Source organism: Electrona antarctica (assembly GCF_951216825.1).
Source record: "Electrona antarctica genome assembly, chromosome: 12".
In the NCBI taxonomy this organism is placed as follows: Eukaryota; Metazoa; Chordata; class Actinopteri; order Myctophiformes; family Myctophidae; genus Electrona; species Electrona antarctica.
In genome coordinates this window covers 30515623-30576570 of record NC_136793.1, presented here as the reverse complement: position 1 = coordinate 30576570, position 60948 = coordinate 30515623, and the positions used below count along the sequence as shown (strand labels likewise).

At 43.5% G+C, this 60948-nt stretch overlaps 2 protein-coding genes across 2 annotated transcripts; one reads left to right on the top strand and one right to left on the bottom strand.

The window, feature by feature from the left end:
* The first annotated feature begins 3139 nt into the window (after positions 1-3139).
* Positions 3140-7586, top strand: LOC306933994 (beta-1,3-galactosyl-O-glycosyl-glycoprotein beta-1,6-N-acetylglucosaminyltransferase-like). The gene is made up of 4 exons (XM_079516384.1): positions 3140-3536; positions 4790-4883; positions 5903-6307; positions 6537-7586. Exons 1-4 carry the CDS (start codon positions 3205-3207, stop codon positions 7020-7022), a joined length of 1317 nt encoding a protein of 438 aa, XP_079372510.1. The 5' UTR covers positions 3140-3204; the 3' UTR covers positions 7023-7586.
* Positions 7587-18564: 10978 nt separating this feature from the next.
* LOC306933560 (protein prune homolog 2-like) lies at positions 18565-43540 on the bottom strand. Its single transcript, XM_079515821.1, has 11 exons — positions 43356-43540; positions 42524-42568; positions 40995-41441; positions 35427-35509; positions 33576-33797; positions 32951-33121; positions 30653-30752; positions 30261-30392; positions 27961-28047; positions 27234-27332; positions 18565-18877 (listed from the first exon to the last, which is right to left on the bottom strand). Exons 1-11 carry the CDS (start codon positions 43457-43459, stop codon positions 18847-18849), a joined length of 1521 nt encoding a protein of 506 aa, XP_079371947.1. The 5' UTR covers positions 43460-43540; the 3' UTR covers positions 18565-18846.
* Positions 43541-60948: the final 17408 nt, after the last annotated feature.

The window sequence follows — 60948 nt, the reverse complement described above, 5'->3', positions numbered from 1 at the left end:
TTTTCTTACTGAATATTTGACACTGGCCAATCCATAGTCAAATCTATATATAGTCAGTACCATAATAGTCAAATCCATAATCAGTATAGTCAGTACCAATCAAAAGAACCCCTACTTTGACCCCTGCTATGCTACTTAAATGTTTTCCCAAATAGGCTAGGCAGGGCAAGTTTAATAGGCCTTCAGCACCTTTCATATACACCAAGACAATCCAAAGTGCTTTACAGAATAAAAACAAATACAACCAGAGTGCAACAATGCACTTTCAAAATAAGTAGAGCATAATAGATACAATCAAAAGGTAAAGGAGCATATACCTTATAACAAGTACAAAATACTATAAGGTTGGGTACCCCAACTTTCAGCAGCTGTCACAGATTCCCCTAGGGCAGTGGTTTTCAATAGGTGATCCGTGGGCCAACTGGTGGTCCGTGAAAGTATTGTATGTGGTCCCTGACCATGCATTTAGTAATGTTACAGCAACATGAAGATTTTCAGTGCACTAAACTCTTGCGCGTCCCAACTGGCAGCACAGCGCTGGTATGGCCATGCCAAAAGACTCCCCCCTGAACACCCCACCCACGCTATCCTCCACTTTGATCCAAAATCAGCTGGCTGGAAACGACCCCGTGTAGCTCCCCGCACCCGATGGATATATACCGTCACCAGAGACTTACACCAACTGGGCTTGTCGCTGACTGAAGCTGAGCCCCTAGCACTGGACCGACCCAAATGGAGAAGATTGGTGAAACTGATTGGCTCTACGCATGGCGACGCCTCCGCCGCCGAGCAAGAGGAGAAGCGTCTTGAGCAAGAGACCTGATGATGATGAAACTCTTGTGCACTGTTCCGTGGAAGTGTGTCAATGTTGTCACTGTACTGGGAAGTCTGAGGTTAAGAAATTCCACAGAAAAGGGAGTTCGAATCTCAAGAAAGGTACCAGCTTGCCTGATTGAGTCATCATTATTAGGAAATGTAGCCATATAATCATGTGATCATGTCTCTGCTTTACAAGTACTGTATATCAGTTAACCTGAGTTTAATGGAAGGCTGGATAAGAGAATCCAATAAGGGTAACCGTGGGATAGGAATATATCAGTGGTTCTCAAAACAAAACACAAATCAAAACTAATCTTAGCCCATCCCAACACAACAGTGGTCCCTGCATGGTTCACAATCAGTTGAAAACCCCTGCCCTAGGGAAATTGAATTTCAATCTTGTCATCTGTGAGATGTGTTTCTAGACACCTTTACAAACACATTGGTGAAGACATTTCTTGTGAAGAATTTATTCCCATATTGGATTTTTGTTTGTCCTGATAATATTCCCTGATTTCTGATCTTTTGATTTGTTTTATTTATTTGTGGTTCATTCTTATACATACAGTAATGAGAGTGATTCTGTTCGGAACAGTACTATTTAGTATTAGTATGCCACCTTGTGAATTTCACCTAAAGAACTGTTTAGGGATGTGATGTCTGGTATATTATTGTAAATTGTTTATACCTTTAAATGTCTCTATTAATTTAATACACAGGACCACAATCGAAATAAGCCATCAGGGCTTTTTGTGTTATCCCTTTAGCACCTACTCGTACCACTGTACTATTTGCAAACTGTTAATAAAGTATTCGATCAATCCGGGGATTTAACCACGGTTATCCTATAACCTACAGTTTTCTTGTGTATGTTTGTCATCGGGTAGAAAGGGTTGAGTGTTCATTTTGACCAATGGAAGGAGTCTTGAATGTATAAATGGAAAAATTAGTGGGATCGTTTAAAAACTAAAAACACTAAATTAATTAACGTAATGAATGCTTAATTAAAGCTTATATTAGTAGAGTAACAGACCTCGAAAGAATACAGGGTAGGTGGGCACTATAGGGACACCTAACCTCTATGTAAAATGTGCTATTTTCTTAATTAACAAAATGTAAAAATAAATAATAATAATAGAAAAATGGTCTTAAGTGCAAAGTTTGTATGATGTGAACATGCACGGTACATCATTATCACACTTAATGTTATCCTTCAACTTGTTTATGGCCCAAAATGACATATAGACAGGTAGCAATTTAGAAATGTTACACCTTTCATTGTCGAATGTTTAAGCATGCTCTAACCATGTATACATTACTTTACCATTTTACACATATGTTTTTCAATATTTTGGACAACATTTTACAATGTCCCTATAGTGCCCATATTTTGTAAAACTGTGATTTATTTTCCGCCACTCAGTGGCGCTAGTACTCCAGATAGGTTGAGGGAAAAAAAGGAAACTGGCTGCTTCCCCCTCCACATAACGGTCAATTGAATCAATCAATATTGAGTTGAGTAGCATTCAAAAGCACAAGGCAGAAGGATGCCACCTGCAGTCTCACCACGCTGCCTGTTTGGCAAAGCTACTACAGACAACGTTTTCAAGAGAGTAAGTAGACAGACCCCTATTGCCCTATATAAAGTTAAATTAATGTATTCAAGTGATGATTGACTTAATTATGCTACAACACAGCCTAAAAATGTATGGTTTCATTGTCCTTTTTCGTAAAGTTTCGTTGATCTATCTGTGTAATTATCTTACCTGACCTCATTTGCAGGACAGCCCAACTCCTGTGACAATAAAGAGACCACCTGCATGGACCTTTGCACTTTAAGAGGACACATAGCATGGTCAGTTACTGACTGGAAACATTTGTATATATCCCTTTCATTTTGATTATTGAGTAGCCTACCTTATGAGTCACAGAGCACTGAGAGCAGTGCACATTTTGATTGTTTCAACAATCAAGTGTGATGATGCTGTGGTCATACATTTTCAAATGGCTGAAATATATAGGGCTGAGGGGAGTAATGTATATTTTGTAATGATCAAAATCTACAAAGTATAGTTATTTTACAACATGGAACAAAAGTATGTATATTGATCATTATGGCAACATTGAATTGTAATAGTTGCAAAATCTATTACAGGGAGTTCAAGTTAAGCAGGAAGTATTTGATGTTCCCACTGAGCGAAGAAGAGGAGGACTATCCGATTTTCTATTGTGTGATAGGCTGTGGTCATACATTGGTTATCCTGCCTTCTATTTAATGAAAGAAACTTGCTTGGACTATAGCCTAGGAAATCATTGAAGATTCTACACTTGAGCAAACAGCCTTCAGCCATGTTCAAGCAGTAGGAGCCCCTTTTTTCCCCTTAAATGGCATACATTATTACAAAGCTACGGCGTAATTGCCGCCTCCACTGGCTAATTTTCTCTGTCATTCTGGGATCATTATGGATTCTTGTAATGCATGGCACATCAGAGGCGGACTGGGATACCATCTACAAACACAGTTCTAGGTCTAGCTGGTTGGTATATAGGCCTACGGCTGTTGATGGGAACCTTGACGATAACCCTTACTGCTCTGCAATCCTACAAGGAGATACTGACGTACTAGAGGAGGCCAAGATACTGACAATCACTAAAGACTTCAAGAGGACTGTCCAGATCTCTGATGAGTATTATATCAATGCCACCCAGGACTGCAGGTGAGGTTCTGTTACGGTAAATGTAAAACGAAAGCAGTGGTGGAGAAAGTAGGCTATTTTCTTTAAAGGTATCAATACCCGTACTGCAATGTAGAAATACTCTGTTACAAGTAAAAGTCCGGAATTCTAAAATACGCCTGCCTACAAAAGTATTGGTATGATGAAAATGTACCTTACTAAAAGTATAAAGTACCCTATTGTTCTGAATATAAGACTATGTTTTTTCTTTTCTTTTTTTTAATATTTTTTTATCCCACAATTTTGTAAGCCATTTTTCACCCCTGTGTCAATTATCTAATGTGATCCTGGGCTCTACACACCCTCCGGCAACCTAGTCCCCATATATGGAGGACATGGGGAGAGCAACAGACTTGAACTCATGCTTCCTTCATGCCTGAGGGTCCAAGTTGCTCCTTTACACCTGACAGGGGGGAGTTTCCCTGGTTGGACGTAGCACGTGGAAGGAAGACGTTATTCCAACCAGTTCCTTTCCCCTCCATCAGCCGCCCCGGCTGGCCAGGGGGAGGCAGTTTAGAGACCAGGATTACTGCATGTTTTTTGTGAGGGTACCTACCCTAGGGGACACGGGGAGAACATGCAAACTCCACACAGAAAGGCCCTTTCGCCAACCCCGCCTCGGGTATGGGCACTGATGACGCGGAGGAGGAAACACGCCACCAGCACCCACAGCGTCCCGAGCAGGAATCGAACCCAGGACCTTCTAGCTGTGAGGCGACAGCACTACCAACTGTGCCACCATGCCCCCTAGTTTTTTCTTTTCAATGGAAATATCCTAAAAATCTGGTTATTATAATCGGGTACTAGACTATTTGATATTCAATGTTCTTTTTCCACAGTCTTATAATCAGAGTCGTCTTATATTCGGCACAATATGGTACTCGTACTCATTGTGCAGAATGTCCCGTTTCACAAGTTTTCAAATGTATACAATTCTTTTGAAAATAGCATTATGTAAAAAAGAAAGAAATATATATATGAAATATATAGGGCTGAAGGGAGTCATGTATATTTTGTAATAATCAAAATCTACAAAGTAACTACAGTTTTCAAATAATTGTACTGGAGTAAAACTATAGCCTATTTGCCTAAGTAATTGGAAAGTACAGTAAAATATAAATACTGCAAAATGAATAGTTATTTTACAACACGGAACAAAAGTATGTATATTGATCATTATGGCAACATTGAATTGTGTAATAGTTGTATATATATATATGTATATATTTTTACAGGGAGTTCAAGTTAAGCAGGAAGTATTTGATGTTCCCACTGAGCCAAGAAGAGGAGGACTTTCCCCTGGCATTTTCTATTGTTCTCCACCATAAGGTATATCATATTATATTTTCGAAACAAATTGAAAAATATTTTTTTTAAAGATGAACTGCTTTCATTTAAATTAATTTGGAACTAGACCCGCTCAGTGGAGTGCAATCTCCTCCAGCAGGCACACTGGAGGTATGACCCGGACGGGAATCGAACCCCGACCTCCCAGTCTCAGCCCTAAAAAAGACCTAAAAAAAGACCTAAAAATAAAAGTACTGTAGTTAGAACAAGCAGTCAAAGTGATTGACGCCATATAGCCAACTGGTACTGTAATAAAACAAATCTGTATGATACATATTTATCACGTAACTCCAGATAAATGTTTATTCAAAAACTGTAGTAGAAAAATTAGATTAGATTAGAATAAAAAAATGGCAAAACGTAGTCTAGAGACTAGACGTATAGGCCAAAATACAGTATAAAGTGGGCTGTTATAGAACATCTGTGAGGCAAATTTGAATAAAATATTCAGGAAATGACTTCCATAGCCTTTGACCGTTAATCTCACTAGTTTTTCAGATTGGCCATGGACACTTGGGTGAAAACATAATCTCCGGCCCTGCCTTCCGCAGAGATAATAACATTATATATAACAATGTAATGCAAATGATGAATATTGATACAAATGCATTTAATTATTCTTGAGGGGCGATAGCCCCTCCTATATCCAGCTTTTAGTGTGTGTGCTAACACAAACTTTGTCCTATAACACAAACATTGAAGACGAAGGTGAGGACGCAAATTCTGATTGGCCGGAATGAGATGATGTATGACGCCGGGGCTCCACCGGACACGTTGCGTCTCCGTCGCGTGCGTCAAAAAACGAACCGGGGCAATTTGAATGCAGTCACGCAACGCAACACGGGCAGTGGAGCCACCCTTCATTGATTTAAAAGGGAACATTCCCTGACTGTGACGGAGACGCGACGCTGACGCGCCCGGTGGAGCCCCGGTGTGATGATGTTATGTACGATGATAAGAGCGCCCCTCACTTCACATGGGTGTGATTTCTATTCACATAGGTGCAGAACTTTGAGCATCTGCTGCGAGCCATCTACGCCCCTCAGAATGTTTACTGCATCCATGTTGACAAGAAGGCAGAGGCCTCAGTCCTTGCTGCTGTTTCGGGTATCTCTTCTTGTTTCCCTAATGTCTTCATGGTCAGCCAGCCAGTGAGTGTAGTCTACGCTGCCTGGCCACGCGTTCAGGCTGATCTCAACTGCATGGCCGATCTCTACAACGTTAGCACAACCTGGAAGTATTTCATCAACCTGTGTGGTCAGGATTTCCCTCTGAAAACTAACTTAGAAATTGTGAGGAGCTTGCAGGTTCTGAAGGGCAGAAACAACATGGAGTCAGAGCAAATGTCTGATGGGAAGAAGGAGAGAGTGAAGTCAGTTCATCAGATAGTAGATGGAGCGATCATGGTAATCATTCATATGAATATATGAAGTTTTCTTTTTATTATTATGCTTTCCCCCTAAATTGTGTTTCTTTTTTTGCTGGGTTAAGATTGTATTGTATGTTATTGTTGTGTTGAAATGTGCAGCAAGGTAGACTATTTTAAGCATTGCTATAAATAGAATATTTATCCTTTTAGATTGCTTTCAATTATAAGATGCAAAATACTAATTTATTTTTTCTATCTCATTTCAGAAAACGGAGCAGGCTAAGAGTCCACCACCTTTTGATCTGCCCATCTTCTCGGGAAATGCCTACATCGTGGTTAGCCGGGGCTATGTCCGCAGTGTGTTGAAGGACAACCGCATACAGGAACTGATCACTTGGGCAAAAGACACGTACAGTCCTGATGAGTTTCTCTGGGCCACCATCCAGCGCATCCCTACTGTTCCTGGCTCAGTGTGGCCAAATTCCAAATACGATACAACGGATATCAATTCTATTGCACGGCTAGTGAAGTGGGAGTGGCATGAAGGGCCTCTGGGTAAACTGGAGGCTGTGTACCCAAAGTGTCATGGCACACATCGTAATTCAGTATGTGTATATGGTGCTGGGGATCTGCAGTGGATCATTCAGCAACATCACCTTTTTGCCAATAAGTTTGATGTAGACACAGATGTCATCGCTATCCAATGTCTGGAAAAGTACCTCAGAGACAAGGCACTGGCACAACAACATTAAGTGTATTCAAAAGGTCTCAGACTCTCACAGACACGTTGGAACCCAAGAATGCATGAGGGGGTATTGAGCAGTGTTCCAAAGTCACTTTCCTTACTTTCACTTTTACTATTTATTTTAAAAGAAACTGCAATATTCTGGGAATCTTGCATAATATAATTTCAGCCACTCTTTTATACCTTTTATATCTTGTGATTTTTCTTTTTACGTTTATTTGGGAGGGACAGCTCATATTAATGAACACCACACATACAACGAACATGTTCTGTACAGGGGAGGACATCCAGCGGCTCATGATGGTGTTAACAGCAGAAATGAATAAATACAAATTCTGGTTTGATAGAAATAAATTATCCTTAAGTAAAACAAAATGTATGGTATTCGGAAACCACCAGATACAAACAGATATCCAGTTGATTATAGATAATAATAAAATAGAAAGAGTATATGAAAACAAATTCTTGGGAGTGATTCTAGACCATAGGCTCTGCTGGAAACACCATATAGAATATGTGGGGAACAAGATGGCAAAGAGCATCTTGGTCATAAATAGGGCAAAACACCTACTCCACCTGCACACGCTGTACTGCGCAATGATCCTACCCTACCTGAACTACTGCTCTGAGGTATGGGGAAACTTAAAAAAACCTGTGATGCGTACAAACGGAGTCACTCTGTGGAATGAGCTGGAGGATGAATTAAAGCGCTGTGGAAACATAAACCAATTCAAAACTAGAGTATTTTTACTCTAGTTTTGATAGATACAGAAATGAAGAAGAGTACTAATGGCACTACAAAAGGGAAACTATGACATACTGTACTATATCATTATAGTAAACGATACCATACATTATGTGTATAGGTATAGTGAACCAGTGAATAATCAGATATTATTAGTAAACCATTATTAGTGAATCATGGCACGTGTTAGGTACTATATAAGTATAGTAACCCATATCATGTATATTGTATATTATTATTATTATTATTATTATTAATAATAACTATTGTTATTATTAGTAAACCAAAATACATATTGTGTACTATATAAGTATAGTAAACCATGCCATGCATCATATATACTATACTATAGTAAAACCACATTACCTATTATACTATACTACAGTAAACCATAACAAATATTATACCCATATTAGTCCCCTAAATGGTAACCCTTGTGTAGTGGTCTGCCAACAATGTACTTCGGGATGCTCTTTGCCGCCTTGGCCTAATCGATCATTATTGGTAAACCATAACACAATGACAATGAAAGGTATTGACTCTACACAGCAGGAATTATTGTATTGATGCGATGTATATTGTTGTGTATGTAAGTAGCTGTGTATATGTATTGCTGTGTTTATGTATGTTTATATGCTTATTTATATGTATGCTTTATATATATGAATATGTGTAGGGGAATGTATACTGTATATCTAAGGACAACATGAATGTATGCACTGTGCAGGTAGACAGATATCCATCAGTCTACAACACGTGCACTTAAATATGCAAATGATGGACTCCAGGGGTAGGGCCCGACAAGCCTATGGCTTCTCCCTAGCCCCTTTTTCGGATATCGGACAGGACATAAGCAACTAAAAAAAACAATGGGAAAAGAAATGGAAATGATAATGTGCTTTATGTATGAACTGTATGTCCACCATTCCGAAAATAAAACTGAACTGAACTGAACTGAATGCTGTGTAAATACACCAGATTTAGCAAGAATTCTAGTTTCCATTCGTAGTCCCCATACAGAAAGCTATACAGAATTCTAGTTTCCATTCGTAGTCCCCATACAGAAAGCTATACAGAATGCTAGTTTCCATTCGTAGTCCCCATACAGAAAGCTATACAGAATTCTAGTTTCCATTCGTAGTCCCCATACAGAAAGCTATACAGAATGCTAGTTTCCATTCGTAGTCCCCATACAGAAAGCTATACAGAATGCTAGTTTCCATTCGTAGTCCCCATACAGAATGCTAGTTCTATTTCATACCTACTGACCGCCAGAGGGGCGGTGTTTTCAACACCTGGATATACATCGCGCGCACGCGCAGAGGTCGAATATTAATACCAACACTGTCACTCGTGACCCCCTGTGGGCGTGAGCCACCTATATAGGTGCCCAGTTCACAGGGTTCATCCTCTTTCATCTTTTCGCCTTTGAGCGCAGGTCGATTTATTTTATTGAGCTCCTGCTACTAGCCCTTCGAGGCTGTATGGGGGGGGCTCTCGACGCCGGCCATGCCTATAAGCCTCGTAACCGTTCGGTTGGGGCTACCTTGCGTCCTCCAGAGGCTGCATGGTTGGCGGCGATAATTTTTCCGCCGGGCTTATTTCCCTGGTCCAACTATCATGTTGGACTTTATTTTCTACAGGTAAGTTGTGTGCTACTTTACTTGCCCGGCGGGCGTGCCTGCTACAGCCTTGCGGTATCTTCGCTTTGCTGTGTGGCGTTACATTGGGTTGGTGACAGTGTTTGCTCGCTGGAATCCAGCTTGTATGATTTGTGGAATTGTCGGTGGCGGCACTGCGGCAGTATCTGTCCATCCTCCCGACTAATGCATTAAGGGTTAGCGGTTGTGACGTGTGTTCACTAACTAAGAGCTAACTTTGTATTTAATGTCGGTGTGCTGTTTGTGTGGCTCGCAGAGGTGTGCTTCGCCTCGAAAGCGACCGCGGCGGCGCTTATTTGACTATTAATCAATACTCATGTTGAATGGCCGCACAATGCTAAATGAGCAACAGCAATGTTTTATGGCGTCAGTAACTGGGCAGTCCCCGTGCTGCCGCGACGCTTATTCTGACTGATTTATAGGATTAGTCATGTTGAACGACCACTCCTCGCCACGTGTTTTCTGCAAGAAGTGTTTTTCGCTCTGTCGCAGACGTGCAATCTACCACATATGTGGCGCTTGGTTGCAACGATGTCTACCAAGAGGAGGTTTGTGTGGTCGTGACGTTAATGAGCGCTTCTCCCCAGACGATTTCTGGTTAAGGAACTTTTTCAAAATGCATGTCAAGTTGTAAACGCAGCTCTTGCTAGTTTGTTTTGCTCGTTATATCAAGCAGGTATATGACAATGTTGTCACTGCAGCGTGCATAACGTCACAGCTTAACTTAAGTGTATACTGCTATCTGAGATACGCATAGTGCTTGTATCTCATAGCTTGAGTGTGATCCGCTCAGCTGCTGTTCGGGTAATACTTGTTTGTGCTTGGCAGTATAATTACTAATATAATGTTTCAAGCGTCTATCGCTTTACCATTGCGCTGGTTCACTGGCATTGAGAGAGTGTTTCGCTCTGCTGCCATTCTCTGAAGGTTACGCAGTAACCATGGTTATAAGAGATATAAGCGAGGCATGCGCGAGTACGTGCTTTTATGCCCTCGTCGAGAGGGCACGTGCTACGTCATGACGCAAAAGAGGCCCATTCTCTTATATACTTAATAGAATGTGAGTGTACTATAAGTACTTCTGTTATCCGCGCCCAAGTTGGGACGCGTCCCATAGCGAACTGCTGAGGGTTAGATCTTCGTATAACCACGACATTGTGTACCTGGTACTCACTACTGCTTTGACATGTGCAGTATACTATGATTACTTGCTATCATAGCTTGAGTGTACGTCGCTCTGCTGCTGTTCAGATATTAATATGCTTGGTATTAAAATGGTTGTATATGACAGTCCAAGTGTTTGGCTTTGCCACTATACTATGGCACTATTTGACACTAGCTTGAGTGATTCTCGCTCTTTTGCTGCATTATCACTGACACTGGGGGTGTGTTTCGCTCCACTGCTGTCATACTTTGTGCTTGAAGCTGGCTTGAGTGGCCTTCACTCTTCGCCATACATAGTATTGTTGACATACTGCGTGTACTGATGGTCATTTTTCACTAGCACCGAGGGCATGTTCCGCCCCGCCACTATCATATTGTGTACTTGACACGGGCTTGAGTGGTCCCCGCTCTTCGCCAGGTCTGCATTGTATTAATGACATACTGTGCGTACAGATGATCAATAAGCGTAACGCTGTGGCTGACTGGTTCTCGCTGCTTTGGCCGCGTTATCACTGGCATTGAGAGTGTGTTTCGCTCTGCTGCCATTATCTGGAGGTATATGACAGTCCAAGTATTTGGCTTTCCCACTATATGGCACTACTTGACACTGTAGCTTGAGTGATTCTCGCTCTTTCGCTACAACTACATAACCAGTAGTATTTAGAGTGTCTCGCTCTGCTGCCGTTCATGGATTAGTGCAACATGCTGGTCCTCTCTGGTCCCACAGAGGAGGTCCATTACTTGCGCCTGTAGTCAGGTTTCGACTTGGGCGCCGGACACAGGCTATGGCTGTGGTTCATTCTTCCATCCATCTCCAACCGCTTATCCGTAGTCTGGTCGCGAGGGAAACAGCTCCATACCGAGAGCTGCAGACTTCCTCTCCAGAGCAGCATTAGTAACTTCATTCTGGGGGATCCCGAGGCGATCCAAGGCCATTTTGAAGATATTGCTGTTATTGTGGCTGCATACTGCTGGCACGTATGCCAACTGTGTTGGCCGTGGTTGTGGCTGATTTGCCTCCCACAGGGATGCTAGCGTTGTGAGATGATGCTCTCTCAACTAGGGGAAATTTCAAGGTGGTACTCTTGGCCACCAAGTTGCTCAGGTTAAGAACGTCTTAACCCATTTAGAGCCGATGCTGTAAACACCTTCTGAATCCGGACCTAGGTCTCGGAATGATTTCAAATGTCGATTTGAAGAATTGAGAAGAGTATACATATGGCTATATACTTTACATAGCTGCGGCAACCCAGACTTGTTCCTGCCTTAATGGGTTGATACATGGGTGCTGCTCTTTTCCTGCTGTTTGCAGAGCCGCTACTCGTGGTCTGTGATGAGTAGCACTGACCTTTTAGATTGCCTTCTGGGGGTGACCAACGAGACAGGGTCCCTAACCCTGGACTTAATGCCAGCATTGCTTCTCTGGTGGTGTCACTAGATGAAGCCTTCGAGCTAGTATGGCTATTGCCCATGGCCGCACGCAGTGTAGAGTCACTGGTCTGCCAACTAGATCCATGCCACGGCAGCTGGACTGGGACGTGTTGGACGGTCCCTTAATGGTCACCTCATCCTGGCCCTCTGGCCTGCGCGCATTGATGCGCAGGCACGGCACCTATGGGTGATGCTTGTTCTAGGCGTTAGCTTACGTGGTAACTAACTACCCTGATGATGTTGGGGCCTAGTGTGGCCCTGAGGGGCGGCCACGGCGGGTTAGTGAGCCCGCCTGGCGACCCAGAGCCCCTGGATGTTCCGGGTTCAATGCCAGATCCGGCCAGCAATGTGTCCATGTGTGTCCCGGTCTGAGCCCCTAATTGCTCCCCGAGCGCTGTAGAATGGCTGCTCATTGCTCCTAGTAGCAATAAGATGGGTAAATGCAGGGGACACATGTTGCGTATGTGCAACTGTACAGCTGAACTAGCTTGCACATCAATTATAGACTCAGCATTCTAACAGGCCCCACTTTCAGGGAAGTACAGTGGGACACTTAACACTCTGCCTGTCGTTCCAGGCCGGATGTTTGGGCCTGCCACCCAACAGACCTTGCAGCATAGTTCACGGTGAACAAGCAGTTTGGTTCAACTGAAGGTTTTCTCCTTGATTCATGATGTGACTGATGACGGTGGTGGTTTTCGCCTGATCCTCGATCTCAGACCTACCAGTTGCCTCTGGTCATGTATGCTGGGCACAGTGGATGTGCTCCAGGCGGTGCCAGATTGAGAATGGTCTGCAAGCATGGTCTTGCTTAAACTCTTAGAGTTAATGGGGGGCTGACGGACAGCTTCCACTGACCTGTCTCGTCTTGGACGAGTACAGTGCTGCCAGCCAGTTCCTCTGGTTGTTGGGCACACCGAAGCGACGTAGACAGTTGCTTCTCTAGGGCTGCTTTCATTGCACCCTTTTACATGTTCTGTCTATAATTTCTGGGCCTCGAACCCCAGAATTCTGCCTACCACCGTGGATACGGTTGGGTTACTGTTTCAGTTATGTACAGGCATTTAAGCGTGCTTCGCTCTACTGCCTACCATCTCCAGCCAGTGTCTGTGATGTACTGGGCCAGTGTGCAGTGGACTTGGCCCTTGGGATGTTTAGATTTTGTTCGTAACATGTTATGTCAACAGTCTATCTTCCGACCCACTAAGGGGTCGCTCGATCCAGTCAGTCTCTGCAGGAGGTCTTGCATCATCTTGCTGGTTTCATAGCAATGCTCTTGTTGGGTATACAGTCCAGGCGGCGGACATGCTTCCCATTTAAGCCTCTTGGATCCGATGATGTTTCGTATCACTGGGCATATGTACGGCAGAGCAGGATCTTTGGCCTTGAGCGCTTGGCGCGTGGCCAACTGTAGTTCTCCCTTCCGGCGCTGACCGTTAGGGCAGGACACTCTGGCCCACCCCTGGCCAGGCGACTTCTTGTAAGTCTTCTCTACACTGCCACTTTTGGTGTCGTGTATCCTTCACAGGATAGGCAGAGGCAGTCGCACAGTAGTATGGTGCCACCATACCGGTCAGGAAGTATGAGTTTCCATGTTTCCGCCTCAATTTGTTTTTCATATTGGGCGGGCTATACGCGACTTGAGGTTCGTTTTTGGTTACCACTGCAGCCGAATCATCTACTGCAGCTTCTCGATGAAGTGCTTTGGCCTCCCCACAGACAGAATCCCCTGTCACAGTTTAGGGAGAGGGTGCATTCTCACCCGGGTCACCTTCGGCTGCGTAAACTGACCACTGACAATCATGCCTATTGTCCGAACCCTACTTGATTCTTGTGCATCCTGCACCAGGGCGTTGCACGCCAACACAAGTAAACTGTGGTTTAGTTGAGACAAAGCACCACCATGTTGCTCTGTGTTTTCAATACCTGCCTGTGATATTGGCAGCCTTAACCTCTCCACCAGGAGAGTAATTGTGATTGAGAACTGTTATGAGAGCCTATTATGTTAGACCTACCACATGCACTTGGTGGTCAGAACGGCTCTTCATTGGCTATGATGGCTCTAATAAAGGTTGCGCTCTCTCTGGACAGCGCCTGTCACACTTTATTGTGGGTATGCCATCAGCCACGCTGACGGGGCGAGCAATCGCCCCCTACCATCTGGTACGAGGTACCACTCTACCAGGTTTGGATGGACTTTGTCCCCAGCCCTTGGATCGGGCCGTTCTCAAATGGCTATCTGCTAGTACCATTTGCCCTCACTGCGACCCTACGGAAGTGAGTAGGTTGTCTTCAGGCCCTGCCCGGTGCCTGAGACTGGGATGCCGATGGGTCTGGGTTTACCATTCGCCAATCCCTCTTATGTCTTCAAGGACTTTCTGCCTTTCACGTTGGCTAGCCTATCATTTTTAGTTTGCTCCACAGCCAGGCATGGAGCATTCTAATACCTGCCTATTGTGCCCTGTCCGGGCTCTGTGGCACGGCATAGCTGTGATGGCTGTTTGGTTGTTTTTGTATGAGTAAAGGGCACAGGAAGGGCTGTGCCTTGATTCAACAGAGACTAACGCAACACTTAGAGGTACTTTGATTGTTGCGTTGAGGTAGATTTCTTCAGTAGGCCTCAAGGCCTCCCCAGAGGCATTTTGACATGCCAGACCAGGGGGTGGACATCTGTGCTGCAGTGCAGCCAAATGGGCTCCATCTGTTTTGGGCTTTTGCCAGACTCTCCCTCACCCTGTGGTGACGGCTGTTTGGCTGTCCATTAGATCTGCAAACCGACCTCGGTAAGCGCAGATTCCTCGTGACCATGTTGGTATGAGTCATCCAGGTGTTGAAAACACCGCCCCTCTGGCGGTCAGTAGGTATGAAATAGAACGAGAGTTATGTATATAACTACGGTTCTATGAATACCGGATGACCGCCAGAGTTCATTGTCACTCGGAATCCCGACGAAAAGATTTCATGAGGATGAACCCTGTGAACTGGGCACCTATATAGGTGGCTCACGCCCACAGGGGGTCACGAGTGACAGTGTTGGTATTAATATTCGACCTCTGCGCGTGCGCGCGATGTATATCCAGGTGTTGAAAACACCGCCCCTCTGGCGGTCATCCGGTATTCATAGAACCGTAGTTATATACATAACTCTCGTTTCCATTCGTAGTCCCCATACAGAAAGCAAGCAACAGTACAAGAGCACATTTACTAAAAGGCTACAAACAGAAGAGAAAAAACAACACAGAAAAACAAAAACGTGTTAATAGACTGAAGTTGAATTTGATTGAAATAAAAAAGTCAGCAATGGCAAAAACATTAACATTTGTAATGCTTTAAAATGCTGTGTCAGTAGTGGGATATACCGCCGACCTACACCTGCCCCTTAGGGCCGATTCATACTCCTATTTTACCGCTGTTTCGGCGCTGTAGTGCCGAAATGATTTCGGCTAGTCAGAAATTTTCAGTAGCACCGAAGAGCCGACTTTATGGCGGTACCCGCCCCCCCGAACCTCAACTGACATCACATTGTAGGCTCTACAGAGCCGAACCGACTTTTATTCGGCTCTAAAATAGGAGTATGAATCAGCCCTTGTACAGACCACCCTCGGAAGCCAGCCTCTTTGACCTGGGACCAGAGATGTGGGCGTGGCTCCACGACACCGAGTTGGACCTCTGATGTTACACGAAAGAAGAAGAAGAAGAAGTAGTGGGATACACAGTAACAGTATAAGCTGGTCTTTTATGATCTTGTTTGGGATCATTGGACCAATAGTATTTCTATAGACCACACATTTTATAATGCAATCATTATAATTACTCTAAAACATGTTTTTTCCAAACTTATATTTCCTTGAATTTGACATGAAATATGTGGACTGAAAACAAGATGTTTTTTCCCCCTCTTATTTCAGTACTGCTCACGTCGTAAAAAAAAGAGCAAAAATAAGAAAGCATTGGTATATCCCAGAAATGAATGGGTACTAACAATATAAGAAACAATTGTGGAAGCTAATAAAAAATAAGAGGAAATGTGTTCTTCCATGATTAGATAACATGTCCATCCATACTTCCATGCTTACCGTGTAAACATAGAAGTATGTTTGAATGGCCTGCCTCCTGAGCTCCGCCTATAGCAGTCTATTGAGGTTTAAGTTACTTATTCATTTTTCCTTTAGACTTTTTATGTTGCAGGATTTGTCATGTCTGCCACCATTGTTTCCAAGCACACCCTCCTGTCATTTACTTATTTATATCAACATGTTTACACATCTTTATGACTACAGGGTTTTATTACTGCCGTGTACAGTGCGTACTATTGCCTGTTTCCTGGGTGATGGTCCCACCTGCACTGGAAAGCACGAGTGCCATTCTCACTCCCAATTCGCAAAAGGTTGATGAGTCCACAAAAAAACCTTTCAAACAAGGCAGGTAGGCTGTCAGAAGCGGACATGAGCCCCATGAAGCAGTCCTGAGCGAGCAGTTAAGACAAGCGAGTGGCCGTGTAATGTTTGTATTTGAGCACTAAGGGGAAAGCTAGGCCATATGGTTTGAAAAGTGATCTGTATCACACAAACACAAATATGGTAAAAACATGACAAAGTTCTCTAAAACAACATGCTTTTGGAGAATTTTATACACCTCTATGAAAGAGCAGGGCTACATTTTCTAGATAAGGCTTAAACGTAGAAATAAATGAATAAATAAGAATTAGCATATCAAGTTCTGAAGCTCAAATTCAAGATAGTAGTACGGAGAAAACACCAGAATTTGAGTTTTGATCATGGGGAGAAGGTACAGGAATATATCTTTATTGAAGCAAAAGACATTTTTACAGCAGATTAATAGGTTGTGGGCCATTTTCGCCTACATATACACAGACTAAGTGAAAGATGAATGAATACACGTCACAGACATAACCTATACAGGTTAAGGTAGTACTGTACAATCTTCAGTACAATTTATTTCTCTCTCTCTCTCTCACGCACGCACACACACACACACACACACACACACACACACACACACACACACACACGTAACTCAATCATTATTTAGGATAACACAAGCCAAAGCCAAGTCATTCGATAGCATGAAAAGCATGACAGAGACCATTAAAATTACACAGTAAGCTCTATTAACCTAGTGAACAAATGTAGCCCTGTTCATGTCTGATACGTTCTGTTTTCATAACTTCTTTGATGCAAAACGCTGTAGATGGATTCACATAGGTAATCCATATACTGTAGGATTGTCACTGGAGACAATGTTGTATCATTTGATATAATGATCAATGCAGCAATATGTCATTTCAACTGCTTCTTATTAACAGTAACATCAAATGTTAGGTTAGGTTAGTCAGGGGTGCCCAAAAGGTAGATCGCGATCTACCAGTAGATCACAAAGGCTGTGCAGGTAGATCACATGACATGCCCCTAAAGAGTATTTCATTTAAATATATTGAAGAAAAAAACCGATAAAAAAACCAAAACATTTCTCCCCCTCTATTTCCCATTCCAAGTGCATTTGTCTCATACTGTACAGAATGTAACACGAACTCTACTATTCCGAAGCCCCCTCAGGTATATATTTAAACTATTTTCAGCAATGGTATAATAATTGATTTGGTGGGTAGATCTTGCCGAGCTGGTCATTTTGAAAGTAGCTCTCAAGTCAAAAAGTGTGGGCACCCCTGGGTTAGGTGATCTAAATTCTGTCCAGTGTCCTTAAATCTGTGACAGCCGTTTTGTACAAAATAAAATAGTTAGTAGTAATGGGTGTTAAGTCAGATTTATAATTTTTTAGTGTCGCACACTGTATGTTCTTTAACAGCTTGCAACACTGTCAGCTCAACATGTTCATTTGGAAACTCGATGACATACACTTACAGTACTGTATAAGGCAACGTTTAGGGATAGATTATAAACTTCTTTTTCATCCATGCTTGTCACAATTTTTAGGTCATAAATACAGTTTATTTAGATGCAGTAATTAATCTTACATAGTGAAACTGTAAAACAAAAATGTACAAAACTTAAGATCGAAAGTACCAAAATGTGTCTACATTAGTTCTTGTCATTAATGCATCTACAATGTAACACAGCTTGTTTTCCCACATTTAATAAGAGAAGAGAAGTTACACATGTGAAGTTGGCGACTAGATGTGAATGTTTAGCCCAACTTTGTTGTACAAAATGTGTCGTTCTCTGAACATTTATATCCAATGCATTGAAGTCAATCTTCGGAAAGGCGGGGCGCCAGAATGGTGACATGTAACGGGTTAGAAATCGTATTTTCAATTGAAGAAGTATAAAGTATAAATTAGGTAAATACTTTCGATGGGGTGTGATATGGTGAGTAAGAGAGCCATTCCAGCATGTAACGCGAAAAGTTGTGAAACTGAACAAAACATAAGTAAGCTTTGCCTTATGTAAAAAAAATAAGCAACAATGTATTTTCCCAAATCAAGTTACAGAGGAACTCACTCACTGAGAGAAAAACTAAACTCAGCTGAATACAGAAAACTAATACAGGCCTAAATATAGACCTAAAGTACACAGCATAAATCCTGTTCTGTGTCAGTCTCTGTACTCAGAATAATGTAAATACAGTTTCATTCTTACTTTATCTAAAGCTTAATGGATTTAGATACAAACAAATGAACCCTGCATGAGCAACTCCCTGATACTTTGCCCATTATGTTTTGTTGATGGACCATACTGTACACTGCAGTGCTGCAGGTTGATTAATATGTGCATATTGTATACTGTACACATACTGTTAAGGACAGAATACTGTAGGGTGAGGAAAGGCGGCATCCAGACATCATCTAATTGTCAAACAGCTGAGCTTCCCCTCTTATCAGCTCTAAAAGTGAGAGAAAGTGGGAGAGACAAAGACAGAGATACGGTATGTTGTCACTACACAGACTAATGATGGAATGTCTACTCCACTGGTAATGGAACCTTTTATTGTAGGCTACATGGAGTATAATATTATATGAGCTGAAACTAACTTTAAAAAGGTTAAAAAAAGAAAAAAGTAACATATCACAGGAAACTAGAAAAGATCTGTAGTGCTCGGTAATCCAAATATTTGTGAAGAAGGTGCTCTGTAGTAGGGAACACAAAAGTCACTGTTCTGGCAAACATAAATAAAAAGCCTTTATTTCATGGCAAAAACAAAAAAATCAAGACAATTACATCAATTTAACTAAACAGAGCTGGGTTGCACCAGATGCATAACTGCACAAACGCATACATGTTATGCCAAAACAAATTATTTTGGGGAAGTACTCATATGTAAGTTTTACCACAAAGGCTTTTTAATTAACTTGAGTTAATTAACTTGAGTTAACTCATGTTAATTAACTTGAGTTAATTAACTTGAGCATGCATGCATGCACGCACGCACACACACACACTTCAACAGACAGCAATAATTCACTGCTTACTTAGCCGCAGTTTCCATTAATTCTTCATCCAGTCTGGGTTAGAGTCCGGTCATAGAGTAAAGGTTAGGTGTTAGTAGGGGAGAACATATCAAGGGGACAAGCACAGTGCCAGTGCAAATTTGTGTTAATTACTTCGACATCAGGTGAAGGCTACACTTCCATTTCCTGTGAGTCTATGAGTTACGACTTCCGTAGACCACAGCAGAGGTGCAGTAACCATTTCAGTTGTGAAGCGCCAACTGCCAACCTGGACATGTATATGGACTATAATCTTATACGCTCTGCTTGTGTGCCTGCTTGTTTACAGAGTTAATCTCGCAAATCACTAGACAGATCATTCTTCTTGTGCACAATGCCAGTAGGCCACAGAATTATCCAGCCTGCCAGGCAACCTTCCTGTGTTTAGTATCATCAGATATCATATCATATATTATTTTGTAATGTGTTGTCTGAATTGGGTTATGCTTAGTCTAATCATTCTCAATAGAATCGAATTAGACTAGACCAGCGGTTCCCAAACCTTTTTGGCCATGCACCCCCTGTTACCTCCCGACCTAGCTGATGCACCCCCTGTTACCTCCAGACCTAGCTGATGCACCCCCTGTTACCTCCCGACCTAGCTGATGCACCCCCCTGTTACCTCCCAACCTAGCTGATGCACTCCCCTGTTACCTCCCAACCTAGCTGATGCACCCCCTGTTACCTCCCGACCTAGCTGATGCACCCCCTGTAACCTCCCGACCTAGCTGATGCACCCCCTGTTACCTCCCGACCTAGCTGATGCACCCCCTGTTACCTCCCGACCTAGCTGATGCACCCCGTTACCTCCCGACCTAGCTGATGCACCCCCTGTTACCTCCCGACCTAGCTGATGCACCCCCTGTTATCTCCCGACCTAGCTGATGCACCCCCTGTAACCTCCCGACCTAGCTGATGCACCCCCTGTTACCTCCCGACCTAGCTGATGCACCCCCTGTTACCTCCCGACCTAGCTGATGCACCCCCTGTAACCTCCCAACCTAGCTGATGCACCCCCTGTTACCTCCCGACCTAGCTGATGCACCCCCCCACATGGAAATATAAATTGCATAAGCTATATAGAGACATATATTTCCTTTTTATGCACATATATGCACATATATGAACCTGAATATGGCATAATATATGCAGCATAGGCTATATTCTGCATTACTTGCCATATATTGGCATAATATGTTAATATATTAAAAATAAAACCATAGCACCACCATTAGACTTTTCATGTCGCGCACCCCCTAGAAGGCGCTCGCGCACCACAAGGGGTGCACGCACCACAGTTTGGGAACCACTGGACTATCTGGAATGTCTGCTGTGGTCTGTGGAGGCCTTTAAGCACATCATGCTTTAGCTGATGGAATGTTTAGAATACATGCATGACATTTGCAGCAGCAATTATATGGCATCATTTTAGAAAGAAGGTTTGGGCAGGCTTTTTGTAGCAACTTTACAGCAATTTTGCTATAACTTTATAGCAATTTTATAGCAAATTGTATAGGATATTGAGTAAGGCAAGTTTGACAAAGATCCATCCTTCATTCACTCCTTCAAGCATTGGGGTTTATGTGGGGTGTTGGGTTGGGTTCAAGGGTTAGAGTATTTTGGGTCAAAAGTCAAAGGAAAGCTAACATGGACTAACGACAGGCCAGGGCACATCACAGACAGGGTCATATAGGTTACTAGTATACAAGACATCGTGGGAAAGGAGATATCTAAGGTCAATCCAGAGCATAGGGTAAAATGTAGCATTCAATACATTTCAGGGTTATCTACAGGTCTGTCCAATCGAGGCAGGTTAGTTGAATTACCTCATGCATGCAAATTTGTGTATACCCCGCTCCTCGTCGTACCTTTGAGGAGAATGAGAAAGGCATGATTGTGTCTAAGTTAGGGACTTTAAATAGAACGTACTGTGCATTTGCTGTCTGTTTTCCCTGATGGTTGAGCTACACCAGGCTTTCCAAAGCGTTTGTGCGCGCAAACTTTATCCCCAAACTTTATCCCTCCACCTCCGTGCTGACGCAGTGACTGTCCTGTTTCTGGTTTAGCTTTACGCGCGGAACGCATGAATCTCTTTGTCTTCGGTCAGTGCGGTTTATTGTTTATTTGCATGGCTCAGAAAGGAAGTAACATGAGGACCTTATCGAGTTGTTGTCGGAGGAGGAGAAGGAATACATGTTCACGTCGAGAACGTGGAAGGTAACGGGCACAGCAGATTGTATTCTGATGATGTGCTAACTGCTTCTGGCTGCTATAATGTTAATATAGACATATGTCTTCTATTGTGTTCTGAAGGCTGTACTGCCACTAGTGTTAATGTTATATTTGTCTCCACCAGGCCGAAGGCATGGGGAGAGAGTATGTTTTGCACTCCGTCCGTGTGTCCGTCCGTCCGTCCGTCCGTCCGTCCGTCCGTCTGTGACCAGCTAATCTCCGGCACCGTTAACCCGGTCGATGCCAAATTTTGCACACACACTCCCTGGATGCCAACGATGAACCTCTGCCCCAAAATGTCCAGAACGGCCTGTTATAGCGCCACCAGGAGGCCGCTTTGTGCAAAACAAGTTTTTGGACAGTACACCTACAGATTTTGTCCAAACATCACGCAAATTGGTACACAGTCTCTCTAGAGCAAGGGTTTTCAACTGATTATGAACCAGGGACCACCACCCTGACTGAGAATCAACCTGGGGACCACCACCCTGACTGAGAATCAACCTGGGGACCACTACCCTGACTGAGAATTAACCTGGGGACCATTGTTGTGTTGGGAGGGAGGATATGGGCGTGGTGTGGGGGAAAGAAATTAACCTTCCATATTCAACTCATGTTGCTGTTCATTGTAACTTACTCTATGAGTAAGCAGACACTTGCGATTGATTATGGGCACATTTCTTTAATAATGGTGACTCAACCAGGCAAACCGGTACGGTTTCCCTTGAGATTCTAACTCACCTTTCTGTGGAAGTTCTTGACATCCGACTTCCCAGTAGATCTGGTGACAAACACCAGATCTGGTGACAAACGACGCGTCATCGTTTGTCACCAGATCATTTACTGCATTGTTTCTTAACTTGTGGTCAATGCAATAAATCTTCACTTTCCTACATTACTAAATGCATGGTCAGGGACCACATGCAACACCTTCACGGACCACCAGTGGTCCACGGACCACCTGTTGAAAACCCATGCTCTAGAGCCATTCAACGAAACGGGTCTTTCAGATTTCTCGGACTCCATCCTGATTGGCTAAGATTGGCTTCCAAAGTTCGCAGGAGTGCTCAGTTTCAAACAAAATGCTGCAAATCATGAACACATTGTGTGATTTCCGTGAAATTGTGCACGCACATTCCCACTAGGCAGAGGAAGAAATGCCACATGAACATTTTCAACTCAGCCTCATGGTGGCGCTATAACTGGCTGAAAAGTGTTTTACGTCTAACTGCACGGCTCTGTGGATAACTTTGTATGCCAACTCCCTAGAGGCCAAGGAAAAACCTTTTCCTGGAATTTTTCACATCTGCGCTTTATAGCGCCACCAGGAGGCCGACATATGTCAAACACATTTTCTAATATTACTCCTTCAGATCTTATCCAAATTTCACGCAAATCGGTACACATGCTCTCCATAGTCATGTGATCAAGACGGGTTTGTTTGATTTCTCATAATCCACCCTCATTGGCTACGATTGGCTTCTAAACGTTTCAGGAGTAGCCCGCTTTGTACAAATCGCCACAACTACTCAACGCAGCGTCCGATTGTGGTGAAACTGTGCATGCATATTCCCACTAGGCTTTGGAAGAAATGCCACTTGACCGTTTTCAAATCAGCCTCATGGTGACGCTACAACAGGCCAAGCCGCGACACACACACACACACACACACACACACACACACACACACACACACACACACACACACACACACACACACACACACACACACACACACACACACACACACACACACACACACACACACACACACACACACACACACACACACACACACACACAACCTGGTGGAGACCTGTGCCCAGAAGGGCACTTTTTCTAGTTTGTATTGTGTTCTTATGGCTGCCTGGCCGGGCCGCTGTGCTGCGCTGCTGCTGCGCTGTGTGCCAATTATGCCCCCTCTCCTGTTGTGTTCTCTCTTCTGGTCTCTGTACCAGTGTGCGTGGACTGTTTAGTGTTTACTATTACATTTATATGTTTTGATAATCAGCGCTTTGCCATAGATACCACTGTGTGCGCAGTGCTCCGTTTGACATGCTCCGTATTTGAGCTCACGCACCCCCACCCGCCCGCTGTTGAAGTATACCCCCCACCACCCCCCCGTCATAAAACGATGCATCGACTTAACTTCGACTTTACTGTCCGACAAGTCGACTGGGAAAAATCTCAACTCGTTAATGCCCTAGCACACACACACTTTTAGATCACTTTTTAGATCCAGTATTTTAGTGTGCGTATGCGGGGCTCGCGTTCCGTGCTTGGTGTAGCTCGGCCGTGAAGAGTATGCATGCATGACTCAATTCAGTGAAACTACGATTTATTTATTTTTTTGACCCTTCCTACTCAAATATGTTTCTTATCCACCACCTAGTCAGTCCTCCTCAGTTGACAAACAGGTTGCGTAGCTCCCAATCTGATCACAGAAGATCAGGACATATTTTAAATGTATCATAATGAGACGATTGTACAAGGAGACAGACGTAAAGTGAATGAGAGGAGTTTTGATACAGAGACCGGTCAAAACAAATTGTTATGGGTGAGGTGGACAGTGGAAACAGGTATCGAAGGCTTATCGATGTGTGTCGACAACACAACAGTCGAGTCGACATGTCTTCCCAGATATATCAAAACTATGTCTGTTACCACAGCAAGTTTAACCGGCTCCATTGATAACATCTGCTTGTACATGTGATCACTGTGATGTTTAGAAAATCGTATAAGATTATCCTCATGTGCGGAATGAAACCAGGTTTCAAAATCAGGATTTCTCAGATCCCGCAGTGGGATCTGAGAGAGTGGAGGGTGAGCGCCACCACCAAACTGGTTCACAGGAAGTAACACATGCATATTATACATAATTGTGTTACGGACCGGTTCGCTCTCCATCACCTCCACATCCATGTGCTGTGATTTCTCTGTGCCCATCAGCGCCACTATAGAGGGTCCCAGAGCACTTCACAGCACACCTCAACACAGGTGTTCCCTAGCTCCTATCTCCACACCTGAGGGACATCTGCAATCATCTCCTGAGGCTACAAGAGCCAGCCCCACCTGGAGCTCTGTGCCAGTTCCTCACCAGTCTAGGTTGGTAATGTTAGACAGCCAGACTTAGGTTCTCAGTTTTTAGAGCTAGCCAGTTAAACGTCACGCCGTTACTGTGCATTATATTCTCCTCTGTGAAACTTGCCACTGACTCAACCTTTTCTTCTCCCTGGCCTCTCACTAGCCCCCCGTGTTTGTGAATAAAATATCCGCCCGAGGGGGCTTTATCTCTGCTTTGCCTCTCCTTGTTGTGCTTTTGGGTCACACCACACTCGAGTCATAACAAATTGTACATTGTGTGTGTAAATTGCGTGTGGCTGCGCCTTTGCGGATGCCACTCCCAGGCTCTGGAACGATCTGCATCTCCCCATTCGACCTGCCCAGTCCATTGAGGTGTTCAAATCCTTACTTGGCTTTTAATTGCACTTGATCCTATCTAATGAGTTTTAACTATGTATAATTTGCATGCGTTATTTCCTTTTAACCAGTAAGAACTAAGCGGTCCACAAGGAAGCATACTAGGACCTTTACTGTGCCATATGTAAACGACATGACATCAGCTTGTGACTGCAACTTGTTCCTGTTCGCAGATGACTCAGCACAGGAACAAACTGCAGGTTGAAAAGGCCCTCAGCTCTGAACTCGGTAGAATCTGCACCTGGCTCGCTGATAACAAACTATCTTTACTTCTATTTGGATCAAATAGTAATCTCAGCAAGGCAGATGGCTTCTTGGTTAGAGTGGGTGACAATATTATCACACAAAAATATGAAATTACCTACCTAGGTTCCATCCTGGAGGCAAATCTTTCCGGTGATAAAATGGCCACCAACGTAATCAAAAAAGTCAACCAAAGAACAATATTCCTATACAGGATCTCCTCACTGGTCAACACAAACACCTTGAAGACCCTAACAGGAGCCCTCGTACAAGGTTTCTTCGACTATGCATGCACCTATTGGTACCACAGCACCTCTAAGGCCCTTAAAATAAGGCTTCAGACAAACTGGTCAGGCTACCCACCTCACCCCTGCCCACTTTGACAGGCTGGAATGGCTTAGGGTTGACGACAGAGTACAGCATCTTGCAATGGGTCTGGTCCACAAGATTCGATACACCACCAAGATACCCATGCACCTGTCTAAATACGGTGAAAAACGGTCAAGGAGTATTAATCTCAACGAAGTCCACACCCACAACACCAGAGGGAGTTCAACAAACCATGTGCAACCCAGATTCGGCACAAACAAGGGACTAAATTAATTTCGCTCCTATGCCACCAAAATGTGGAAGTCATTAATACATGCGAATCCCTTGACTCCTTCAAAACCGCTCTCAAAGGGAACCTACGGACGTCTGCAATTCGAAACTGGCCCCCGTAAAATCTGAATCCCCCACCCCCGTTCCCCCTGTTTTTTCCCTTTTTACCTCTATGATGATTTCCTGTTTTTGGCTATATAGAAGTGTATATTTGTACGTCTCTAAATGTTGTTATGAATTGAACATGGTGGACCCTATTGTAAACAAGTGTAATGCTTTATGGTGTTGTCCACAGTTAACAGTCTTGTATTGAGTTGTGCTTGAAATGTACTGTAAACTGTTAAATAATAAATAATAAATTCTTCAATCAATCAATCAATCAATCAATCAATCAATAGCCTTGCTTGAAGATACATCAGACACAGAACAGCATGTTTAGTGGACGACACCCAAAGGCAGACATCCCACCATGCCTGGAATATCACAGTAACAGATCACTAGGAGAGTCAGGTCACCTGCAGTCAGGAAGGTGAAAGAATGGCTCCAGTTTACAGGAATCTTAATAGCAAAGAACAATGTGGAGAGACTACATGACGATGCTAAACATTGTAAGAAAATGTTATACAGAGGATAATCAAGTGACTAGAACCAGCCAGTCAAGGAATTGGTGTGAAGATCCTTAAGATGACAGTGCTAGAAGGTGATAAGTGACACTGTTCAGAATCTTCAGATGCTTAGCCATGCTGAGGAAGCAGCTCATCACCATTAGGACTGTAGTACACCAGTGCCAAGTTGCACTGCGGGTGCAACGGGTAAAAGCACAGGTGTGCTTAATGTTTAATGTTGAAATTTGACTTGTTATTTGAATACAGTAAAAACAAAAGAAGTGTAAAATTGCAGTGCATAAGAATAATGGAAATATATAAAATAAAAGGCAGCAGCAAACAGAAAGGCTTTAGGCTATGTTTTAAAAGAAATAGACGCACGACACCAACATTCTATAAGTTAAACATTACACTCCAATATTAGTTAGAATTGTATCGTTACAGGCAAAGCAGACTTCAGGGATCACCTTCCTACACAGTGTTAAAGAGCATCAAAATATGTATCCATAAACACTGTATATTGTGACAATATGCACTTGAGACTTATTTTCCAAAAAAAAAAAAAAAATGTGCAAAGCATAACCTGACTCACTTGACTATGCTGGGTGGAATATGGATGTACTCCATTGGAATCATTCCTTGCAGCTCTGCCAGACTGTTCACATACTTGATCTTGCTGCTGAACTTTGAGCTGAAGAGGTGGGAGTAGGATGTAGGACCAGAAAGAAAGAAAGAAAGAAATAAAGAAAGAAAGGATTGAATGGGAGAAATTTCATGCTGTCAATGTTACCGATGAATAGCAAAAAAGAAAAAGAAAAAAGAAGCTCACAAAGGCGTTGCAATGCATTACTCACCATGTACTTATCTGTTTTGTCAATCAAGTTTCACATTTTTAACATTTAAGTCTAATGAATCAAAACAAATGTGTGGCTGTCTTTTTGCCATTGTTACGACACTCATATCCACAAAGAATACCTTGAAGCTACCTTGCCAAACCAAACAAATGGTTCGCTGGTAGAACTGTCCTCATGTAACACTGTCCTTTGAAAAGCCAGCTATCTCTATAAATGTTTTATTTGTTTGATTAAAAAATATATTTTTGTCTATAATGATCTGCCCAAGATAGACACACCAGGATTGATGTGGTTAACATTAGGATAGCCAAACACTATTCAATTGAAAACACATACTTGTGTCGAGGACGTGTCACTCAAAGTCGCTGCAACATGAGTCCCATTTACTACTTACTTTCTATTTCTTAGAAAGTTACGTTAGTTAAGATACTACTGGATCGTGTCATGCAAGTATAATGCTATAACCTTATGAAGGGTCTGGTGATTCCCAGCACTGTCCGTATGAACCAGGAAGGGTGAACGATGATGAATGACTTAAGATCTTTCTTCAACCTATGAGAACAATAATACAAGAGAATACAAAAGTGGGAGTGAGTGTATGGTCTCCATTCGGAAGTAGAACAAGAAATTAGGCAAGCATACAGAGTATATCAAAATGAGGCCAAATAAAAGCATTGTGTCAGAAAAGAGTAGGGAAGGACCTAGTAGCGATACAGTACCTCTCAAACAAGCCTGAACAATTCTTTGTACTGGTGTAATGGACTGGACATGCACAACTTAAGTAAATCAGGCAAATCACCATTATTAAGTAATGGTTAATGTCAACGCAAATCACTGTTGCTAATACGTCAGTCCTCTAGTTTTTAATATTTTATATAGGTCTATGGCTCTACCCAGAAGAGCTGGTAGGGTCATCAGCTAATGTGGCACCTGCCTGCCTATTAGTCACATACTCTTGTCCTCTCTTCCCTAGAGGACATCCACCACCTTTAGAGTTGCTGGGTTACTTTTGTTCACTTCCTTCAACCAATTACAGCACATTACTTGCTCACTCACTCATTACATTCTTTGACAGAATTAATCACCATAAACTCTTTGTCAAACTGAAGCAGAGGGGTGTGCCTGGATGCATTATACGCATCCTGGCATACTGGTATGCCAAGCAGAGTATGCAGGTAAAATGGGGGAACAGCCTATCCTCCCCCTTCAGTGTAGGCAATGGGGTGAGGCAGGGGGGGCTGCTGTCCCCCGCCCTCTTCAATCTGTATATGGATGACCTGTCAAGGCTGCTGGGAGGGTGTAGGACTGGCTGCATGATAGGTAACACTTTGATCAACCATTTTATGTATGCCGATGATTTGGCCATTGTTTCCCCGTGTAGTGCTGGGTTCCAGCAGCTACTGAACATTTGCTCTGATTATGGGGTTACATATGATGTCATATACAATGCCAAAAAGAGTGTGGTAGTTATTTGCAGGACCAAGGAGGATCAGAAACAACATTTTCCAGTGTTCTACTTGTCAGATCAAACCCTCTCTGTAAGCAGCAGTTGTAAATATTTGGGGCACATCATTAATGACAAGATGGAAGATGATGCTGACATGTATCGACAACGCAGAATGCTGTATGCCCAAGCTAACATGTTAGCCAGGAAATTTCACTACTGCTCAGTTGAGGTCAAGGTGAACCTATTTAGAGCATACTGCACCCCGCTGTATACAGCCCCCTTATGGGTGAATTATTTAAGGTGGCTTATAATGATGCTCTCAGGATTCTCCTGAAGAAGCCTAGGGGTGGCAGTGCTAGTCAGCTCTTCTGTGACTCTGGCCTAACCACCTTCCATGCTCTCTTGAGAAACCTTATGTTCAGCTTTAAAAGCAGACTTGATGGGTCACATAATAACGTGATTAAGGTGTTGACCAATCCTAGGTTTAGCACGGTTAGATACCGCTCTTTGATGTGGAAACATTGGTATGAGTGCCTCTTATAGATTATTATTTTTTTTTTGTGAGAGATTTTTAGAGTTTTATGAACCCCTGTATTTATTTGTAACTGTTTTGTATGTTTTTAATTGTTGTTTGTCTTCTATTGGCTACGGCTGTCAATAAAGTTTGATTGATTGATTGATTGATTACACTCACTACTGACTCAACTCAGCAAACATGATTTTGTGCTAATTGTCTTTTCAATACATTCAGTTTAAGTGTTGATTTATTTATTTTTAATTTAGGTTTTTCTTCAACATAACATAACATAACATAACATAACATAACATAACATAACATAACATAACATAACATAACATAACATAACATAATATAACATAACATAACATAAGTGGGAGAGGGGAAAAGGAACCTGCAGGTAACAAACAAAACAAAACAACAGTCTGTGATAACAGACTCACACACACACACACACACACACACACACACACACACACACACACACACACACACACACACACACACACACACACACACACACACACACACACACACACACAGACACACACACACACACACACACACACACACACACACACACACACACAAAAGAATACCCAATCTACATGTTGTGTTGTAGATCTGCTATTTTTTGATGATATTATAACAACATATTAACAATACAACTACAAGGTGCAATTGTACCATAATTCCCCCACAATGAATGCTGTAATAACATCATTATAACAGTATGTTCATTGTGTGTGTGTGTGTGTGTGTGTGTGTGTGTGTGTGTGTGTGTGTGTGTGTGTGTATTACCTCCTGTCTATCATTTGGTAGCACTTTTTCATCCAGCCAAACCCAGGCATCTTCCTACGAGGTGTAGCACCATTCAGGTAAACAATCATGTAGTCTTCGGCCACCATTAACTCCAGAGTACTGATCACATATCTAATGCAAGCGCAGGCGTGCACACACACACACACACACACACACACACACACACACACACACACACACACACACACACACACACACACACACACACACACACACACACACACACACACACACACACACACACACACACACACACACACACACACACACACACACACACACAAAAACTCAAATATTTTGTCAGCTGTTGGTATTTGTCCTTGTGTTTTTTAAAAGGCACTGGCAGCTGTGTGTTATACTCATATACTCACAGGAAAAGGTTTTCCATAACATAATGGTAATTATCGCAGTCACTGTCTGGTAGAAAGCAGGCTGCAAACACAATGATGGCGTTCTTGTCATCATAGTAACCTGGAAACATGGACATAATGGGTGATCACAATGTGCTTGTACTGTATGAGCAAGAGAGAGGGAAAGAGAGTTAACTACTTACTGTACTTACCCACTAATCTTATGTTAGTAAAACGGACCTGGGATGCACCTGTACTTGGACTGCTTTTTCAGCCTACACCAAATCTCTTCGCCAATAACAGCTGATCTACAAGTTCATAATGCGTCATGTTGCAACACTTTGTAGATAGGCTATTTTTGGCTATTAATGTTCCCCCCAAAATAAGGACAAGGGGATGTATTTTTTTAAATTCAAGACAAGCATTCTCCTACAGAGGTTTCCTACCGTACAGGCTGCTGCCATTGGAAATTACTTTCTAAAGTTTTTTAAAACTATTTTTAGTCCTGAATATTCCAAGCTGCCAATCGCTGTGATTGGTCAAGACCGCAAGAGAGCTTGTTATGTATGGATGTGTGTGTGCGCCAGCATCCATGTGACATACCTCCATGTGAGATGACTCTGTGTGTGACTGTGTGTGTGTGTGTGTGTGTGTGTGTGTGTGTGTGTGTGTGTGTGTGTGTGTGTGTGCGCGCGCTAGCATCCATGTGACATACCTCCATGTAGGCCATTAACCATTACGTCGACTCGAATACCATAATATTCTATATATTATCCGTTAAGCGTTGATCTATAAGCGTTGTGAGCTTATAGATCTGCTATGTTCGATGCGCTACACGGCTACACCATTCTACGGCGCAGCATAGCATGTTACGTTGTTGATGAGAGCATAGCGGAGGAGAGACACACAGGGTGACGGGACGGCGCTGGTTGAAAAGAAATGTATCCGAGATGTTATTCATTCAATTCATACAAGCCTATGGCCCTCATTCATACAAGCCTATGGCCCTCATTCATACAAGCCTATGGCCCTCATTCATACAAGCCTATGGCCCTCATTCATACAAGCCTATGGCCCTCATTCATACAAGCCTATGGCCCTCATTCATCAATGTTCCTGGTCTGGAGCTGTCGTACACTCTGTCTGCACCTGTTTTCTGTCTGACCAGCTCTAAACATATTTATTCACCCCTAAAATGTATAGCTATAAAACTAATAAATATTATACATGTGAAAAATATATATTTTGTAAAGGCATACATCAACGATGTGTCTTATGAAATTTGTAGGAGATTTCCAGCAATACAAGCAATTAAAATGACGCAATTAAAAACAGTTTAGATGCTTAATCAAACATTGCTTTACTGGCTCTGTCAAAACATATGCAAGCACATTATGTGTGAGATGATTTTGACCACGAGAGCACAGTGACATCAGACGCCTATAAATAATCCCTGAGATAATATAACATTTTTATTTTGGCATAAATGGACATGCACGCCTTTATTTTCAAGTGACATGACAATGACAAGCTTGCCTATTGGTATAGGTATAGGCGTTAGGGACTTAATCATTAACCCATTTAAATAAGTGCCTTAACAGTCATTCAGATAAATTGCAGATCTGGTCATCTGGATCAGATAGGCTGAGTGCTTATGCGAGATCATGTTGCTGTGATTCATGTAGCCTTGACTTGACAAAGGTTGCACCCACAGTCCCACACGGAATAATCCTACTGGCCAACACTGCTGTTTCTTTCCAGTGTGACAAAATGCACACTTGCAAGTAGGTGCATGTGTGCGCAGACATGACAGGCAAGCGAGGCGAGAGGGAAACAGACAGCGGTGAACCAATATTCCCAGCGCTTGCTCCATGCCCGCCCCTCTTGACCAGAAAGCCCACTGGCTGGGACAGGCTACTAGACCGGTGCCCGGCTTTAGAGCACCGAGTCAGTAACCATGGAAGTTGGAGATCCATGCCCCACCCGGCTATGCAATACCCGTTGTACCCGTGTCAGAGTACCCGTTCCACCCATCTGTCTGTGTCCCTTTTATGCCCATATATGGAGATTTCTGTATGTGTCTCTCTGTGTCCCTTTATTCCTATATATGGAGTTCTGTGTCAGGCATGCCCAAATATAGAGTGTTGTGATCCAGCTTATGTAGTTCTGTGTCAGGCATGCCCAAATATAGTGTTGTGAGAACAGGCCAGCTCCATATATGGACCCTGGGCAGGGGCCCTGTCCAGAGCCCGGGGAGAGCCCTTTTGTGGTGGTTCTGGACAACGCGCGTGCGTGCGTGCGTGCATCCATGTGACATACCTCCATGTGATATGACTCTTTGATAAGGCTCAATGCACTTCATATCAATGCGATGCTCCTGCTCTCCAATCACTATGCTCCTCCACAGCCTGCTGTCACTGCGCTCCTCAGATGCATCACATTCCAGGACAGCATCACTTCTTCCTGCTCCTGCACATGGCTCCGACTCTCCTGTTTGTGACATTCACAAGCAGTTAAAGTGAAAGCTTACATGCAGTATGATGCATGTACTGTTTTAAAAACAATTCAAATTAGTATATACTCGCAACTCTACTTCAGTGGTCAGTTTAATCATGACAGGGATCGTAGGAATACACACGTTTTGACCAGAAGAACACATGCCACTGGGATTATCATGAATTAAGTTTAGTGGTAAATTGAGGAATGTCTAACAATTGGGGAGTTTCAATAACGATGGAGTCTCCTTGCATTCCCTATAAACGCACCGCTGTTGCATGCATGTCATGTCCAACATTTCAGACCATTTTATCCATGCTTACATTTGTTCTTTCCTATTTCTGATTGACAGGTTGAGAATGGTCTTGTGTTTGTATAGTCATGGAAGACAAGTGAGCCAGTTTGTGAACATGACATGATTTTGTGTGTCTTTGGGTGCATGTCTGACCTTGTCCATTGAATTCAAGGGATTCAGCCTCATCAGGTGTGTCCAGGTCATCTATATTGAGATCCAGGTCATCCCCTGTGTCTAAGGCCTCATCTCCTGTATCCAGCGCATCGTCTGAGAGGAGGGACCCTTCACTATGGTCCAATGACACATTAATGCGAGGGGCTGACAGCTTCTTTCTTTGGTTGGACCCTCCTGACAGATCAAGGGTGGAGGGTGGATCTAGGCAGGGTAATATAAACACCATAAGATAACATATATGCAGTGATCTGTTGTGGGTCAGGCCAGGGCCTATAATGAGTCACATTAGTATTCATATTTTGGTCTTGAAATGAAAAATATGAAGAGGCTGTTTAATAAAAATCTATAGGAATATTTCAACATTATAGATTATATTTAGATGCCAGGCCCCACTCCAAATTCTCAGTTCTTCTGGACACATCTGCAAATTAAAGCAGTTCTGGAAATGCTAAATCATAGCCAGTGTTTAAATTACATTCCAGTGTGAGTATGATTGTAATCCAGTGATATTTTCTAAAGATAGCGATTTAAGAGAACTTCAGCTTTCATTGGCTGAAATGTTAGGTTTTAAAACCACAATCGTCTCCTACTTCAACGTGAAGCTTTTTACATATAGGCTACCCTTTTCTGGGTTGATTCTTATTTTTATTCTTTTAACTTTGTCTTTTTCGTATTTTCTATGCATTGTATTTGTGTTTTTTTGTGTTTTTCTGCACCTCTGTACCACCTTAGACTTACCCTCGATTTAAATTTGTCTTAGAGTTGGCCTTAGTGCCACTATAAATAATTCTATGGGTCCTTGGCTTGACATGCTTTATTATGCAGCCTTATCCTATAGATGTGGTGGGAGTGTCAGTCTAATCTTCTTCATTGCAAAACGGCTTGTTCTTTGTTGATCTAGCTGTCCCCTATTATTCATACCTGACGACGAAGACCCGTAAGGGTCGAAACATTGTGTCTTCAATAAAGTTACCTGGGAGCTTGAGAAACAGTGTGCGGACTGCCTCCCTTTTTCACTGTATGTATCTTTTATTCAGCACCTGTAGATTTTTTTGAGATGTGCGTGCTTGCCTTTGGACTCTATCTTATAAGGTTTTAAAACCTCATTCACAAAAAGAAAAAGAGATGCATTTTACAATTTTACCCACGCATAAAAATGTCTACATCTGTCTCTCCCCCTACACTGCATGTGATCAGTATGCCTGATTCAGGACCCCCCCCCCAAAACTGGGCGCAACGAAGAAGACCAAGTCAAAGCTGGCCTTAAGTTGAAGCGCAAAGCTATGGGGAAGATAGCTTTGTCCACGCCTCATTTTAGGATGAACACACATGCACAACCTTTGCACTGTGTTATCTAGATTCTAGACCAGTGTTTCCCAAACAGCAGGTCAAGACCCATGTTTGGGTCATGGTAACGGAACCATTGTTATGGGTCACAAGTAAACATCCCTTTTTAGTTTACTAGAATTTATCAAAATCAATCAAAACATTTTCAGAAACTAAAATGAAATTTCAAATATATATTGTATACATGTTCAAAATATCCAAGAGACAAGAGAGGTGTTTCGAGCTTGTAGACCGGCTATTTTCACTGGTTTTGGTCCCGGGGACACATAAAACGTAACATAATAAAACTTGTTCTAGACAACATGCGTGTGAGGAAGTTATAATAGTGCCGGTGCAAGACACTAATATCACTTCTAGCATGGATGGCGGAATATTTAGTAGTAGGCTAAAGTAGTATTTAGAGGTAATCACAATAAGTACTGCTAAGAAAATGCTTCAAATATCAGCACTGGTACTGGATATTATAGTGCATGTTGATGTTACCTGCTCTGTTATCCATCTCGTCTTCATCACTGGAGGCCGTCTTTGTCACCATTCCTGCTGCACCATCTCCCTGTTGAAAGGACCTGCCCAGAGGCACATCAATACAATAATGAGCGACCACATAAACCAGCATCGCCATTGCTACCACAATCAAGGGCACGACTACACACCGTATTGGACTGAATAAAACAAAGAAAAGCATTTAAAAAACACTGTCACATGTTTCCCTTTCCATTGGATGAGGAGTGTTTTGATATATTGAGATACAAAACAAACACATGGAGATAAATGTGCATGGAAGTGACAGAAAGAGACAGACAGACTCACTGCTTCCTTCCCAGACCTGCACGTGTGGGATGGTGAGACAATGCCAAGCAGTGTTGCTGACCCTCTCCCCACTCGCAGCCAGTCCCTCTAACAAACCCTTATTAGCATAGGGGCTGCTAACAATGGAGAAATGCAGCACAAAGTATAACAAGTACTTTGCAACACTTTTTATACCTCACTGACAAGGACCCCTACCTTAGAGTTCTTTACACAACAAATTCACATGGCCTCTTGATTCTAAGCAATGATTCCACACTTGCACGTGATTAAACACATGCAAGCACAGCACACTAAACACTACTGTAACACTTGCCCACAGGGGAGGGGGGTCGCTTATCCCTCTGGCACTACAAAGAGTAGGCGGGTCATTAGATTTACAAATTGGGACAAAACAAATACCCATAATGCAATTGGAATAGTAGAACGTTGCAGTACGCGCAGACACATGCACAAGCATCAAATCTATACACGCACAACGCACACACCACAGGATGCTGTCAATGGAACTATTGTCTAATATGTCTATACAGTCCAAACCTTGTTGTGTAACTTTGGAGTGCTTGATGTCATTTGAATTCAATTTGAATAAGTAACCTAATATATATGTTGATACTTCACAGAAGAAAGGAGATAAACTCTGAGAATAAAAAGGAGAAGAGAGAGACAAAGGAAAACTCAAACTCATGGCAATGCAATGTATGCTATTTTTAGTTATCTACTTCAGTGGAGGTATACGAAGGTATATATACCATACTGTATCCACTTCTATTTTAGTTGGCACGTATAATATCATCATCAAACCATTCAATACCAATCAAGACCCTAACCCTAACACAAGGAATCATAATACAGACATATAGTAGTAGGTATGATTCCTATCGTTATGTTTATCCTTTACAAAATCAAAATTGTATTATATGTTTTTCCTCATATATATATCAAGTTTAATCATGTTTACGTGAATAGTAAATTACTAAATTCTGATTAATTGAATATGAAGGACCCCAATGGAAACAAGCCACAGGCTTTCTTGGGTTTAAATGCTCTTAGTAGAACTTGTATTGAACTGTACTTTCCTGTGCTTTTTTCTGCAAACTGTTAAGGTATTCAATCAATCAAAAGTGGATGAACGCATTCTGCTTGGATGGTCAGTCTAGTTAGGGAAAGTTGGACACATTTTTGACCAATCTGCAAAATAAATGCTTCCCCATAGCTTTCTTCACAAATGTGTTCATAAAGGTGATTACTATCACTAATACCAATCAACCAATTTGTACCAGTACAACTCACATGGGAAACCACGCACGAGCCAATCAAAGTTGGGTTACCCAAATAAGAAAAGGAAAAAAAAGAAAAAAGGCCAATATGAACTGGTGCCTGATGGGATGTCTAATTATGGATTTTGTGGGTCCTGACTCTTGGATCCATCCCAACGATTCCTTTCTTTAGTAAAAAATGACTCCTGATCATAAAATCGGCCACGCCTACTTTTCAGGGGGCATATCCATCAAATTGTGGTCACCATACTACTTACTGATCTTTGTTGAGTGGCATATTTTGATTCTTGGGGTTCTGAGAACATCAAATAAAGATATTTCCATTTATACTGTTGTGTTTGTGGAATTTGCATAATTAGCTAATTATTGGCCAAAAATTGGAAATCGCTATAATTTATAGGGGTGCGATGATATGGGTACCTCACGATACGATCGATATCTGTGGCAATATTAGGCCCTCGATAATGATAATATCACAATATTTGTAACTGAAAATGAAAAAAATAACCCATAAAAGGCAAAAAAGATTTTTTGTGTCACAAACTGGCCAATATACATATACAATGTACATGAATCTTGCCTCCTCCAAACAGTAAAACACTGATTGCAACTTTGCAACTTGTCCATAACTTGTCTGTCCACAACAATGTGTAACCTACTACTACTAGTACTAATCGATATCACGATATTGGGAGGATGATACAATATATATATCGTGGGAGGAAGTATCACGATATATCGATCTGTGTTGTTCAACATGATCGTTGACATCGGGAATGCATTTTTCGTGGAGCATTCACCCAGGTGGGCGTGGTTATTTGCCGACTAACCCTAAACTTAACCTCACAAAAACTATGGCTAAACCTAACCTTAACCCTAACCTCACAGAATAATAACCTCAAAACCACGGCCACCTGGGCGAATGCTCCACGAAAGAGTCAGACCTGTTGACGTCATCAACCGTGCGTGTAGTGTATGGCAAGCCACCAACTACTTAGACTGTGTGTGCCTGGAGCCCACACGGAAGAGATTAAATTAAATTTAAAATTAACCTGCAAAAAGGGGAAATTTCCAATGAAACAGGAACTAACAATAACATGAGCTGACTTTCTCACGGTTCTTACCAAGGAGTGCACAAGGAAGAGATTCCAGAGTGGCAAGGCAAGCCGTTAATTACTTACCATGATGACAGTAGATGACTAATCACCATTCGAGAAATGATCAACACAACATCCTGTCAACACCAAGAAAGCCCTATACTCTTCAAGGAAAGCCAAGGTTTTCAGAGTCACTTCTAGGCAGAATATCCACTTAAAACTATAATATGGATGTAGTGCTGCACAATTAAACGAAAAAAGATTGCAATCTAGATTCAGACAACTATGCAATCTCATTTAGCATGAGTCAGCTTGGTGTATAAGTACATCCCCCAGCCATGATGTACAAGTACAGCCTCAGGTAACCCCTACCTCCCAATCTCAGGGTGGACACTCTAACCACAAGGCCACTGAGTTGGTAGCTCGCACAAAGAGGCTGGGTAATCCTGACCTGCACAGCTTGGATTCTGTCTGAACAACAAATCTCTGGATTGAGTTAACTGACACTGATGTCTTTTGTCTTGAAACCCAATGGTACCATCAGCTATGCAAGCACGTACTTCATCATCGGGAACAAGGAACGGATCATCAGTAGGGATAACTTACAATAACTTGGCCTGCCAATTTCTGATAATTCTTTACACACGGGATACCACCCTGAATTACTTGGGTTAAATTAGAGTATACTCATTTCTCCAGACACCCTACACCACTGTTCTACTGCATCATTCACATCGATAGCATGCATGAGGACATGTTTCTGTTTCAGATACTGCCATGTGGTAGGCCTACAGTAAGGCCTCACTCACACCTATCGATCTAGCATACAACATTGATGCATGGTAGATTATTGTAAACAAAGGGTAAGTGTCATGGCCGCCCCAATGCATTTCCACTGGAAGTCACATGGTTTGACACAACATTTTTGTTGTACGGCTTTCGGCTATGTTTCGACTGCCCCCCTCCCCCTCATACAACAAAAATGTTGTGTCAAACCATGTGACTCCCATTGGAAATGAATTGCGAGCTTGCATCAGTAAACAAGTCTCATGCATCAGCTATACAACAATCTGTTGTGCAGGTGTGAGTCAGGCCAAAGTGTCTACGTAGCCACACTGGAATGGACTACTGTTGCTAGGCTATGATGAGGAAGCAAAACCAAAACATTTTACTCTTATGTACTCTTATGTACTACACACGCTATGGAATGGAAATTAGTCTCGGTGTGCGAAAGACAAATTTCCATTTTATGTAAATGTAATGGACAATAACGTTTTCTTTATCTTGAACCATCAAATATAGCTGTGCATGAACTGGGAGCCACACCAGCCCATCAAAGCCACAATATTACTAAGTCAAGTCGATTCATACCACCACCATGAAGCATGTGTAAAAAAAATATTTCTAATGCAACTGTTTAGACTCAACTGCCGTACAACCCCGACAAAACAAACACAAAACAAGTAATGTGTACATAATGTCACTCACACATACTTATTAGGACATATAGCCCTCAACAAATGACATACGGTACATTTGTGAACAGCTCAGGTGTGTCTTAACATGCAACACACCTTACATTGTACAATGTAGTCACATGACTTTCTTATTTACATAATAAGAAATGTGACAATACAGAATGTCCATGCCTGCCCTTCACACCAACTACCTGGTGTTATCACACTATTTGACATCTTTATTGGTTTTGATAAGTCAAGTTTGTAAAGTAGCCTTGGAAACGCTTGAGACTCTCAAGCTTTCTTGTGTTGTCTTGAAGGTTGTGGTCTTGTGGATTGTGTTTGTGTGTGTGTGTGTGTGTGTGTGTGTGTGTGTGCGCATGTGTGTGCGTGCGTGCGAAAAAAGCCAGGTCCGCAAAGGTCCCTTCTCATTTACAATACAAACTTTCAACTGATAATTCAAGTACAAATAACTGTATGTACTTCATCCTGTAATTGTCACCTCACCACTATTCACTCATACCCTGCAGTGCTGTGTTACAAAACTTACTAACATTTAGTTTCCGTTTTCAATGAAAACACACACACACACACACACACACACACACACACACACACACACACACACACACACACACACACACACACACACACACACACACACACACACACACACACACACACACACACACACACACACACACACACACACACACACACACACACACACACACTAGCAGCACCAGTGGAGTTTGATCCAATTCTTAAAATGTTCTCTGCTCTGATTTCTCTAGCAGTTAAAAATATCACTCTCTTTTTTTATTTGTGTATTGCAATATTTGTTTTGGAGAATTGGAGAATTCAAGAAAAACTTTATGCATCAACAATGATAGATTACCATTAAAATGTAAACATGTTATCATTATTCATTTCTATGAATATTTTTGCCAAAGAAACGGGGTATCAAGTACCACTTTAAAAGGTTCTATGCTGCCTCCTTATGGCAAGAGACAGTATAGCAACTGTAATCTACAAAGCCTCTGGAAAACAACTAGAGCAGAGGTTAAAGAGGTTAACTTTCAGCTATAAGCTATTTAAAGTAATGTTGATTGGAATTTATTTAATATCACATAAATATCAGTGTCACATTTAAGAAAGAGAGTTCACTAAAAGAGGAGGATGCCATCCTTCTTCAGAACAGTTTGCTGTTTACAAGCATGCTCATTTTCATCTTGTTCATCAAGGATGGCTATTGGTTTATATTAACTGCCTAATGCCTATATTATACTCTTTATCAATCAGTCCAGGAGGTATAATTGATAACTTTGGGCCATACGAAAGTGTTATGTACAGTTAAATGGCCCAAGTGTGCCTACTGATCAGCACATACTGTATTAGTGAAGGTCTAACCTTGAGAGGAAATGGGCATATCCGTCTGGAGCATACTGAGCATGGTCTTCGTTCTCACGGTGCAGATCTGAATGGTATAATGACTCTCCATCACGTGAGGTCACATGTTGAACATTGTCTCTGGATCCGTAAACCCCCAAATCTCCTCTGTGATACTGAACATCAGCCTGGTGTTGTCCTGGACCTTCTGAGCTGTGCTCTGCAACTCCAGTCTCAAAATACTCTCCAACATGCTGGGATCCGTACCCAGCCGTTGTGGGCCGAGTCCCAAACTCTGCATAGACATCAGTGTTGTCCTGCTGGCTGTCACCTTTGGTTTCAAAGTAGACTGGACGAAGGTCACTTTGGGTTTCAGTTCTCTGGTCAGGGTAGTGATAGTTATAGCCATATTGGGTTTGGCCATCCGTTGAGCTCTTGGTTGTCTTAGTTGATGTCACCTCTTGGAGTCTGAGGGACAAAAAGAGAAAAATCACACCCGTGTGAAGTGAGAGGCGCTCTTATCATCATACATCACATTCCGTGCTCAACCAATCATCACAAATGTCATTCCGGCCAATCACTTTTGGCTTCTTCACTTTTCTGCCCTCACTTTTATCTTAAATTTGATTTGTAGCCAATGAAATCATCGCTATGGCCAATCAAATCATCACAAATGTCATTCCGGCCAATCACTTTTGGCTTCTTCACTTTTCTGCCCTCACTTTTATCTTCAATTTGATTTGTAGCCAATCAAATCATCGCTATGGCCAATCAAATCATCACAAATGTCATTCCGGCCAATCACTTTTGGCTTCTTCACTTTTCTGCCCTCACTTTTATCTTCAATTTGATTTGTAGCCAATCAAATCATCAAATAGCCAATCAAATCATCGCTATCAGCCAATGCCCGGAAAGCTGGGCATAGGAGCATAGGGGCATAGCAGTAGCACCTCTCAAAAAATAAAAATAAATAAAAAATAAACGCCACAGGTGAACCTCATTTGAGTCTTCTCAATGGAGGCATCTCGTTGAGTTAATTAACTCTTTGTAATGCTAAAATGTACTAAAATGTAAGCTTTGGCAATGATTTTTTCCATGGAATAGCAGACCATTTAACGTAATGTTTTGCTCTCACGTTTACTTGATAGACAGCCGTATCATCAGGCATATTAAACCTATAGCAATGTTACACCCTGTACTAATGCAGTTTAGTAGCAACACAGGCAAAGTCTCTCCTGCGCACCACGCACGCACGCACGCACGCACGCACGCACGCACGCACGCACGCACGCACGCACGCACGCACGCACGCACGCACGCACGCACGCACGCACGCACGCACGCACGCACGCACGCACGCACGCACGCACGCACGCACGCACGCACGCACGCACGCACGCACGCACGCACGCACGCACGCACGCACGCACGCACGCACGCACGCACACACACACACACACACACACACACACACACACACACACACACACACACACACACACACACACACACACACACACACACACACACACACACACACACACACACACCTTGAGCTAGGGGAGCTGTTTCCATTAGCTGTGGTGGGGCTCCAGCTGTAATGAGGCAGGTAATGCATATTTAATGAGGCGTAAACAGATTTATAAACACACAAAGGGCCACAGATCAAATCCGGATCCCATACATAAACGCACACACACACACACACACACACACACACACACACACACACACACACACACACACACACACACACACACACACACACACACCACACACACACACACACACACACACACACACACACACACACACACACACGTACTAAGAAATAAAGTTCCACTCTTTCACTCTCACTTATGCGCTCTCTCTCTCTCTGAGGTGTGTTGCAAGGCCACATGGGTGCAATATTCACCACATGACCCTTTATCTTCCCATTATTGCACACATGCACACATGCATACACATCATGTGCATCCAACATCCTACCAGACCTTGGGATGGCCTTTTAGCTCAGTGTTTCCATATAGTCTGTTTATCCATGCCAATGCTCCAACACACTAACTAACTAGTAACTACCGTGTGTGTCATAAGAACTCTGAGAAAATGTTGAATTATTGCTTTAAGTTGAAGGGGTATTTCAGACTACTGCAATTTGTCACGTTATAATATTTAATTTGTGCTGAAATGTGGCTGAAAATAGCCAATCGACATGCACACAAAGAGTTGTGGATGCGGCATGTTATTAGCCGTTATGGTATTAGCTTGTAGATTAGCTATTTTTGGAATTCATCATGAAAAATTATATTGGGCTTAAAAATATTTGGCCTCGTCGAGAACTAAGATGAAGCTTGATGATTCGCAGTGCAGTATATTGCTTACCCATAACAGGCTGCTTCTTGAGAAACATTGCCTCTCATTTGCTGTTCAGATGACCACTCATCACAATCAAGTGATGCCATTGGTTGCTCGGTTGAGTAATCCATTGTGTTCTGGTGCAGTTTCTCCCTCTTGGGTTCAAATGTCTTTCCTTCAAATTCAGATGAACAAACCCTAGTCAGCTCACTGTGTGTGAGCATGCCAGTGGGTTCTGTGTGTGAAGAAGGCCCCAAACCAGCTTCCTCCTGTTCATTCTCCTTGTCGTCCTGCTGCTGTTCTTCCATGAGATCTCCAGCAAATGGTAATCCAATGTCTCTCTCTGTAGTGAGGGCTGATTCACTTAGTGGGGTGCCAGTCAAAGAAGTGTTGTATGAGAAAGAACTGTTGGTGAGTACAGGAGATTGTAGTTCTGAGCTAATTTGAGAGATGCCGTGTCCCCTTAACTGACCATCCCAACCTTGGAGACCACTCAAAGAAGGAGGACGAGGGAGAGGTGTAGAGGGGGAGTGCCTGTCTTCATCTGAGTCCTCCATTGAGATCTGTGAATGCACATAAACTTCCTCTCTGGCTTTCAAGAAGTTATCTGATGGATATCTCAGAGATGATGAGACACTCCTCAGCACAACATTAGATTGGTCATCATGGTTTCCCTCCTGACCCTCGCTGTCATCCGTTGACCTAGTATCTGATGGGTGGAAACCTGCTACAACAGCACTTGTTTGGCCATGATTGTTGACTGTAATGGGTTGGGAGGGGCAGCTCAAAGCTGTGTATAATTGCTCCGGACTGGGGACAGAGGATGTAGCTTTTTCTAAGTATGTCTGGTTAGTGGTATATTTATCATAGGTGCTTTCGTTTGAATGTCTCATATCAATATTAGATTGGGTAGAGCTTTGTAATGTAGTTGGAAAAGAGGATAATTGATTCTCCCTCGCCGCAGAACTGAATGGATCTGTGGTCCTTTGTTTATGACCGCTTGGTTCTTTGCTCTCTTGGCACTGTCTGTGCAAGGCCTGCATTTGCAGGAGTGTGGCAGCACATGAAAGCATGCTGAACGTTTCCATCGATCTCCCCTTTCCTCCTTCTCTCCTCCCACTATCACCATCATGTCTACAAACACTCTGTCTCTCGCTCTCCTTCACAGTCCCGGACACAATGATGTATTCCATCTCCAGGCCTGAAGAGGAATCTCCATCAGAGTTGGACCTGAGGTCATCTCTACTGCCTGGGAGAAGGCTGTCAGGGCTTGGTTTCAAGCCATCTCTATCCCCTCCAGAACTGGGGCTCAGAGACATGGCGTCTGCGATAGCAGCCTCCACATCCTCGTTACTTTCAGTGAGCGGCCAATCTTCAGAGCAGGTAAGTTTACTTGTCGAATCAAGTGACCCATCATATTTATTGCCATTGTCTGGGAGGCTGTCCCAGTTCACAGGGTGCAGGGACTCTGCTTGAGTGACACTGGCCTCTCTTTGGCTTAAATTGTGACTTGCTGAAGTGTGTTGACCATGTACCAGGATGAATGGGGAATGATCACTAAGTTGATCTCCCCAATCTGCAGGTGCACTGTAATGTTCTACCATCTCATGCCCTTCTTTATTGTCAAACTCCATCTCAATAGACCTCCCCTCACTCCTGGTCACATGACTACCAGTTCCCTCAAACAGGAAAACTTGGTTGTCTTTTTTTTCATTATCTGCAACTACTGCTCTATAATCACAACATCTATCAGACTTCTGACACTGATCACTTCCTCTGGCTGTTTCATCAGGTTTAGCCACAGCTATAAAAGGGCTAGATTGCTCTTCTATCTGTATAATGTCTCCTACAGGGCTGGCATGGGTCTCAGGGGAGGAGGGTAAACTCCACGCCTCGGCTCCTACATTGTCATACTCAGAGGTGGAGGTGACCATGTTCGGGACTGGCATCGCCCAAGTGCCTAGGTCCTGTTGGCCGGAGGGCTGATCATGTTGATTTTCAAATGTCCCATGCTGAACAGACAGTTGAGGTTCCTCAGTCCATATGCCTTCCTCTCCCTCTATGATTATTTGGACACTCTGTTTGCCGTCTCCCCCCTTCCACCCCAGTGATTTATTTGCCGCCTCTACCTTCTTTTCCTTCTCTGCCTGTTTGCTCCCATGCGGCTCAGGAGCCTCAGTGGAGGCATCCCATGACCCCATGATGTGAGATTGTGCCTTTCCCATTTCTGCTCCTTCAGGGCTTGTTAATGTGGAAGCACTGTCTTCTTGTATAGTGGTGTTCCACATCTGCATCCCACCATTGACCGGTTCTAACGGACTTTCCAAAGAAGCCCCACCCCCAAATCTAGAGGTTCGCCCGCAGAGAGAGTCGGAGTGTTCTGACAGGTTGTCAGTCTCAGGGGTGGTGACAGGTGACAGGCTGTCATCTCGGATGGTCATATTCCACATATCTAATGACTCGGGGTAAGAAGTAGTTGTTCCACTGTCAGATTTGATGAATCCCTTCTGGGCGGAGTAGGTCCAGAAGTCTAGAAGTTCAATTTGGCGGTCTCCTTTTCTTCCCTGCATTCCATCCTCATCTTCTTTTGAGGTCTCTGGTGTTAAAGTTCCCAACAGCTCCCTCTCTCTCACCAATGAAGACGTTTTTTCACTAGTTCCAAAAACACATGGTCTGCATTTCCAGTCTGACTCCTCCTCTGGTGGTGTCAGCTGCAGATCGTCCATGGTAGCGGGGTTCCAGGCTTCTGTGAATCCAGAATCGGGTTTCCAAGTGTCGTAGGACTCTATGTGCTCATTGATCAGACTGAGTTGAGGTTTGAGGCTCTGGTGGTCTGCCTTTGATTTGACCATTCCAACCACTTTCTCTCCCTCTTTCACTTCGCCACCTGTGCCTTTTCTTTTAACTCCTTCCACAGCGTTCCCTAAGCTCTCAGATGCACATGTCTCAGTTTCATCTGAGGTGGAGCTTCCTCGTGAATCGTGGCCAAACTTCTCCCAGGTCTCGGATAAGGAGGAGGAGACGCTCTCTTTATACTGCAGGCTCTGGATCCTTTCAGCTACATCCTCTGGGAAGAACATGGTATCGCTGCTGTTTGGTGGACAGCTACCAACCAGGCTGTTTGCTGGGGTCGGAGGAACCACAATGTCAATCGCCGCATTCGCCCGGATGTTGTCAGAACGTGGAGGGTGGCGGTCTGAGGGGGGCCCACCTTCGACTCCAACCGATGAATCAGGGTTGGAAAAATCCACAAGACTTAGCTCCTCAAATTCAGACAGGCTTGGGTTACCTTGAGCTCCCCTTCCTCCTCCAACTCCTCGTCCTCCAGCCTGGGCCGATGCCCCTCCTATCGGCAGAGGGTGGCTACTGTTATGGAACGGGTCAAAACTGAAAAGGTCCACGTTATCACTCTTGTTCCTGTTGGAGCGCTGCGTCCTCCTCTCAGGCGGGACAGGGGGGGAGAGGGAGGAGAACCCCAGGGGGGAGGGGTTCCTGAGGAACAGCCCTGCTGCTCCTGCTGCTGCTCCCCCTCCAACTAGGATCTCGCCGATCGGACTATCGTCGCTGAGGAACACAGAGCTCTCCTTGGAGGAGCGGCAGCTGCGGATAGCCATGCCACTGTCTGGGCTCACCAACTCGCCACCGGCACCGACCACCACACCTCCTGAGTCCTCCTCTCCATCTGCTATTACCCTAAGAGTGGAAAACAAGCAGCATTGTGGCCAACAGTTATGAATGTGGGCAAAAAACAGTCACCAGTCTCATTAACAAAAGGGTTATTTATGCTGATAAATGGCGGCAGGTCATATGCCAAAAGTCAACGTGGTTGAAGATATTTATGCAGACTACTTCAGTTCATTCTATGGTGTGGAGGACATGTCAATACATAACATAACTACTAAATTCGTTCAGTGTGCCGAGGGCTTGCACTGAGGAATCACTGTCAGCCTAACTAAAATTACATGCTTTGACAAGATTCGATGAGTTTTACAGCACCCCCCCCCCTCCCCACACACACATAAAGTTGATAGACTGCTTGATAACATCAGAGAATAGTATTAATGCATGAGAGAGATGTGAAGAACACTTCAGGAGGAGGAAGGAGTAATCTTAGACTAATCATTTTCTTGCCTAAATCTGATCGTATTATATCCGAGAAGATCCGAGTGGTAGAGGTAGTCGAGAGTGATAGAGCGCACCGCAGCTCCGAGCTTGCACGGTGGGTCTTACGGTCGTTCGCCTTTTTACGGCAGCCCATTTGCCAAATGATCGAGCAATCAAAATAAACGATTTAGCATAAGACCCACCGCGCACGCTCGGAGCTGCGGTGCGCTCTACCGCGCTCTACCAACTTTCCACTCGTTCTTGGATATAATGACATCAGATTAAGGTTTAAACAATGCTAACAAATAAACAATGCTCACAAATTCTTAATTACCTTGCCATGGCCACCACATCACCAGCACCTCCCTCGGGTCTCTCTGTGTCAGAACTATACTCTTCATTGATACCCGATGATCCCTGTGAGAACTCCACACTGCCTGCCACTCCCTCTGTGGAGGAGGTCCTTCTGCTGGGGTGGCAAGCCAGCACGGCACTCCTCCGGTCAACAAGCTCCTTGAGGAGGTCCTGGATCTCCTCCTCCAGCAGATGAGGAGATCCAGAGGAAGAGGAGGTGTTTGTTTGGACCTGGTAAACCTGGAGACAGCCCTGGAAACACTCCGCAGCCTGCAGCCCACCGGAAAGGAACCAACTAGATGACTCCTCCAACTCACAGCAGATCTGCAGAGTACAAATGGATCAAACTAAAGTCAGAATAGAACATGATCATTGCCTAACTAACCTTACAGCAATCTGTGACAGTACTTCACTAATAAATTGTTACACCTTGATGCTCTGACTACAAGCTTAAGCAAGCAAACTGCAATCAGGTATTTAAAAGACTGCCTCTATACTTTTAAATAAAGTAATTGAAAAACTGTTTAGAAACTTGTTAACTTCTATAAGCTATTTCCACATTTTCAATGCTTTTTTTTCTGCCTTTATTCATTGCGGCCGAAGGTCACGGTTAACTATGGAATCGTGCATTTCACGTCAGTGTGTGTTTTGGTTGGTTCATTGGTTGGTTGGTCGGGGTGAGAGAGCACGCGACATCACGTGACATCATCAGGGATGGAGCGCGTGACATCACGTGACATCATCATCCCCATCCATCTTCCTCTTCGATGTCTCCCTTTTGACTGATATCTGTCCATTTAAACTCTAGACGGGCCTGCCCCAAAGTTATTAGTGCAGCCACGCCCGGCAGGCCGGCGAAAACTAGAGTTCTTAACAGGCCCGAAAATTAAGATTTTACCCCCCAGGCCAAAGCGCCAGCGCTCACCCAGCAGTCTGCTGTCACCCAGGCAGATATGTTGTGACGTGATCTCGCCCTTCTTGCCCTTTAGGGCGTGGTCGCTTCTCGCCCTTTAGGGCGAGGTCGCTTCTTGCCCTTTAGGGCGAGGTCGCTTCTTGCCCTTTAGGGCGAGGTCGCTTCTCGCCCTTTGGGGCGAGGTCGCTTCTTGCCCTTTGGGGCGAGGTCGCTTCTCGCCCTTTGGGGCGAGGTCGCTTCTCGCCCTTTGGGGCGAGGTCGCTTCTTGCCCTTTAGGGCGAGGTCGCTTCTCGCCCTTTGGGGCGAGGTCGCTTCTTGCCCTTTAGGGCGAGGTCGCTTCTCGCCCTTTGGGGCGAGGTCGCTTCTTGCCCTTTAGGGCGAGGTTGCTTCTCGCCCTTTGGGGCGAGGTCGCTTCTTGCCCTTTGGGGCGAGGTCGCTTCTTGCCCTTTAGGGCGAGGTCGCTTCTCGCCCTTTGGGGCGAGGTCGCTTCTTGCCCTTTAGGGCGAGGTCGCTTCTCGCCCTTTGGGGCGAGGTCGCTTCTTGCCCTTTAGGGCGAGGTTGCTTCTCGCCCTTTGGGGCGAGGTCGCTTCTTGCCCTTTGGGGCGAGGTCGCTTCTCGCCCTTTGGGGCGAGGTCGCTTCTTGCCCTTTAGGGCGAGGTTGCTTCTCGCCCTTTGGGGCGAGGTCGCTTCTCGCCCTTTAGGGCGAGGTCGCTTCTCGCCCTTTAGGGCGTGGTCGCTTCTCGCCCTTTATGTGTCTTACTGGTAGTATACAGTGGAGACAGACACAGTGATGTAAATACTGTAGGTTTTCAATGTAATGTGTTCCGGTATCTCTTTTCTTTTTAGCCTATAATGACATGCCCAAAATTGGAATGTCAGTGTTAAAGTGATTAGCTGTAGTTAGCCAGCGAGACTAGGACGTTACCCACTTTATACTTGCAGGTGGCGGTCCTGAGACAAGTATATTCCATGTTTGCAGAAAAGAAAGGGCCACTTAGCTGCAAAAGTGAATGGGTGCGTATTATACTTCATATTAGGTTATTACAGTATATAGATAGATGGCTTTTCAGAGAGCAGTGTTACTTGAGGACAGGAGGAGATAGGAAGTTATACTAGTTGTGTCCAGTTCTGCCCTCTTTTGCCTTGGTGCTCCTTCTCAACAGATTTCTCTTTACTTGCGCAAGCAGAGCGTGCGAGTATTGTGGTCGTGCTGGTACGAATGCACGTGTATGCTTGGTAGGTATTGATGGTGACGTAATAAAGATAGGTTTCAGATTACATACATGTATACATAGTACAGACATTACCTTTAATTCACCCGACACTTAAACATATCCTAATTACGTCACCGTCGACAGCCAGTTATAACCCGACATTGAAACATATCTTAATTACGTCACCATCAACATCAGTATACCTACCAAGCATACGCACATAAAAAATCCAGCCGACCACAGTATAGTACTTTCAATTTACATACATGTATACATACAATACGTTACCTGTCCAACCAATATTGAAACATATCGTAATTACGTCACCATTGACAGCCAGTTATAACCCGACTTTAGTATTTAATTTCAATGTTTTACAGAGAGGATGAGATTTGAAAGTTCGTAGCGGTCGACAGTACTTGCGCTCTCTGCTTGCGCACTAGTAGGCCATTTATGGCCTGCTTGTGTGCAACGCGCAAGTAGGGGCACTCGACAGAGTGCAGTTCTAGTTTCCACTGTGGTCATACAGTTGACTTGACTCACACATTTGGTGCTTGTGTTGTTGTGGGGCATTTGCTATAACAAAGTATAGATAGACTAGACCCCAGCTGTGTCATTGCTGTAACTTGGTATCTCACCGTATCTGGAATGTGATGCTGTTGCTGCAGGGTGAACTATGGGTAGCATTATAGTATAATGGATGCCTTATAGCCCCCCACCCTCCCCAAATCACCACCAGCCCCCACTGGAGGGTGATAACAGAAAATTCATTACCTGGTTGAGGGTATCTGTATTGTCTGCATATACTGCCACCTGCTGACATGAGAGGTGAACTGCACCATGGACAGCATAAACAACGACCAGACTCTCATAACTGTGGCGATGACAGAATGCCTTTAGCTTGATCACATGGCCATTCCAGTCCTGAGGGGGAGAGAGAGATGCAGTGATATTGAAAGAATGAATTAATGTAAGAAAGAAAGAAAGAAAGAAAGAAAGAAAGAAAGAAAAGAAAAGAAAAGAAAAGATAGAGACAGAACAAAGAAGTGGTGAAAGACAGGCAGAGTTGAGCACTGCAGTGAATCTTGACAAAAGTTCACAATATTAATAATGTAATGTAATGAACGGAAATGGAATAACTTCAGCAAAGTGTGCCAACTTTTTTTTCTTTCTTTTTCATTTGAATGATCTTAAAGCGCTTATTCAACATTTTTCTCCCATTTTGGCTACAGAAACTTTGTTGGACCCCTGCCTTTTGTTGCACATATGCTTTACTTTTTTGGCATTCTTTTTGTGTTTTTAAGTGTGTCTTTGTCTGTAGTGATGAGAGACGAAGCTGTCAGGGCACAGAGAGGGGTAAAGAGACATTTTGTGATTTATAGTTTGGAAATTAACTGTTTGCTCTTAACACAGTCACCATCCACAGATTATGGTAATTCGGTGACACAGCCTGTGATTGATGGATAAAAAGCTACATAAATTAATTGTTTTGTTTGTCAAAGAAAGTCGTTTTCCTTCTTTCCCTTTCGAATGATTAACAACAATGCTATGCCAACCTTAATTTGTAAGACAGTGTTAGGAACAAAGTGTACAAAATGGCACAACGAAAAACAAATTTGCCAGAGTAATTCAGATTCGTTGTACAGTGGATGTTTGTTTTTTTGTCATCACAAGTTTTAAAAATGTTATGTTATACTTATTTAAAATGTTTAAATGTTGAGTAATTAAAACAAAACAGAACGTAATTGTCAACACACCAAATCACAATGTTTCTATAAAGAAATGCAAGCTAGGCTGGTATTTCAGAGGATTATTTAAGCACAGGAATTATAAAGAAAACCTACTGGAGTAGAACAGCCATATATGACTTTGCACTTGCAGAAATTACTTTCCGTAAACAGACGCAAGGTGTGTGCGGGCAGGGTGAATGTGTATGTTTTTTCTCTTAGTCCAAACAATGTGTGTTTGTGTGCAGGGATACTACTGCAGAGAGTGGTGATGAGTGCCTGTGTGTCTCCTACATGAGTGTGTGAGTGTACAGGTCCAGAGGAAGTGATGGATGGGCGCTGCAGGCATGTATCTGCCCAGGCTGTGTCAATATTAACCTGTGAGGATGAGAGGGCTACACACTCCCCCCCCCCCTCTGTTGTCACTAGCATCCATCCTCCCCTTTTCTTCAGTGTCACCATCCTACCACACAATATGGCTGCTGTCAGGCTCAGGCTCATCAATCCTCACACACACAACTGTCAGCTCACAGACACTGCCATTTTTCAATGCTGATATCCTGATGAGTGCAACGAAGCCTCTCAAGTTTGGACAAAACACACATATTCACTCACATACCGCACGTACAAATACACAAGTTAACGCCTACGTAACCCCAACACACTTGCTTACACAAACATGCGCGCAGTCAAGTAATACAATGCAAGGTGTTGGTTGCGAGCAGTGCCGTGCAGAACAGGTAGACGATCAGTTCATAAAGGAACATTGGCAGCATAAAGGGAAAGATATAATCTCATGATGCAAAGATACAAACTAATGCTTACAGAGGCTCACATGATGAGATACATAGACGCGCGCGCGCACACACACACACACACACACACACACACACACACACACACACACACACACACACACACACACACACACACACACACACACACACACACACACAAAAATGAAAAAGGCAGTGTGCAAATCTAGATAACATGCAGTGAGACAGTCTGTCTGCCATTTGGCTTTTAAGTGAGGAAATTACTACTTGTATCACCCGCCCCCTCGTCCTCGTTTCAGCTCCCCCACCCAGCTACACATATTGCCCATATTGCCACTTCTTACGAATTATCAACATGCAAGCTACCGAAATTCAGTTGTTAACCACATGAACCATCTCTCCATATGCTGGGCGAACATTTGGCAAAAATATCAGATCTACAAGCTCACAAGGCATTGGGTTGTGAGCTTATATATTTGATATTTTCAACTAAGACATTTAGTGTAGAGGGAAAAGAGGAGGGCCCTAAAGACCCTGCAGGGCAATAACTGGGTGACTCATTCAAGACCCCAGGGCAATAACTGGGTGACTCATTCAAGACCCCAGGGCAATAACTGGGTGACTCATTCAAGACCCCAGGGCAATAACTGGGTGACTCATTCAAGACCCCAGGGCAATAACTGGGTGACTCATTCAAGACCCCAGGGCAATAACTGGGTGACTCATTCAAGACCCCAGGGCAATAACTGGGTGACTCATTCAATACCCCAGGGCAATAACTGGGTGACTCATTCAAGACCCCAGGGCAATAACTGGGTGACTCATTCAAGACCCCAGGGCAATAACTGGGTGACTCATTCAAGACCCCCAGGGCAATAACTGGGTGACTCATTCAAGACCCCAGGGCAATAACTGGGTGACTCATTCAAGACCCCAGGGCAATAACTGGGTGACTCATTCAATACCCCAGGGCAATAACTGGGTGACTCATTAAAGACCCCAGGGCAATAACTGGGTGACTCATTCAAGACCCCAGGGCAATAACTGGGTGACTCATTCAAGACCCCCAGGGCAATAACTGGGTGACTCATTCAAGACCCCAGGGCAATAACTGGGTGACTCATTCAAGACCCCAGGGCAATAACTGGGTGACTCATTCAAGTTGATTCAACTAAGTCAATTATATAGGATTTAAGTTGTTAACCAAAGAACAATAGCATGAGGCCACAAAGGCTCAGGCATGCTGACCTGCTGCACATCAGCAAAATGATGACGATGAAGTCAGCAGTTCTGTCAGCATCAGTCTGCAGTTATTGTGACACGTACCTAGTAGTTCATTATAATGAGTTTTGCAGGATATTGCTGAGTTCTATGAAGGTAAAAGGGGTGGCGGGGACCCTGGCAAGCAGGTAGTACTCAGTGAGTACAGTTGATTTTCCAAAACTCTTGACATTTAAAACGTGAAGTGAGATAATGTTGTCTTATCTTCAGTTTATTTCTACTTTAGTTTATCTTTCTGATGATGTTTCTCCTTTCCTTTAACCATCTTTCCTCTCTTCATCTTTATAATATTTTACTCTCTGAATTTCTATTTCTCACACATGAACTCTCTTTTCTCCTTACGTGCTACTTTCTCTCACTCTTTCCTTCTCTTTCTCTCTCTCTGGTTGTCTTTGCTCCACAGGTAGCAAGTCTTTAGCGGCTGCTTGCAGTTCTTCCAACCTGCCATCATTATGCACAATAGCCTTAGGTACAAAACTCAGGCCTCATAACTCACACCCCGCGTGCGCAAATTCCCATGCAAACACAGTCAAAGCAAAAACACATTTCCTGCTGTCGCCAACATCTCCGGCAAAGAATTAATCAAGCGTTCATCCATTTAGGCTCTTTGCATGCCCTTTCTGTCAGAACAGAGAACGCTAAGAGAGTTGCAAGCTCTTCTCAGGCGATCGTTTCGCCGCCCTGATGTATTCATCAAGCGAGGTTTGATTTATACGTCTGTCTGTGATCACAGCGGTACAGCTACAGCAAATGGAGTGGCAAGGAGCGAGCTGACACCACCCCGCTCTAACACGCACGCACGCACACGTGCAAACACACATGGAAAGGCAAACATATATGTGCATGTGTTCACAAACCAGCAATCAAACACGCAGGCTTCTCTCAACTCAAACGCATAAATACACACACATACGTATATGAGTTTGTGCGCTGGGCATTGGAAGAATGCAAGTGCACGGAAGCATGTGCATGCACAAAGACTCATGTGTGCAGGGAAGCATGGACACTCACGCATTACCACACACAAGAAAAGGAAAATAGAAAGGGGGGGGAGAAGTTTGCCAAAGCTGATGCTCAAATGTCTGTTTTTGTCTTTGGCTATTCCTCCCCTCTGAGCTTCATGCACTCTCTCCGAGTGCAGAGATCTGGGGGTGCATGCAAAATGCAAATCAATGTTTTGTTTTGTTTATTTGTCTGTTTTGGCCCTTAAAGCTTGGAACGCCACAAGAGGAGAGCAAGAGAATAAGAGACAGAGATAAGACTGTATACACTACAGTAAATGCTTTCTGAAAAGTTAGTCAAATTATTGTTGTGGAAGTGGTTTTCAAAGTTTGCCAAGTTGCTGCATCTAAGAGGATTTCTGTCACTAAAAATCCCCCTCTTTATACTACAGTACTGACTGATAGTCAGTAGACTGATAGAGGGCTACATAATTCAATCTATTTTACTCTATAGAGTCCTAATAAATTACGTTGTAGCAACAACACTAATTACGTGTTTATGTGTTTGGGGCCCCTACCTTTACTTAAGTCACTTTCAATTTTGGCCAAGTAGTGTAAGTATTGAATAAACTCAGTCCTATTGTGAAGACAGATGGAGACAGAAAATAAACAGAAAGGTTTGAGGGAGATATGGAGTGAGATGATGTGAGATGATGTTGGAGATGGGACGGGTAGAGATCGGAACAGAGAAAAGGTAAAAGTTAGAGAGACAATACAGAAGAAGATGGAAAGAGGAGGGGGGGGGGGGGGGGGTTCTAGCTATTCTGTCTTCAATCTTAGTCTCTGGGAGGCCCACCCTGCACCTGCTATCCCCTAGCGCCTCTCATCAGAAAGGCATTTACGGAGCGCTGAGGCTGCGGGCTCCTTCATTAGCAAGCATAATTATTTGTGCAAGTGGCGCAGGGGCAACACTGGCCCGGCATAAACAAACAGAAGGGCCGGAGGACTGCGAACAAACAACACATTAGAGACAATCAGCATTGACACAATGAAACCTAAAGCACACCTCATATAGAGACACAGAGATGGTCACACACATACATACAGTAGGCTACATGTGCGTAAGCACAAATGCACGCACACACACAGTGTTGCGCGCACACGCAGTGTCGCACGCACGCATGCACGCACGCACGCACACACGCACACACACACACACACACACACACACACATAAAATCACAAAAAAAGAACCTACTGGAGTAGCTATTGAAAAGAAAGAGAAAATTATCCTTCCGAAAATCTTCAAACTGCAATGCTGTCAAAAAAATATATACGGTATATATGAAAAATGTTTATTTTTTAATATAGGCCTACTATAACATTTTTATGTCCATATTAAGTTACGCATTCATGCTCCAAAAGGGGGTGGGGGGAGTTGTGCGTGTGTGCACGTGTGTGCACGTGTGTGGCCCCGGGCTCCTGTTTTCCCCACAGTTCATCAACTCCACAGCGTGACAACTCCTCATCCGACTAACGCTTCATCTGCCAAAGCTAATTATTAGGCCATGGAAAACCTCAACCCCCCCCCCCCACACACACACACACACACACGCACACAATACCAGCATCTACCAATATCCAGCAACTAACACTGACCAACCTATATGTACCAATGTGTACCTATACAGTAAGAATATCTTATCCACTATGCCAGACCCAAAAGAGACAATTGACGTTTGTTTGGACCCAAAATACTGAAAATACCAGATCTACAAGTTCACGACACGTTACTTCACACTATGTTGTGAACTTGTAGATCTGCTATTTTAACTACTTCTTAAATGTTTATTTTAAGTTAAGTTAGATTTGCAGATTTACAGATTGTTATGAAATAAGTTTGAAAAAGTAATTGATGAAAAGTTGTGATTTGTGTATTGAAACTTTTTTTTAAATCTTTTGAAATATGATATATATTTTTTAATATAGGAAACAAAAAAAGGGAATATTTACTCGCCACTCACAAATGGGTCCCCTCCCACTGTTTTGGAAACAAAACACCATGTGGCCTGGAGCCCTGGAGCAAGGCACTCACCTTCAATGGGCTCTAGCGACACTAATCCATTGCAGTGCCATCCGTCAAGCACACTGCATAACACTTGTGTACAGTTGGGTGCCACCGATATTGTCCCTTATCATTTGACCCATTTAGGCCTGACCTCAAAATTTTTTCTGAAATAAATATTTTCACGATTTTTCAAAAATAGCAGACCTACAAGCTCGTAGCGCGCCACTCGGTGGCGCACTATGAGCTTGTAGATCTACTATTTTTCAATAGCTAAATTATAACATAATGTTTAAAACACCAAAAGGGGTTCCCGCCCAAAATGGGTTAACTGTCCTTTTGCGCAGATCACGCAAACCTCAGCAAAAAGAAAAGGACAATATCGATGGCCTCCAACTGTACAGGACAGTATGTAATGCGCAATGTTGTCATGGACGTCATGTAACCTGTTGTGTGAAAAAAAAACGGCCTAAAGGCTTGACTAACTGGCAATGCATGGTATTGTAAAGCACATGTACTGTAAGAGACATGGAAAGATCACATCAAAAGACCAAAATCAAGTATAAACCAGGCTTATGTGAGAGTGATAGAGGGAGATTACTGTAATTGGTATACACTGAGTAACTGATGACTGCATTCATTGCATAAATATGAGTCTGAATATTAGCGCCATGGTGTCTGGTGACTCAGTGAGTGCACCGGCCACATGCTTCTTGTTAGGTGTGAGGACATGAGTTGGAATCCGTCAATACGTTGCATCTCTACCCTCTGCACTCAGTTTTGTCTCTCTACAATCGGCTATCTAAATAAAGCAGAACATGTGGAAAATAAATCAACCCCCAAAAAAGCATTAGGGGAACTGGGGACTAATTAACTTAAAACTAAGATACAGGAGGAAGACAAACGGTAACCTAAGCAGATACAAGAGAGATTCTCTCTCTCTCTGGTGGGCAGGTATGTTGTTTTTATATCCAACATTGTTTTTTATATAAAAATCGGCAAATCAGGGATCTACAAAGTGGATAGTCTAAACTAAAATGGACTGTTATCCGGTTGCTCTGGGGGTGTTACTTGAGGTTGTCAATCAACACAGACATTGTGTATTTCAGTTCAGTAAAAACTAATATTTTAACACTTTTTGAAAAATGAATGAAACCCTACATATTTCTACTATTGTCTTCCATGATAGGTGATGAGAAGGCATACCTGGATTTTTCAGGGGCGCTAGCCCCTCCTATACACAGGTTTAATGTTTGTCTTTAGTTTAATGTTTGTTGTGTAAACGCCATTGACAATGAAGGGAAAATGTACGTCATAATGTAACTCATTACGTCATATGTTAATGATGTTTAATGTTTGTGTTGGCACCGTTTGTTTTACATCACCATTACATCACCTAATCAACATGAGATAGACTTTAACATATTAGCGCCCCTCAAGTCATATGCACGCACGCACGCAGGCACGCACGCACGCACGCACGCACGCACGCACGCACAGATAAAAAATAAATAATTTCAGGAAGAAAACGCAACAATGAGGAAGCCACGCACGCACGCACGCACACGCACACGCACACGCACACACACACACACACACACACACACACACACACACACACACACACAACACACTTGCATTCATACACATGCATGTGTGTATGAATGCAACTTACTATGTACCCCCCCCCCCCACACACACACACACACACACACACACACACACACTAAAGCTTACTCTTATGCTAACAAGGCAATCAGAGACGCCAAATCGTTTTTTTCCTTCACAACTTGTACAAATCTTTAACTCTATCCTATTTAACTGCCATCACACACAACACTTTGACAAACACACCACATATAAACCATTACAGTCTAATTGAATCTAATTTATTTAGTTTTCAGGAGGAGGGAAAAAAACCAACCTCCCTCAGACGCCCCTCAATAGCACCACACTCTCATACCGTTTTAGTCTCTTTTCAAACACAATTAAAACATAATATATAAATATATACACACTGCAAATGACATGCATATAAGGGGTTCATTTGAGAGTCCCGCTTTCAGGTCATTAGTAACCCAACATGACGCTGTGGAGTTGGAGGGTCCGCTGGCGACACACAGGCCCCTGGCCATTTATTCTATATTAAGTCCCTAATGGAGCCTCCCTCTCTTTCTCTTTTTGTCTCTCCCTCTGTCTCTCTCTCTCTCCTGACACACAGCACGGAGGCGGCACAGTGCTGGTAAAATATGCACAGAAAGTCCGGCGCACACGCACACACACACACACACACACACACACACACACACACACACACACACACACACACACACACACACACACACAAAGCCATTCAAATGAATGGTTATTTATTCGCTAAACGAGGATCTGGGTGTTTAATGTTCCTTGGACGTTAGGTAGTTTTCTGGGGGAGGCAATGCCATACCCCTACGGCTACAGACATCATTTATTTTACACATAGCCTAATACCGCACGCCGGGCAGCCGCTGAGAAAAATGGGCTTTGGAAGAGGAAAGGAGATATAAAAGAAATAATGAATGAATTTCTTCTTCTTCTTTTTTGGGGGTGGGTGGGTGGGTAAGAAGACATTAGAAGTTTCAGCGGGGAAAAGCAAGGGTTGGATGTGACTGCGAGAAACGAAGCGGATTGCTTTAAGCACCCTGTGTGAGCAAGTGTGTGCATGCGTGTGTGTGCGTGTGTATGTATACGAGAGAAAAGGGAACCATGGCCAAGTGCGTGAAGGAGAGAAAAATAAAGAAACAAAGTGAAAGAAAGCACACAAGCAGACTTTGTTCATGGTTGTGTGTGTGTGTGTGTGTGTGTGTGTGTGCGTGCGTGCACGTACGTACAGGTGCATGCTGGGATTTTAGAACGCAAGCAGTGGTAGGTGATACCTGACTGTGTTCAGGTCTTCATCTACATCTCATCTTAATGTATAACAACATAAGGGCTTCTCTCTCTACTCCCTGCATACTGGCTATGCACCCACAATGTTCTCTCTCTACTCCCTGCATACTGGCTATGCACCCACAATGTTCTCTCTCTACTCCCTGCATACTGGCTATGCACCCACACTGTTCTCTCTCTACTCCCTGCATACTGGCTATGCACCCACACTGTTCTCTCTCTACTCCCTGCATACTGGCTATGCACCCACAATGTTCTCTCTCTACTCCCTGCATACTGGCTATGCACCCACACTGTTCTCTCTCTACTCCCTGCATACTGGCTATGCACCCACAATGTTCTCTCTCTACTCCCTGCATACTGGCTATGCACCCACACTGTTCTCTCTCTACTCCCTGCATACTGGCTATGCACCCACACTGTTCTCTCTCTACTCCCTGCATACTGGCTATGCACCCACACTGTTCTCTCTCTACTCCCTGCATACTGGCTATGCACCCACAATGTTCTCTCTCTACTCCCTGCATACTGGCTATGCACCCACACTGTTCTCTCTCTACTCCCTGCATACTGGCTATGCACCCACAATGTTCTCTCTCTACTCCCTGCATACTGGCTATGCACCCACACTGTTCTCTCTCTACTCCCTGCATACTGGCTATGCACCCACAATGTTCTCTCTCTACTCCCTGCATACTGGCTATGCACCCACACTGTTCTCTCTCTACTCCCTGCATACTGGCTATGCACCCACAATGTTCTCTCTCTACTCCCTGCATACTGGCTATGCACCCACACTGTTCTCTCTCTACTCCCTGCATACTGGCTATGCACCCACAATGTTCTCTCTCTACTCCCTGCATACTGGCTATGCACCCACAATGTTCTCTCTCTACTCCCTGCATACTGGCTATGCACCCACACTGTTCTCTCTCTACTCCCTGCATACTGGCTATGCACCCACAATGTTCTCTCTCTACTCCCTGCATACTGGCTATGCACCCACAATGTCAGCAGTGTGGCTGCTCCATATATCCAGAACATCAAATGCCATTAAAAGTTAGAAACTTTTAAAAAACAGTTTCAAATACGTATACGACTATACGTCATACAGTATATGGAAAAAAAATCCTGTGAATTGCAAGCATCTCTTAAAACATATAGATATCTTAATGGAAATTATTATGTATGTTTTAGCTCGTCCAGTTGGAGGGTCTTGCATAAGAATTAACTTAAGGTTTGATGATAGGTTTATTGTATCAACCACATCCACACCCTCATTCCCTACTGTATATGGGGCATGTGGACAGCAGGCAG

Excerpts from the sequence above, each read along its gene's own strand:
- LOC306933560 (XM_079515821.1), bottom strand. The coding sequence starts at position 43,459 with ATGGATTACTCAACCGAGCAACCAATGGCATCACTTGATTGTGATGAG. Across the intron at positions 33,122-33,575 it reads CCTTGAATTCAATGGACAAG|GAGAGTCGGAGCCATGTGCA; the intron begins GTCAGACATGCA and ends TGTCACAAACAG. Across the intron at positions 30,393-30,652 it reads GTTATGGAAAACCTTTTCCT|ATATGTGATCAGTACTCTGG; the intron begins GTGAGTATATGA and ends CGCTTGCATTAG.
- LOC306933994 (XM_079516384.1), top strand. The coding sequence starts at position 3,205 with ATGGCATACATTATTACAAAGCTACGGCGTAATTGCCGCCTCCACTGG. Across the intron at positions 4,884-5,902 it reads CTATTGTTCTCCACCATAAG|GTGCAGAACTTTGAGCATCT; the intron begins GTATATCATATT and ends CTATTCACATAG. Across the intron at positions 6,308-6,536 it reads TAGTAGATGGAGCGATCATG|AAAACGGAGCAGGCTAAGAG; the intron begins GTAATCATTCAT and ends ATCTCATTTCAG.